We start from the raw sequence: 60,948 nt of genomic DNA, 5'->3' as shown, positions 1-60,948 counted from the left end.
ATACATGTTTTTGATGATCAGTATTGAAGAAAGCACTTGAAAACACATTATGCTTATATGCTGACCTAGTTTTACTATATGGTAATAATCAAAACAAGTTCAGCATTACTCTTCCCATTTATGCATATGTGTTTAAACAGCAAGAGCATGTAATGCATCCATTTATATATTTTCCATTACAGTACAAAGTATAACAAAAGAGTAACTGACTCAAAAGCACAAAACAAGACAGCAGCAGAGCATGGTGTGTCCAATTAGCTGCACAAAAGCAAGGCCCATCTCTGACTGCTTGTTCCCCGGAGAGTAGTGCTGTGATGCGGAAGGAGCTTGTGGGCAAAGAAATCCAATGCTGGTCAGGCACGATTCACCTTCAAACACAGACCCCATTACTGCAGGCCTGATAGAGTCCATTCAAACAAGTAGTATTTGCAAATGTGGCACCCATTAGCTCTGAATGAAGCCAGATGAAAACACACACACACACACACACACACACACACACACACACACACACACACACACACACACACACACACACACACACACACACACACACACACACACACACACACACACAAATATTGTATTTTCTATTCCACTACATTTGTCTGACAGCTTTAGATACTATAGTCATTTTACTACTCTCTCTGATGATCTTAGAGAAAATTATGCATTGCTGTAGCAACAAATGTTTAAAAATATTACACTGTTCCCATTATCATTTTATCCCAGCATGTAGCCCCACACTGCCCCCCACTGGGCCACTGTTAGGAAACACTTCACATAGCCTATCTAAAAGAACAACCCTGTAAAGAAAGAATGGGCACTAGTTGAGTTAATGGATTACAGAAGTTCTTCCTCATAAAGGGCAGTAAGTGGAGCTCCTATAGAAGTTGCATAACATAACAATACAGTGTTCTGTTCTCATTAACTGTTTGTACTTAAACCTACAGGTTGAGTATTAGGTTTTCCATATGGGATTGTGATGCATTCAAGCTTTGCATTTGCAGAGGTGCAGCAATTAGCACCCCTCCTGCTGCTCTATATACAAAAGGCTGACGCGTGTCAAGCCCTCCACACTGCGCACGAGCCTTCTTCCATCATCCCACTCAGCAGGCAATGACAGTATGGGCACGTGTTTCTTCACACCTCACACACAAATGGCAACACAGACGGAGATACTGAAAGGTGAAGGGGTTAAAGAGTTTGAAGAACACGTTTTTATCAACAAAAGCTTATCTAACCAATCTCAATTTAATCACAAACCTAATTAACATCACATCACTAGATAGACCTGCAGATAATGATACCTCTACATTACGCGCACTTATAATGGGCTACATAGTTGGTGAAGAGAACAGGTTCACCTGAATGTTAAACATCGAATCAAATTACCATTACAGAGTTCACCTTAGAATTATGTTTTAAATCGGCTAATCACTCATGATATTTTTATTCTACATACAATATTGATAAGAAAGAAAGTGGCCATATGGTTGGAGTTTGCTGAAGTGTGACTTCGCACCTTAACAGCGTGGCGCAAGGAGACACTTGGGGACTCGTCAAAGCGCATTTTGGCACTAGCTACCCAGGGCCCTGATAAATAGGAGGCTCCTAGCTGCCTTCAGTCACACATCCTCTGAGGACTTTACGCAGGACTGACCACTACAAGGAACTATGGGGACTTTCACTACCAAAGTTGGATTAACTTCTGTTTTTAATGGAGACAATGTGACTCAGCAGTCCGGTCGTTTGTGGAGACCATGGACTGGAACAGAGGACACAACTGGGACACACAAGGTGAGTTTAGACGACTTGATTTGACTTTTAATGGTTTTTAAATTCAAACGTATGTTGTTTAATGGATAAAAAGTTTAACAAAGTCGTTCTATTTTAACTTTCAGGCTCACTCTATTCACGGAGAACTTTCTGCTGCACAACTCCCCAAAGCTCCTCAGTTCATTCACCCAGTGAAGTAAGTAGAGTTTTGGTAACTAAATTATCTTTAATTCTTATGCAGGTTATTTCTTTGTATGCATGTCTTATTCATTTTTGTTCTCTTTTTAAAGGTTGTACTGGCCGAAATCGAAATTGTTCGACTATCTGTACCAGGAAGCAGAAATGCTCCTGCGCAACTATCCGGTCCAAGCGACCATCTGCCCTTACGAAGACTCCAGCAGCGATGAAGACAGCGATGATGAAGAGGAGGAGATAGAAAAGGAGCTGAACTAAATGTGGCTTTCTGAAGCCATTGAAGACGAATTCCTTCATAATGTGATAATATATTTCTTTTAACTTATTACTGTAAATATATGTAAATTGACCTTTTTCACTGTTTAAGTTATTCATTTAACATGTCTACCTCTTTTGTACCTGAGAATTGCAATAAAATGCATAAAATGAATGTCGTTGTCTGGGGCTTAATTATTGATTTGAATCAGGTTTTATTCGGTAGTCGAAATGAAATCAGTTGCTACAGAAACAGGAACAAAACAAAGTTTTCTGAGCGAAGGGAAAGACCTTCTCCACTGGGACTTTATTAAAAAAGACCTATTTGAAACTCTGTAAGACATTAGTGGTTTATGTGTATCTGGGCTCTCTGTTTTTTTTTTCATTTGCTTCTTCATTAAAGCATCTCTATCATTATATAGCCTAATATAATTTTCCTTATTAGAATCAGAATCAGAAAAGGTTTTTGTGTACACTTATGTGGAATGTGCCTTGGTAAATGGTGCATACATAAACAAACAAACATATTCAACATTATAAACAATACAGAAAAGCAAATATATACAATACCAAGTAACTATGCATAAGAAAAAAGGCTGAATGGGTTAAGTGCAACATTTGAAAATAATAGTATATGCAATGCAGATGTAAAGTCCAGGATGAAGGTTAGTGTTCCGTAGTGCTGTGGAGGAAGGTCTGGCAACGCGAAACAAGTGCAAGTGGAGTGGCTATAGGGGTTATTTCCTGGAGTTTACGGACACGTCTGGTCTTAGTTACTAAGTTGTAGCAGAGTAGGGGTTATCTGACACATCCGCGTGCTTGTGGCTGAACAGCTCTTTTCCCATGGATAAGTGCAAGGTGGTCAAAGCGCCATTTCCTGCGCACTGTCGCCTGAAGTGCGGAAACTGAGTGAGCGTGACACGAAAGGTGTCAACCGGGTCAGGAGAGCATAAAGATCTGCGGTGAGATAGTCAAAGGAAAAACGTTTGCAGATCTCCAATGAAGCTACCAGCTTAGACAAAAACTACTGGCATAGTCAGAGTTATCATTATTTCATGAATTCAATGATGGTTGGACTTTAAATATTCTCTTTATATACATCAGGACAGACTGAAATGATGAAAAGATGTATGCCATAAAAAGTATTTTCTTTCATCCACTCACATGATAGGAAATGAAGGAATGAATAGATTGAGGAATGGTTTGATAACACGTGAATTAATGACCGAATGTATATTCACATTCAGATCACTTAATGGAGCTATTAAAAAGCTTTCATCATTATAGGACTACTGTGCAGTGCCCCACCTTCGCACACAAACAAACAAACACACACATTTACTGGTATTACAGTAATGGCATCAGGCAGAACATATAGGCATGATGGACAAAGGTTTTCAGTGATTGCCCCCATGATTGTGTTGTTTTTTTTATTAATTTGTGGCATCATTTAATATCAATTGCATCATTTATCTCCACTTAGAAGTTTTGTCACTCCAACTTTGACTAACTATACAAAAAATAAAAAAATAAATCAGAGCCAGATTAACACATTACCTTACAGGGCCCTGGGGCAAAAATAAGGCGTTGGTCATTTAGTGACCCCTTGTTCCTCCTGCTCACTGGCATTGTGTATGGACACCATTACCTCCAGTGTTTACTACAGACTACACATTATATCTCATCTAGAAATCTAACAACCAGCTACTTATGTGTCAAACAGGTTTTGGTAATTACAGTAAAACACACAATTCTATTTGATAATGCACCACAATATCACCTAAATAATTCATTCATTGATTTAGAGCCCAACAAGACAGAGCTCCAAGGTGAGCTAACGATGCATGACTTCATACTATGCTGTAGTTGTGAATATTTAAAACATTGGAGAACACGTTTGCAGTAAATTAAATTACAACAAACCAAAATGTCAAAAAATCAGCCTTTGTATTAACAATACTTATTAATACGTATTAATCAGATATGAAGTCATTGGCATGCAGAAAGAAAGTAGTTTTATTGTTTTACAGTAATAAGGGAGCAGCAGGTTTAGAGTGACTTTAGCTGTAGATGTAATAATACTGTTGTACAGTTGGATTTTAAACCACAAAAGAATGTCCATGACCTGTTTAAAATGGGTGTCTTGACTCATTGCATATTGCTGCACAAAGCATATTGTTTGAATATGAGATAGTTTAGTGCACGGTTTCTAAAACTTAAATATTGCCATAAAACTGTAAGACTTGTCATCTAACATGCAGTCTGTGCTCAGTAAAAATATATCACATTTTGTATTTCTGACTCAATGACTTGAGCTCTTCAACTGACCCCGGTGCCAACCTTTCAAGTCTTTCCGTGGGAACCCTTCGAATCGTCTTTAGGTGTTTTGCAGGGTGCAAAGTTTACACACCTTATTCACGTGAGAAACTGTGGTCTCTGACTGCACCAGGGGTGCTGCACTGCCACTGAACTACTGACCTCCATTGGACAGACTGAGTTATAATTAAAACGAAGACCGTTATAATAAATTAACAAACTGGTTTTGGTACACTTTTTTTTTTCCACACCCACATTGGTACTAAAACACAAGTATGAAGACTGTAGGGGTGTAAAGCAAAAGAAGAAAGTTTGTGCTGAATGTTTCCAGAGTGTAATGGGTAAGAGAGGCTACTGAGCACCAAAATCAAATTGAATATTTATACGCAGACCTGACATTAGGAGCTGGTGATGAAGCTCTGATAACCTCTTCAACCCTGGCCTGCATGGTCGAGATTTTCCCAGGCCTGGGTGTCAGAGCTGGTGGTTTTCGGAGTGTCACTTACTTGGGTGTGAAATTTGCTCACCTCCAGAGTTAAATATAAAACCAGCCAGGGACTCATGCCATGTCTGATGAACTTATAACCTTTACTGCACACACTTTGGGTCAACTGAAGCAGACATTACTTAGTGGGTTTATCTACATGTGCATACATTACCTTGTGTTTAGTGGTTACACATGCAGTGGGGGATTGCTTAGAAGGAAAGTATAGCTGAAGAAAACTAGTTGCACAGGACTGTCTCAGGCATAGAATGTGTTTGTGCATGAGTGTGAAGTGTGAAAGTTTTTTCAATGAAATGCACATTATCATTAACATTTTTAAATTAAAATGTTTGGTTTTGCTCTTACATGATGTCCTCCTAGCCCATAAAAACTTTGTGAGTTTTGGTGAACTTTGCACACTTTTAACTTTTCAGACACATGCTGTCCTTTCCCAGGAGCTGGTGTGAAGTTGAGCGCGAGGAATACACACCTAAGGGGGGGGAAACGCTGTTCAGTCCCATGTTTGACCTCTGTGGCCGATCACGCGTCACAACTCCCCTCTCTCCTTGCCTCGAAATACACTAGTCTCTAATAATAAGTTAAAATAGTCAGATTTTAATATAGAATATAAAGTGATGGATATTAATCTTCCCCTGGTCCTGTCTGTTAACTTTAGATCTATGTAGATCACAATTATACTTTAAAAGTTATCATTTTCTAAACAATTGTTGTAAAGGACGCCTAATTTGGTGGTGCTCAAAATTGAGTATTCATGAGCATGCAACAATTTTGTCACTGAAGATGTTACTTTGTGTGATTTTTAATCTTGTTATGAAAATGCATTTGGAGAGTGTGACTGCTGGCCTGCCCCTGTGAACTTTGACAGGGCTTGTGGTGTGATCACAGACACCAAAAAGAGGTGACGAAGTGTGACTCAGCCCAGCTCAGACTGAACCTAATGCGCCGGCTTCTCACAGTCACACCTCTGCTTGTCCCTGGGCGGACAGAGGGCTTGTTGTCATAGTTGTACCAAGTCAGAATAGCTTCGATAGTGGATAATCTATTTATGGCTGGTTGTGTTTTTAAAGGTAGTTCAGCTGGAAGCCAAAAGGGGGCACTGTGTTTCTGCTTATGTACAAGTTTGTGCATGTTGACAGGAAGTGCTGCTTTGTGTAGAGTAGAAAGTTTCTTTAGTGATGTTACTGCTCTGCAGCTCTATGATTAAAAAGTGATTTTTCATGCACTGATGGATAAATATGGAACAGTAAGTACTGCTTTTCTTCAACTTTAATGATCTTTCATATGGATGTTATGCAAGATTTTATTTGGGGTTACAGGAATAATTTTTTTAAATACTGACATAACAGTGCCTGTCAGTGACATAGAACATCAGATACAATGTTAAAGTGTGCCTGGGATGGGTAGCTGTCAAAAACGTACAGCCTGTTTTGTGGTGTTTGTAGTGTGTGCGTCACCTAACCGTTACCACCTCAAAATTCAGCATTAGCACCAGTTGAAACTTTTTATTTTTTTATTGAAAAAAGTCAACAACATATAAAAATTCCTCGTAGGGGAAAGAAAATAGTCAGTGGATTCAGTACAAATGTTGTCAATGTTCAAGAAAGAAGAGAATCCCCTAAGCAAAAACATCAACAAAAAACAAAACAAAATGGGGGGAATTACTTAAAAAAACACGAGTCAAAAGCAAAAAGGCCAGAGAAAATAAAATCAACATTTAGGAGCAGCACACAAGGGGAGATTAATCAAAACAGTTATTTCCTAGATATGTCACTACACATTTTTCTTGCAATTTTACTTGATTTTTACCTTTTACATTGAAGAAAAAAACAATTCAAAATCACTCAAAAACCAAACAAAGGAAGACCTAGAACATTTCCTCTTACAGCAATGAATATGATATTTAGCTATGAGAACAATCATAATAACTAAGCACCAGTTGATACTACCAGGCAGCAGAACTTCCTCTCTTCTTCTTCTTCTTCTTCTTCTTCTTCTTCTTCTTCTTCTTCTTCTTCTTCTTCACATTAAAAAACTGGAGAATAGACGGTCTCATATCTCATTCTGTGTTTCACTTTAATTAGCTGGCAGTTATTTAGAGCTACACAGTACAGTGAGTGCATCTGACCAACAGATGGGGCAAGATAGCCAAAAGTCAGATTTCAACTGGCTTTGGGTCCAGTGATGTAACTTTGCAGTACTTCCACCTGGGGACTGTGTTGCACTTACACAGTGATCAGTCATTTTCAATTATAGGATGTAGATAATTCAAACTCCACATATATGAAAGGGAGAGAATTTTGGAAGGTTCTTCATGTGAATTTTCATGAAAAATAAATACAGACACAGAATGTTCAATATTAGATTGCATAAATGTATTTATTTTATGTTTCAAAATGCATAGTGAATGACTGTAAATTGCTGTGCTACTAAATTCTTATTTAATTACCATTGCAGTGCAGTTGAAAATGCAGTCAAGAGTTTTATAGAGAAATACATTTCAAATACTTTTCATTGTTTAAACATAAATATATCCCTTATCATCGTTTCATTCTGTCAGTGGGAAATATATTATATATCTATGTATGATCAGATTAAATTTTGTGGTTGTAGCCACAGGTTTCAATTGCCTTTTCAAAATTGTCTTAACTGTAACTTTTTAACTCGCAAAGGCTGATAACAGATTTCAATTCACAGTGGACTTTAATTATACATATGTATTGCTTCAGGGTCCAAAATTTATAATAAAAATAAACAGTACAAAGGTTATCATGGATTTTTTAAATTTCTCTTTAAAAGATACAATTATTTTTTATTTATCTAAAATCTATAACGCATTAAACAAAACACATTTTCTATTTATTTAATTATTCTATCTTTTTATTATTTTATATGTCATTAGATTATCTTTTTATATCTTAAATTTGGGATTTTCAGATTATTTATTTACATTGCAGATTTTATTTCTTACTTCAGTGTAATTTATGAATGTCGTAAAAGTATGCCGTTTACAAATCCTTTCATAACACTGTACATAATGTAGCACCTGCCTGTGCTGAGAATGTAATGCACATAAACAGCGCTGTGATTAGGCAGCAACAAGACTGAGCAGCAGTCTTGCAGTAATGAGAAAGAGGACAAGAAGCATAAATCTGTCAAAGCAGTGAACGCCTTTGTACATATTTCTCTATTGAGCCAGAGAAACCGCAGAGTAGCTCTGGTTCCTCTCAGCACATAAACATTCTGCCACACGTCGCTGTCTAAGAGATATAGCTGTTGTGCTTTTCTACACCTTGTTATCCCATCCTCCACGTAAATAGTTAGTTTGGTCTCCTCTCTCTGAGATGTGTGCAGTGGAGATAATTACAATTTCAGCAACGTTTGCCAGGTGATTACCTCATAATCCCCTATTTCATTTGATAAGTCACGCATTGATTTAACTCAGAGTTGGACCTAATGGAGTACCTTTTTCACCGCCACAGTGATTTGTATGCTGGGGCGAAAGGACAACGGTGGATTGGAGGCAGAAAAACAGCCGCTCACCATTTCTGTTCACTCTGGTGAAAGATGAGCAACGAGAAGGCAGGTTTAATCACAGCGACCTGAATGCAACAGTAAATCATTGCAATGGCTGATACAGTAACGTGTGGTGGTGGTTAGAATAGTTCCTCTCACGTAAAAGCTACCTTCTTTCTTTCTTTCTTTTATATTCTCTCTTCTTGCAGGCAGGGAGGGGGATGGAGAGATAAGAAGAGTGAAGGGGAGAGAGACCTGCTTGGTATTCACCTGTCTCACTGGATCAATAAAGGTAATTTGGGCTGATTCCTCCCTGTCGGCCTCTTAGCAGACAGACGGGGAGAGGGGTCAGCCACTGCTGAGCTGCGGGGAGCTGGAATAACTTAGAAACACACTCTGCAAATTACTGCCCCTGTTTGAGAATCTCTCATTCAGCTATTCCTCTTCCCCGACGAGAGCTGCAATGTGATGCAGAGTCCTCTCACAAATGTGACTGGAGGTAAGAAAGTGTTTACTGCCCTGTAAACCAAAAAAATACCTATAAACTACAATAGATACCCATGTCTGGAAAAAAGTGGTTGATTTAGAAATGGTGGCTGCTATTTAACTGCCTGGCCATTCTGCAATTTTGTCAGACTTTTCCCACCCAAAAAAAATAAAAAGAAGTAATTTCACCTTTATTTACCGTATCCCGCTCTTTTTTTAGGTTAGGGCTAAGCCCTAACCTAAAAAAAGAGCGGGATACCAAAAGTTGTGTCATGACTATCGGTTTTTCACATTTTAGACTTTTGATGTGCTACCAAACTGTTCAAAGAAGGGTTATGATACCCATACCCAAGACAGTTTTGGAGGTGGTGGGATTCACAGGTCAGGCCTTATAAATTACCATGGAAACAGGGGTGTCAGCTTAAATGAGAAATAACTCTTGCAATACACACACTTGCACAACAACCCTGATGGCATTAAATAATGGATTGTGGTTTTCATTTTGATCCTTTAGAGTTTGATTCAATCTCATTTATTCCCATTCTGCTGCTGTTATAACTCACTGAAAACCTTTTGATTTGTTTAATTATTTTCACATTCCTGATCACAACCTCTGCCTTTCTGTCTCTTGGGGCTGCGCGGGTCGCATCCGTTGGTTATAGGCATGGAGGATGCTGTCCGTCACGTGGGGTCACCAGCCTGAGAGGAATGCTCCATGTCAGGGGCTGAAGGGGTGTAAGGGGTGTCCCGAGGGAGACAAAACCCACAAAGAATGAACCCCACCTCTGGCCAATCACTGCTGCGTGTCCTGCTTATGCGGTGTGTTTCATCAAAGTACACAGGTGTGCACTGCACCTGAACATATTTTCTCCCTCACTTATATTCACGTGCAGGCTCTGTGTTGTGACCTCGTGTTGGAGCCCTTACATGTTACCAAGCACACTCGTACGCTCATACGTGCTCTCTTGTGCTTTTTTCTGCACTGCCTCGTATAAAAAAAGGTATAATATTGACTGCAGACAGTGCAAAAAGGTTTTTATTGTATGTTGACTTCAGAAGAACAGAGGTGAATTGTGTCCTTGGTGCAAGCTATGGCAGAGCACGTCCCTTTGAGTTTTCATGCACTTATTTATGGAGAAGAATGGGGCTCCTCATACCATTCCCATGTTTTTGGGGTAAGAAAAGTGTGGTCCTGCAGCCTGGGAACATTTGTCCACAGGGATGGACAGTGTGATCCAAAACAAAAAAGTGAATGATCCTGTTAACGTTCAGATAACTTTTCCATATGTAGTATTTGTAAGTTTTTCCCTAGCTTTGAATCAGTCTTTATGTAAACACAAAGTTCAAATTCACAATTTCAGTGTCATTGTAAATATCTCCTTAACATTATAAAGCATGCAGTAATTTATGAATTAAATACGTAAAACATATATTAGGATTTGTAAAATGGTCTACTACAACATACTGTATGAAGGGTGAAACTGATGGTGTGCTTTTACATACATGTCTTTTGACTCTGCCATAAGAATCCTAATACTTCTCGTGTCTTGCAGAAATTTCATTAATACTCTACTTTTGTTTTCCACATCCAACTATCAATCTTCAATTATCTTTCAACATCATTAATTGTTTCTCGAGGAAGCACATATTGATAGTCCAACATGTGTAGAACAGTTTGGAGCCGACTAAGCTGACAAGCATTTCCATTCTAGTACTCTGACCTAATCACCATATCTTATTATCATTCACATGAAAACACTAATTACAAAGGCAGGGTGAACCTGATTTATGCTAATGGAAACGTGAATATGCGACGGATGCATTAATCTAGAGTATAGGACCCTGCGCTGGTGTTAACTGTGATTAGCATGTGATTACCATAGCACGGGTTATATCTACTGGAAGCCCTGCTTCTGATGGGCTCCTGAAAATCTCTCTACTCACTGGCAGGGAATGAGACTGTGACTATTCACGGCATGAGGAAATAATGTTAATAATACAAAATGAACAATTTTGATTGTTTTCCTCTAAACAAAAATATCTAATTAGCAGCAAGTCAATTTTAACATTTTCTGTTTTAGATTGAGTTTAGCAGATAAAACATGAGGGCATTAGAGCTTTTCGTCGTAGGTGGTGCACAGGATTAGGATAGAAAAAACGAGCAAGAGTATTAAAGAAATATGTTAAAGAGTTAGTTAACTGAAATTATTAAAACTAAAAAAATGCGTGAAGGTCACTGGAAACAATTCACCTGCAGCATCCCTTTTCAGAGACATTGTCCCTATTACTGTGGATAATCTATAGTTTGTGTAGGGAATATTTCTTTGGTAGAAAGTAGGTCTAATGAAAACTGTTCAAAAATATGTCAGAATATAATCACATAGGAAACAACAATTTAGAAACACTAGAAAATGTTTTTTTTTGTGATTTGGGGTGAACTGGCCCTTTAGTTTAATGCTTATATGTTAGTCTGTCACAGGACACTGTATATGTTTTAGCAAACATTGTTCATAGTGCATTTGTTGTTGCATTTGGTGCTGTAATATTTATGGCATGGTTTGACTCAAAAACTACGGAGCCTGGAGGAGAAATAGGTCAGCCTTTTGCTACACAATCAATACTTGTTGATCAATTCATTGTTGGTTTTGGTCTTTTCATGGGATTTGCTGATGAAATGCTTTCAAGTGATTTTATCTGGACATATAGCTGAGATGAATAGTTGTGCTTAAACCAGAAAAATATTCCCCATGATTAAACAGGAAGCAACATTTTCAGCACATCACTTCACAGTATAGCATATACTGTATAACTATGTGTTATTATTGTATTGAAAGGAAGCCCAAATGTTCGTCATCCAGAAATTAGGCATGTGGATGTGTTGAAGGCGACACTTCATTTTGCAGCGTGCAGGTGTCTCCCAGTGGCAGTCCCCTGCGCCATCTGTTCCTCTGACCACACCACCTCCACGCAGCTTCCAGCGGATAGAAGGATGCGTTTGTTTTGGGAGACACGAGCACAATGAGAGGGGGCCCATCCTTCTATCCCTGCTTTGATCCCTCCATTGAGAGGACCCAGGCGTGGCCCTTTCTCAGCGTCGCCCCGGCTTGTGCCTGTCTGGCGGCTGAGACTGGGGGCTAGCAAGCTCGGCACTCCAGCAGAATGAGCCTATTGACGAGGCAACAGATTGGCTTTGAGTGTACCTGATGGTTATCCCCCTCTTCTCCCTGCTGGTCCCCCTTGCTCTCTCTCTCTTTCAACCAACCAAAGAGAATCCCTGCATCTCTCTGTTTCTAATCAAATTGCCACTGTGTAGTGGGTTTAAGAGAGTGGCAGAAGCCATTGTTAGGTAATCTGCACCCAAAAGGAGAGGTGATGTTAAGTGCAGTCCTTTTCTTAGTCGGGATTAGGCTTGGTTTTTCTCTGTTAGCCCTCTTTGGGTAATGCGTTTGGCTTATGTGGCAGCTTGGCAGAGATAGAACAACTCTGTGATGGGTACTAAAGCAGCCAGCAGGTTGAATAAAAGTGTGTGAGAGCACATGTGTGTGTTAGAAGTTTGTATGAGGGTGGATTCGTCATTAGCCGAGCCGAGGGTCATCTGGCTTTAATAGGTGTACTCAGGTGTTGGTTCTGATGTCTGCAGCAATGGTGTTGTTTGCTGTTGGGAATCAGATCCTGGCTCTTCCCTTCCCCCCCTGCCCTCCCTCTGCCCTGCACCAGTCCCTCTGCACCCCAGCTAATACCAGGCTCATTACACCGCTATCGATCGGCCCTCGCTTCACACCAAAGGGCAAAGAAGTCTTCTTCTCCCTTTCTCTCTTTTGTCATTCTTTTCCCCTCTTATACGCTTTTTTATAATCTGCTCTCTTTTCTCCGTGCCCTTCCTTCTCCACCGACATCCCATATACTGCTGTTACCTTTCTGGCAATTGTGTTTCTGTCCAAAGAAATGAACATTTCCAGAAACTAAGAGTGCACAGGTGAAAGCCACCTCACAGTCAGCACTGGATTTTTACGAGGACATGTCCGCATTGAAATACCTAGAAATATATTGTTTCCAGCTTCGGTCATCTTGTGTGCGGCAATGTAGAGAAGATGGTTTTAGATGGATAGCGATCCAAGAAGAATACTCAATTACCCTCACTATAACCACCAACCCTCACTCATCCCCCTCCAATGCTGTCCAACCCCCTTCTTTCCCCCAAGCCGCCATGCTTCTTACTCTCATTTTTCCTTTATCTTGCAAAAGATTGGCATCTTGTAAAAAAAAAACCACCCAATTTATTATCCAAATCTCTGTAGAAGTATGCAGCCTTGTGTGGGCTGAAGTATAAACACCGTGAGGTGGCTTGGAATGAAAGGCAGGTCTTAAATTACAACAATTTATACTGTAGTGGAACATTGAATGCATTCCATTTGCACACATGGGTAAAAGGTGAAATTAAGGGAAATCTAGTGCTTAATTAGCAATGTTTTCAATATTTTCATGGGGTTCTCAAACTAGGTCCTGAAGATGCTGGATTTTCACTTTTAAAGAAGATACGAAGACTCCTTCCAACAAGTAAAACTACTTAATCCTTATTGAGTTAATTTTTAATCCAGTGTAGCAATATCAACAAAATTATACAATAGTTTTTCTTGATTGACTACCCTGATATTGGTAATGTGAACGTATTTAAGGAATGGAGAATCGTGTTTCTGGACAGAGATATTACTTTATTTATATATATATATATATAATATTGCAGAGGCAAACATTTCATTACAGGTAGAACAGTCAGATTAGTTCAGAAAAACAATAATTATTACAGCAATACAACCTTAAGCATGAGGAAAAGATAACATTTAAAGCTATAACATTGTCCTAATAACCAAAATTCCAAATACTTTCCAGGCTCATAACAATACCTAATATATCGATATATCTGTAATGCTATTTTATTTGTTTAAAAAAATGTTAGATTAAAATCTATCATAAAAAAATTATCATATGTTTTATATTAAAAAGTCCTCAATTGTAAAGAAATTACACTTAAAACAATGTAATTTACCCTGGAACCACAAGTGAAATTATCTTGACAGAATTTCATTCATCAACTAACATAATCTTTTTTTTTGTTGCAATTACTTACTAATTTCTGCTTCAACCTGAATAAAAGAGCTCATTTCAGTTTTTTTTAGACATACCAAAATGTGTCTCCAACAAAGGCCTTCCCTTTCTGTTGAGAGAATTTATTTGCATTTCTTCTTCTTCAGCTACAGTAACTCAGCAAGGGGTTGTCTGTCCTCTGACCTCACAGCTCACAAGCTGCATCGCCTGTTTAACCATAATTGCTTGCATACCATATTACACCATACTTCTTGACTTTGCATTTGCATCCTCTGGCACCCTACATCCTATAGTGACTTCATCCGGTTTTACAGTACAGTTTTTATAACAGAGGATTGTTCAGTGCAGCATTACAGAGGTGGTGCTGGTTCTCCTGTAGTTACCCAGGTTGGCTACCTCTGACCCCCCGCTACCTCTACGTCTTTGTTTCACGGCTGACAGAAGGAGTGCCAGAACTCCTCCAGCTCGGGTGATTTATGACCAGCAGCTGCTCTTGCAGCCCATGACCCACACAGCTGGGTGTCAGATGTGGTCTCCCTGTAAGCAGAAACTTATCTGGCAACCCAACAACAGTCGAAGGCTGGGCAGAGAGGGGGTAGGGGTAAAGGAGGAGAGAAGACCAAGTGGGAGAACGATGGAGTGGCAAGACGGATGGTAGGAAAGAAAAAGAAGGAATGAGAGGAAGCAGATGAGTTAGCAAGACAGAGAAATAGAGCGGAAGAAAAAGAAAAAAACTGCACAGAATTAGATAAAGCTTGAAACGTGAAGGATAAGTCCTGGCAGAAGAAAGTGTGACATGTGGTTCAAGACAATTGATTTGAATGCACCAGCTAAGCTCTGCATTGATTTCTGCTGGTGTAGAGAAAGCAAAATGTTTGTATTATTTCATAAGCCAATTAGCTGCAAGGAGACTCCTCTCCCTGTGTGCCTATTGACCCACAGTCTGTGGCTACAGCTTTATTGTCTGGGGGGCGCTCTATAAAAGATCAATAACAGGCGAGTGATTGGATTATGGGGTAATCAATGCATTGTACTAATATATCACCAGAGTGATTACAGAGCACTGGCTAATAGGAGGCCTTAGAGAGCTGTAATGACATCACACTCCTGCTGGCGTTCAGGAAAAAACCGTGTGTCTCCAATGAAGTGTGGCGTGGATGAAATTATTCATGTGTATGTATGTGTGCAAGTGCATTTCATATGTGTACATATCACTGGCTGTTTATATGTGTGTGTGCATGAGTGCAGGGGGTAGTGTGTGTGTGGGGGTAGATGATGGGTTGATTTTCTTGATTCTTCAAACAGCTGAAGAACAGTACCAGATGGTGCGTGATCGCTTGCTTAGAAGAGGCCATCATCAGATTCCTGCTGTAACATAGTGACAGGGCTCCTTTCTGATGCTGGGTTCACTGCAGCAACATATGTGGACGCTGTAAGAATGATGGCTGTGAAAAATACGCTGCTCACATCAGCAGTCTTATTTCTTAATTGTATTTTTTGTCACATAGTCAAAATAAATCAAATTAGCAATGGGGTGATAAATGCTTCTTTTAGGGGATTGTTTTGTGTACATGTTGTAGAAACTTTTTAATCTCTCTATCTCGAGGAAAATTGCCACCAGATGTTGCACAACAACAACTCGGATGATGTAGTCATGATGTTCACGATCATCTAGTTTTCTAAGACGGGTAAAAGCATCAACAAATGTGCTTTTTGTCATAGTTTCACTCATTTTAAATTTTATTTTTTAAATACAATTTTGTCATTGTCCTGTGAAAACCTTGTATCTCCAAAACATCAGCTTTTCATAAGCTAAAGGACAATTTTCTCAACCCATAAAGTAACACTTAATCCTAAAATAATCACAGATTCTGGAGACAGTGACTATTTCATCTTTTTTTAATCCCCAAATACGTGGGCAGCACTTGAACCTTATAACAGCCAAAAACAGCCAGCTTGTAAAGTTGTCCATTGTCTGCTCGAATGAGAGGAGGAACGTGACTGGCAGGCTAATCTTGTTAGACACTTAGCACCCGAATGCCAGAAAGTAATGATATAACGATAATGATGAACCTTTTCACAAGTAATTATCTGTGTTTATCAACATGTGTCAGGCCATTTACTATAATTGAGTGAGTGATAGCCACCAATCTAGTCACTGCCTCTCATTATTTCTTTGATTTGCCAAGTGTTTAAAAGCTCAATTCTCAATAATATCACTAAGGTGATATATACATGTGCCACACACTGAACAAGTAATGCTTTTATCCCAGTTTTTTATCTACCGTTTTTGTCCTCTAAAGACATGAGAAAGTCAAATGAATGAGTGGTTTAACACCTTAAATCCTTTTTAAGGTGTCTTTGTTTAGTTTCTTCTTAGCTGCTTTGTCCCGAGTCTCCTGGTCAAATACAAGGCCGAGACATCATCTGGTCCTGGAGACTTGCACAGGGGAGCTTTGGTAAAGTTCCTGTTTGCTCAAGAGTTTAGGAGGATTTTTATGTGACTGATCGTAAAAGAGCTATAATAGGATGGAAAAGGATGGATGTAAGCTATATGTGTGTGTGCTATAATTTTGACTTATAGCTGAAACATTACACCATTGGCTTGTTTATTTAGTAATTATTTTTTATTCAGTTATTTATTTAGTTAGGTTTGTTTTCTCCAAATTTATTGACGGAAATACAATTTATTACATTTATTTCAGCAGTTTATAAGCTTTCAGTTTGATTCTATCATTTATTATCTGTTACCAATCTGTCAATGATAGATTTACCATCTATCATTTATTTGATCATAAGATAGTCATACTATGTTGTTAATATTGTAATATCAAAATAGGCCTATATAATATATTTTACATATTTGTTACCACTGTAAGGAGGCTGTACTGAAATTGCATGTTCTGTGTGACATCAGACATGTATAAGTTATCTGTATCTATATGTTAAACCCTTCTTTCACATGAAATTCACAGCCAGGATCTTTGATGCCTATTTCTTCACTGCTGTCAGTTTCCTGGCTGTTTAAGTGTCCGTTTAAAAGATGCTCCTGTCCCAGAGGGCTTGTCTTTTACCCGTCAGCCCTGTCGAAAGCACTAATCACCGCACAAAGCTGAGGCAGCGCGCCATGCGCTTGTTAGCCCTCGTCCCAATCTTCTGCCACGTCCCCCTTTGACATCCACACGGGCACTTAATTCCCCCCTATTATGTTCTTATGTTTCTATAGCCTCCTAATGAGACAAGAAAGGGGAGTATCAGGTTGTGTCCATTGATGCGACGGGATGGCGTGTGTTGAATGCGTGTGAATGCATGTGCCGATGCTCTGAGCCATCTGCCCATCACAGGAACATGGCGTGTAATAACAGAATCATGACCGTGGAGATCAGGGCCCCGGCAGGGAGCCTTGTATTCATGGAGCTTTAAAGGCAGCCATCCAACACTGATCAGACACGCCCCCCTCACCGCTTCTTTATGTGCACCCCAAACCCTCCCGTACCCCCTGATTCCATCCTCCCAGTGGCATGGGCCTCAGACTGCATGTTGCCAGGGGTGACGTGGCCGCCAGGGTCAGAGGTGCTTGTTCAGAGGTGAGGTTCAGACAGTGGGCCCATCTGATAGGACCATCTGGACGAGTGACCTGACATAATTAGTTATTAATTCTTCTCGGAGGGGAAGACAGGAGGTGGTTACACACAGTTAATGCTGCTGTTAGCACCAGGACCACAGATGTAACTTGTGTTCAAGAGAAAGCATGAAAAACCCACATCCAGCGACTCCTAAATTATATATATTTTAAAATCAGTCAACTAGCTTGCTGGGGAATCTCTTATTTCTGTGTGAGTTTAATTGTTTGCAGAAGTATTGCTCTCATTCTTGCACATAAATTGCCAAACTTAAACAATGTGACATCACACTGAGATGCTTATATGCAGCTATAATTGAGTTAAATGCAGAACATAGCTCAATCCACAGTAAACAGCAGGTTTTGGTGTCAGTTTCTCACAGTTGAAGAGAAAATGGGATGTTTCCAGTTCCAACAGTTACACTGATAAAAGAATCATAGTCTTCTCCAGCAGAATCAGTAAAGTAGACCTGAATGCAATACAGCCATAGTTTGCTACTTTTTTTAGTAAGGGTTGCTTTTTTCTCTTGCTTTTGTTTGATTGCACATTGTGGAAGTCATAGACAAAAAGCATGGGCATTGGACGGTGCCGGTTGGGGGTGTGATGAACAGTGGCAATAATAGTCATAATAAAGACTACACTACAGATACTACAGTACATGGGAAGCCAAAAGTAAAGCGTTTGTCAAGGGGCATTTTGTAAAATGAATAAATGACTATGTGAAGATTGATGATATACAATAACAATACACATAACATAATAATAACAAAAAACTATTATAGATAGAAAAGCAAAGTCATACTGAAGTAATCCTATCATTTGAATTATTGTTGTTACACAGAGATAATTATCACCATCATGTTTACAGTAACTTGGATTTGGCGTTTAATCATGCTTCAGAGATCCATCTGGTGTTCAGCTCTTTGTGAGGAGTGTGTAATGTGACCATCAAGGACTATAGTGGTACAGTGTTAGCACGGGCCCCTCCTGCTGCTCCGCTCCACTACTACTGCTGCTGCTGCTGCTGCTGGGGAATCTCCTCATTGGCATGCAGGCGGTGACTTGGAGCTGTGGAGCACCGGCACCCTCTCTCTAGGGACCCGCTCCTCGCTCTTTCCTTTCTCCTTCGTTCTCCTTGTCTGTCTCCTGCACTCTTCCTCTTGGCCCCCTAACACAGCTGTCACAATATCTGCTTGGTACGAGTGCTAGAGGGATCGTAGGAGTAGAAGAGCCCAGCTGATGTGCCACTTTAGAAGCAGAAGATTTCAAAACAGAACGGCTGAAAGGCCTCTCATGAGAGGTGGTGAATCAATCTTAAGATTTGTAGCGCACATGTAGTGTTGTCAATGCACGGGGGGATTATTCTTGCAACTCTACAGGAAATCATTTAATAAAGATATATATTTCCAGTGTCTAACATACCTCCCTAATGAAATTGTTTTAAACGACATAACAAATCATGTGAAATACAAAATGACCGCATCAGAATTCACTCTGATCTGATCTTGGCAGATTGCTGAGGTGTTTACACAGAGATGGACTGAGATGCAAACAAACAAACACAAGTCGTTGGCATGAGTTGGAAAGCATTTCACAGAGATGTTAAAGATGGAGGGAGGGAGGGAGGGAGGAGGAGAGGGAGAGGGAGAGAGAGAGAGAGAGAGAGAGAGAGAGAGAGAGAGAGAGAGAGAGAGAGAGAGAGAGATCCTGTGGATTTGGCAGGAGTGAAAGCAGTGAGAAGAGGCTGATACCAGGCAGACTCAAGCTGTGGGCAAATCAAGCGTGAAATCAGGAACAAAGGGATTCACAGGATTGGAGGGCATTAGATCCACACTGTCTGAGCCTGTGTGTTTGTGTGTGTGAGACAGGGGCTCAGGATATTGTACTTGTAGTCTTTTTTTAATAGCCTTATAGCTGGGGGATTAGTGAGTTTTAAATTAAGGTGGTTTTGTTACGGTTTTGTGAAAATTATCATGCTTTTGCTGTGATTTTTGACTTAAAAAAAGACTTAAAATTCCCATTTAAGGAAGTAACATCCCATCAAAATTACTGCAATTCACGTTTCAGGTTTGTGGGATTTGTTCTAAATGGCCAAAGGGTTTTTGTGATTTTAATTCTTCCAGATATTATTGTAATATTTTACTAACATTTAAAGTCATCATACTTAAGAGAAATTAATTACCATTTCTCTTTTGTGGAAACATCCACTAGTAGAAATGTTGACCAGCAGCTTTCGGTTGTTTTGTTGTATTTTTTAGAAAAAAGGGTTTGCGAGAAGTAAATTATAGTAATAGAAATATCAAACCTGCTAACTTTATACTATAATTGGTGACTAATAAACGCTGATATCATACCACTTGAAATTGCGTTTGTAATGTTACTTAAAAGTCTAAAATTTTGTAATATATTTCTGGATGATTTTTCTAATTGTGAACAAATCCATAAAAAATATCAAGACCGGCAATTAATTGGTCCTTCTAATAAGTTTTGCCTGTGTAGCTAAAGCCTGATATAACATATTTCTTTGTGCTTTATTGTTGTAGAAAACACATCAATTAGCAACACTGCTGCACTGGGTGACATGTTCAATCATTAAAAAGAACCTGGGCACTTAAGTTTATTTTAAGCCAATCACACTTACAACATCCTGCTGCTCACCAGTGCACCAAATATGCCAGTGAAAATAGTCCCCAACAAATGTACTATTTACGCCTGTTTGAGTAACATTTGGTAAAACTACAGTGCATTGACTTTGACCTGTTTTGAAAGATTTTCACTTCACAGACCTTCACTAGGAAGAATGGAGCTTGGAGCTTAAAGCCACGAACACGGAGGGGAAGTCAGAAAGACAGACATTGTTGGTTTTTTGTCTTTTCATGAGATTTTTTATCAAAAGAAAAATATAGAACATCTTGTATCTTTTAATTTGAAAATTTTTAATGCATTTTTTATTCAAACTCTAGAAAATCATCAAATACCAAGAGTTAAGACACTGTCTGTAAATAGTAGCATATTTTCAAAGCAGCGTTCCCAATTCAGGTGCTGTGACATAAAGAGAAACCTTATTTCCTCTCCACTTTGCAGAATGACCTCAGTCTCCCGGCTCAGCCAATCAGATCGACCAGATGACCTCAATATCCTGGTCTACCCGATCAGAACATCTAAATGTGTTCTGGTGAAACAAGGTCTGCTGTGGAGGTGTCACTAAAGGCCCTGGTTGAATGATTTTCCCAGGTCCTGTGCTGTTTTACCCTTGGTCTACTCATTTGCAGGTGACTCACCGGCAGAGGTGCACGGTTTTATTGCTGCATGGGAAATATTTTGAGTGTTTGCATGGTTTGCAGCTGTGTTTTGAGGCAAGATATATAGAAACCGCAATTTCCAAGCTGAAAGAAACAGGATTTAAGAGAAGAAGAGGAATTAAACAATTATAAGATGCCCGTTCAAACTCAAAGACCATAAAGAACACACAAACAGAAAACATGTTGAAACATTTTCCTCTGCGCTGGTCTGAAGCTACTTCATAAGGATGACTCTTCACTAAGCGCCAGGTTGAATTATGGAGGCACTAGTGGGGGAACACTTTAATTGATGTATGAATATGCAATTGTTCCTCAATGCTGGGCCTGAAATCAATCAAGTAAACATTCAGAGGCTATTCTGAGCCTTGCCACCTGCACCCTCGTATTCTTTGGTTGTTTGTCCGGTTAGGATCCATTTCTCCTTCACTGCAGTCGTGGAACCCTGGGATCTTGCTCCTGCGGTTCTATAGTTTACTTCCACATGGAGCCAATCGCATGACACAGCCAGCATTTTCATCTCCTCTAACTAATAATGCCTTATGGTGTAAACAAAGGTGATTCACTTGTGCTTTTTATTTTGCAGTAGCATGCTAGTTAAATTAACTACAAATACTTTAATTCTGTAGCACTGTGGTTCATTGAGGGGTGAGAGTAAGGAAGTAATTTACATAACACATCAGTTCTTGCAATGACATCATAAGATCCTTTGTTTTATTGCTGCTTGATTTGATTGTAGTCCCAACATCTGCTATTCTCCAGCAACTTAAATCACTCCTACATAATTTAAAGATACGTTACATCAATTTTAGACGTCTCTAATGTGTTCTCTGCAAACTCCTTGTTTTAAGTATTTGGCAGTGATCGAAAGTAACAAGTACTGTACTTGAATACAATTTTGAAGTACTTCTACTTTACTTGAACAGTTAAATATTATGATACTTCTACATTTCAAAGGGCGGTACTGTATTACTCCCCTTATTTGTCTGACAACTATAGTTGCTATGACATTTTCTACAACCCGGCAACCCAGATGGTATTCTAATTCATGACTTAACTGATGTGTATAACATTTATGAATTATTTATTTATCATTGATAAAACCATCAATTACAAAGCCTTTATAAAGGGTGACGTAAAGGAGAGTGGTACAGATTTAGCATACAAATCATAATCAATTACCAAATACGGTAATCTATTATAGATTAAATAAACTGATGGTCTATGAAGTAGTTTACATTTTGCTCCACATTGACCAGCAAAAGCATTAAAATGCTGCTTTCACAATATTTCATCAATAATTATGCAACAATATAATGCATATAATAATATGTTTATGTAAGTATCATCAGTAAAATATCCTTTAAGTGTCAAAAGTAAAAGTACTCATTATGCAGTACGGCTATACTTAGTATATTCATTTTACTTAGGTATAATCTTTAATGCAGGACTTTTACTGTAATGGTGTATTTATATATTGGTATTGGATCTGAGTGTTTTATCCTCTGCTATTCTGTAAGTTCAGGTTTTCTCAAAATCTGTGAGAAAATTGTTCATTTTCCTCTCCGAGGCTCTATAATTGCCTCTTTCTTTCTATAGGACTGAGGTAGAGAGAGGATTTTGGGTGGATGGGTGTATGCAAGTGTACAAAGTCTGGGCAAAAAGCCCAGTGTTTGGCTGCATTTGTAGCCGACTCTACATGTGAAAGCCTTGAGGGCACATCAGGCAAAAGCCCCAGTGTTTAGAAGAAAAAAACCTCTCTTGTTATTGAAGTATCTCAGCAATAAACACACACTCATTCACTCATACACACCCTTCCTAAACCTTGGTGCGGAGTGTTGTAGTTGTTCTACCTCCTGGAATGACAGCAGCAGTGATATCTGGCAGACCATCACATAGTCATGTCAGCGTTGACTGATGGGAGCTCTGCATCCAGGCCCAGACTGTGTCCAGGTTCCACTCAGCTCAGACAGCCAGGCAGGCCAGCTCTCCAGCTACATGTGAATAACTTACATATATTAAAATACATGGCAGAGAAATTGCCTTTGAGCAGAGGTCAGAGCGGCTAAACGTGCAAGTTCAACTGCTTCGAACTGCAGGAACGTGCTGCTGCAAGTGCATTTAAAATGTGACAGCTCGGTTGTCACACAAGCAGTTTGCTGTTGTAATGACGTGTATGAGGGCTTTGGACTAGATGTTTGTCATAATGCCCTCCTTTAATTGTTATTAAAAACACATCAATGAGCCACTTCATTGCACTGGGTGACATTCATTACGATGAACATGGTTGGTTTGTAATTTGAGTCAATCCCAACATCTACCGCCCTCCTGGTGTAAATACTCACTAGAGCACCAATCGTGTATAAATCCGCAACTGAAAATAGTGCTACAGTGCTACAGTGCTCAGCTGTTTTAGGAAATGATTTAGCTTTTTTTCAAAATTGAAACAATATATTTGTGACCCAGATTTACATCTTTTCACTGTTGGTTGTTTTTCATAGGATTTGTTGACAATAAAAAAATAGGGTATTGACACCACACCTATTCTTTAAGGTTTCAGACTATTGTTTTACAAAATAATTTACAATGAAACTCACAAAAAAACACATGGCCATCAACTTCAAAGATCTGCTGTATTTCATTTTTATTTTTATTTGATCTATATCTATATCATGTTATTTCTTTTGTTGATAAATAGCTAAATGGCTGGGGATGGGCCAAATACTTGTCATTATACAGAAATAAAAATTAACTCATTAACTTAATATTTATATCTATATCTATACATCTCAAAATGCATTGTACAAAGCTGTCCTGGTTGTTCACGATGGATGAACAACAGCTACATTTATCTCCAATATGTCTAAAATTGTTATGGAGTTTTTCTGAGGCGGCAGTTGTGGGCAAATTCATTCAAAGCACTTTTTTTTCCAGATAAGAGTTGTGCGACAAAAATCAACAGAGACAGAAGTTGTTGGTTTGCAACTGTATTCAGATTCAAGACTTTAAAACCAGTTAATAAATAATCTTGTCACTTCTTGTTCAAAAGTTCATTGTGAGATGATATTTACAGCATAAATTAAATAAGAAACTAAAGACATTAAACACATTCTTATTAAGTCTGTTTCAATTGTATTTGTTATATTTGTCATAACAAAAACTAAAACAAATGGTTTTCTTTGAGAACAATTACATGTGGAGCAGGATTTAGGGATTTAAAAGCATACTCTACATATGCTAATAACTTGGGTAACAGTTAAGTGAGGTAAAAAACTGGGAAAATTATACTCTGATATGTAAATAATATTGTTTCAGGCACAACTTAAGTCAATATATACAATGCCTATATTTAGAGGGCATGGGGAGATTACAAATGTGTTTTGGGTTCTCTCTTTGCGCTCTAAGTAAGGGCATTTCACATTTAAACAGTTTAAAGTTGACCTGCATATTTTACACTTTTACATATCAGAAGCATTTTTTCTTTCTGTTTTTCCACTTCATTTCATTTTTTAATCTAATGTTGGTGTAATCCAAACACCAAAACAAATCTTATGCGACCAATAAAGATTCTACTTGGACAGAAAAAAATGGCACATAGAGAAAACAGCCCACTGACAAATAAATAACAGGAAACATTGACATCTTACAATAGTGAAACTCTCGCCTTTCCCATGTTGCACTTCTTGTGTCAAACATTATTCTCTGCGCAATGGAGTTTTCAGGTGAAGGGGCAATGGAACAACACATTTTCATACTGCCTTTGGAAATAGTGTCCGGGACAGATTAACTCACATGGCCAATGGTGCGTGAGGCACACTGGCTTGATGTTTAACCAGACTCAAAACTTAGGTCGCCTTTGCAAGGAGGGGAATTTATTTCACCATTAAAATAACACTATATCCCTAACTAATGGAGCAAACCTCCACTCTGGGAAGTGGCAGACCAAATGTCAGTTCTTGGACAGTAGTTCAAATCATCCTCCGATGATATAGAAAAGATAATGGTATGATACAAAGGCTGACAAACACAAATTGTGCATGAGCCACCAAGGGTGCATCAACCCAGTGCAGGTACCTTTTTATTCTTTTTTTTCTATTGTCTGGCCATTTGTATCAAGCACCTGGTCGGTGTTTGCAGGTGCATAAAGCACCCCCTTACTGTAACATCCTCATCTAGAGAACAGGAACTATCTGCACCAGATATCGTCAGCTCCCGTTGGTTATGATAACTGAAGTGGCCTTGTGTCCCTGCATCTGCTCGGCCTGCATCCTCACATGGGACGCCACATCATACTGGACTCCTCCACAGGCCAGGCCTGAATAACTCCGCAGGTTCTCCGGGTCATACAGGTGCTCCAGGGAGTATCCAGTCAAAGCATAGGCTGCTTGCCTGTCCAGTGATTGCCTCTCCTGGGCCTGATAGAGCAGTGGGCTCCCCTGGGGCTGTGGAGGGTGGGGGGACAGATCTGTCTGCATGTAGTCTTTGGTGAGGGAGAGGCCAGACCTGGGGATCCCATCAGAACTGGGGCTGCTGAGACGAGACAGAGAGGCCGGACTGGTTGTGTTTTCGTCATTGTCGTGCGGACCGAGCACTTTGACGCTGTCCCGATGATGGAGACGTTCAGAGGGGAGGTCGATGCTGGGGGCTCCCGGGCCACGGCACACCACGCTGGGCATGGTGAGCTGGGAGTGGTGCGATAGTGAGGAGGTGAAGCACGGGCTGTGGGCTTTGGCGAGGCCTGAGACGTCCAGCGGCACCTTGTGTTGCTGCAGGCGGCTCTCTTCCTCTTTGATCATCTGCTGCGTGGCTCGGATTAGGGTCTCCATCTTGCTGGGCTCTCGAGGGGTTGCCCGGAAGTGGTCACCATGGTAACGCTCACCTGAATCACTGGTGGACCCGCCTCCATCAGGTGAACTCACTACACTGTCTTCATCCCAGTGGCCCCGTCCTGTGAGGAGAGTTCAATGACCACATTTCAAACCAGTGAAATCAATGATTGCAGTATGTTAATAAGTAATTTGATCCTTTTTGTCTGCCTTTAGTAAGTGTGAGAAAACTACTCACAACATGATCTGTATCCTATACTTCTCATATATTTTGTGCTAGTTGCAAAAACGTGTGACGTTCTGCTTCAAGTGACTATAGAACCATGGTCTGTTAGACTGAATGTCTTGGCAGAAGCACAGTGGGGGTTGTTTCCCTGTGTGAGGATGTGAAATAACTTGGCTTTCAATTGCAGGCAATTTTTGAACAGATGGTAGCAATCGGCACACTGGCAAGAGACAGCGTAAACAACTTAGCATGTCCCATAATAACATTTGGAAAACAGCTACCATAAGAAGTTAGGCCAGTGCTATTTTCAGAGACAGATGGTTGTGGTCTCAACCTTAACACCTCACCGTGAATGGCTCCATGGTAGGATGTGATTTCGTAGCCCTCGCTGTTGTCGTTGGAAGATTTTGGCAGCGAGAGCACAGAGCGCGTGGCATCCCACCACACTTCTCTTCCTGACTGGGGGGTTCCCAGGAAGTAGCGGCCGCTCTGACATCGCACGCGGTCACAGGTGGTGGTGTGAGGATGTGTTTGGTCATGGGTGATATCGTCCTCTGATAGACCCAGGCCATAGCACAGGGAGCCTGAGTCTGGATACAGTCGGTAGGCACAAGATGCCTCCGCAGCCTCGCCGGGATCCAGCAGCTGAGGAGAAGCAGAGTCTGTCAGCGGGCTGCCTCCCCACTGGCTGTCTTGGTCTGACTCTGAACGCTCTGGATTGAAAGCTGAAAACTGCTGACAGAAACAAGAAAATCACAGTTTTGAGAGTTTGTGAAACTTGAGTCTCCTTTCTGGATTTAGCTGTATCAGGCTGTGTATTACCTGTGGGTAGGGTGACACTCTGGCTTTGGCCTTCGTCTGGGTCAGACGTGACTTGGTGCTCTTCCTGTCTTCACTGTGACTGTCAGCGTAGGGGAAGGCTGGCTTGGTGGGGCTCATTTGGTCCAAAGACAGCTGCATTCCCTTATACTCAGTATCCCTTTTGACACAAACAAAATATATGTTAGAGACAAAATAAAAGTTTGAACCCATATTTATCCAGGTTGTGACTTTTTTTTTTGCCATTCTAGCGACTTGAGGAATGGCAATGTTGGTCAGTCCAACACTTTGGTTGAGACTGAAATATCTTGACTGCTGCCTGGAATATGGTACACACATTCATGTCCCCCTTAAGATAAATTCTATTAACTTTGCCGATACCCTGACTTTTCATTTAGGCCTAGCACCCCCAGCAGGTCAAAATCCAATACTTTGGTTTATAATCAAAATACCTGCAAAATGAATGACATTCCCATCAGCCTCAGCTGTACTCCAAATACTGAAAAAAACAGAGGGGAATGGATTGTCTCCACACCGATTTTTTTCATAGCCACATGCATGCGTAGCCGGACCGGATATCAAAGGGACTTCATTCTCTGCTCAGGACACCATTGCTCCACTATAACTTTACATGTTCTAAATGTTACATACAGCCTCTTTTAAAATGTATGCATTGCTTAATTTTAGTGTTGATGGTTTAGTGCCTTGATCAAGGACACTTTTATTGTTGTTGAGAGGGGACATAGTGTTTCTTGTTCACCTTCCCACCAGGTTTTCCCAATCAATTCAGAGCTTCTCAAACCTTTAGGCCAGCGTTTCCCCCCAAACAATCTTCTTTATTTCTTATACAGTTTCGGTGGTAGTGTTGCACCAAGTGACATTATCAGTAATTAGCCTGCAGCAGACGTCTTGGCCAATATTGAACGTAGATAACTACACAGACTTATTTTACAATCACACGTTTTGCACCATAAGTAATGTGAGGTCTATGAAAAGTGAAAACAACATTTAAGATAAGTTTAAAAGATTAAGTACTCCCACTTCTAAGAAAAAAACAGACACCATGAAGAAAGTTAATCATTGTTTTCCGCTGTACAAGCATTGCCAGAATCCTGCCAGAAATAAATCATGAGTAAATGTGCACACACAGACACATGCATGTGCACGTATTATCTCTGCAATGGCAGTCCTCTGCAAGCATCTGTTTTTTGTATAATGCAAGTTTCTTTTTACTTGTATATGTGCATGCACCTTGTGCACCATCTTTGACATTTTAACCCACTGTCCTGTAGCTGAACTCAAGTGTCGCTGTCGAGGGAGTGAAAAGGCTCCTGTGTCAAGTGTTCAGCAAACATGAGCCTATTCTTAACTTATCACATCAACAGTATGTAATAGCAGCTGCCTGGCATTTTAAACCCTGTGGCCCATCCCTGACCCTGCACAGCCAGCCTCTTTAATATCACTCTAAATATGACCCATTCTTTATGTACAACACCTTCGGGGAAAGGCTGTGTTTGGATAGCCAGTACACAGTGTGAGTGTTATTTGCTCTTGCAGGTATAGTTGCGGTGGCTGGTTCTGCATCCTATCTGTGCCCTGGATGACTTATGTCTGAGCCAATAATGTTGGGCCTTTGTGCAAACTCAGCTGTGTTAGCCGAATTCCACCTCAGGGTCAATGTCAGAGCACCTCATGTCTGAAATACGCCACCAGCCAACCTCCAAACATGATTTATAAATGGATTCTTGTTGGGTTAAAACGCTGTTGGGGCAAGGTTTTTGGATTGAATTGCTTTTTTTTTTTGCTTTTTTTTATGTAGCTGCTTTTTTGTGCTCTTGCTTTATGTGAGCTCTTGGATACTTTTGTGTTAGAGCTAATTATGTGATTAGAAATTCGCTGTCATTTAATGTTACTTTTTGTTTTCTCCTTTGCTGCATTGGAGAAATCAATACGTGAAGTGCAGCCATATGCATGCAATGCACCTACAGACACTCACAAAAACACCCTGTTACACACACACACACAAAAGAAAGCCACATGTGGATCAACCAAACTTAAGAAGGAAAATCCAACATGTGCTACAGCTATGAGATATTGATTCCTAGTTCACGGTTTGATTGATTTTGCTTTCCTTAGACTGCAGATCGATGGTGACAGTAGAGGTTTTTTGATGGGTTTGAACCCTGATGTTTGTCTTGCTGTCTCAAAGGGCCTTAGTGTGTTGTGTGCTCTCATAACACACAACTGCCTGAGCCCTGCAGTCGCAGTATTTGGTGGATTTTTACTCAGAGGCTACAGAGGGATAAAGAGACGGATTTGTCCAAGAGACAAAGACCCATCATATCATAGAGTGAGCTTCAAGCATGGATCATAAGAGTGTATGATATGAATTTACTTGATCTAGTTAAATAATCGATGCTCCTCCCTCTACAAATACCATTAAAAATGCAGCTGCTTTTAGCCCAGCATAGCCCTTTAAACCTTGTGTTACCATGTTTATGGAGCTGTGATTTTAGGGATTTTACTCCGAAATTCATTAATTGTAACAACTTAACATCTGAATGCATGATTCCTAATTACAAATGAAATAATCCAACCCAATGGAATGCTTGAGTGATACCTTTAACTTGACTAAACACCTCAAGAAAGTATTAAGAATATTTTGTTTTTTATTCTTAAATCAATCTGTTTCTTAAGAGTAGTTCTCTTAAGAAAAGTTTCTCTCTGATTTTAGGATGGGAATATAAGTGAGACTTACGTGAGGACATAGTTGACGCTGACTATACAGTGAGGTCTTGAGGACCGGCTGTTGTGGACGATTGTGGCGTAACTCTGGACCCAGACCCAGCCGCCGTGCTTGGCCAGGAAACGATAATACTTAGTGGTAACTTGGCCTTTTACAAGCACTGAAGGAGATAAAAGAATCAGGCAGAAGACAGAGATTAACATACTTAACTGTGTGTGTGTGTGTGTGTGTGTGTGTGTGTGTGTGTGTGTGTGTGTGTGTGTGTGTGTCTGTGTCTGCTGCGGCAGGTTGCCTGAGCAGTTACTGTGACAAAAGAAGGTCAGCCAGCCTGTTGTAAAAGCATAATAGTGCAGGTTTGTAACTCACGGAGGTGGTGTGCACAGCGGAGGTGGAAGATGTCACAGCTGTGGACGTGATGGTACAGGGTTTTCTCTATCAGGTCCTGGGGCTCATAACCTGTCAGCTCTGCCACCCTGGAGAGGAATTAACCAGTTGTATTTAAAATATGCAGAGTGATCCAGGGATACTTCAGATTTGTCTTGTTTTGCTTGTGTTTTACAGTCAAGAATTGTAGTAGTTAATTGGGGAACTATTTGAACCCTCCTAATGAAAAATGTATGTGCTTTACAGTAAGCCCGCACAAAATAAAGAACACTGGATTACAAAGAAAACACCTCAAGAGAAATAATGAATGTCATACACAGTAAACTGGCTGTGTACCTGGAGTCCAGGAAGATGAGCTTCATGTCCAAACTGGCTCTGAACATAAACATGTTGCTGTGCAGTTTGATCTCGGTCACAGCGCTGGGAGGCAGGGAGTGACCCACAGCCACCAAACCCACGTTCTGGTAGCAGCCCTCAAAAGGAGACATGTCTAAACTGTACTGACGGATCTTCAGGTAGCCACTGCAGTGGATCACCTGTGGTGGAGCAAGATAGACATCATGATAGACATTAAATGTATATAAGAAAATCCTGAAATGTCCCTTCAAACAGAAGTTTATACAGTGCGATTAATACTGAATAATGTATATACTACTGAGCAGAAATAAAGAATTATTATTACAATACAATATTATAGAAAGGCAAAAGGATATTGTAATACCTCTGTGCTGAAGTCCTTATGGCATTACATGAATACTATATTACATTTTCTTAGATAAAAATAAAGAAAATATTGTTTTTCTTTCATTAGGATAAATTATTGAATTACTCTATTGCAATTAATAGTTAATTAAATACCATAGACCAGTGACTATGCCTAGTTGCTTACCTTGTATCCACCACTGGTGAGGCCTGCGTTTCTTTTTGCCAGCACACATTTCATCCGCAAAAAGAAAGAGCGCTCTGCTTCATATTCTGAAGGAAGGGAAAAAAATGTAACTGGGCTTTTATAAAATAAGAGTCAACTCAGAAACTATCACAGAATGGGGAAAAGGGCTGACGCTACGTGTGCGTATTTAAAAACAGTTTCCGAGATCACTATGACGTTTTTGCATTTTAATAATAATATAGCCTAATAATAACAAAATAAATGCATTATTTCTGTAACATAAAAATTAAATAGGTGCATGGAAACATATAAAGCGATTTTACTGTTGCAAAATGCGGGAATACGAAGACACGCATTGGTGCAGACTATATTTGCATCTGTGTTATTGACACATCCGTTGCATTACAATCGATATCTCCTCGTTCTAGACAGCGCAGTATAGTAATTTCCAATTTAATTGCAAATAGACGAGATATATTTGGGAAGCTTCAGAGAGGAAATGTATTTTACCTTGGACGAAATGTGAGTGATATGGCTGATGTGGCGTCAGCACAGCTGTCATCTCGTCGTGGTCGGCAGGATGTACATATTCATAAATACTGTTCCCAGTCAACTCTACCTGTTGAGAATAACTCATGTAATTAACAGGTAAAGACTGTGATGGACTATGATTTAATTTGCAAAACACTGTCAGAAAATATGACAAAGTAGCAGAAATGCATAAAACATATCTTAAATAAATAAAAAATACATAAATAAACATGATTGTACAAACGGACCTGAGACAGTCCTAAATGGACCGACGCTGTTTCTGAAATGTACATTATTTTCCCATCTGGAGCCACAACAAAGATGAATCCGTCCAACGTCTGCAAATAATCGAGACGCCACAGTTAGCCCGATACCTCTCAAAATGATTTCACACGACCATATTCCTTTCTTGCAAATAATTAACAGTTAATTGTGCTGGTAATACTAATATACCTGCAGCAAATGAGATCCCAGCTCTCGTCCAATATTGTCCAGAGATCTTGTTCGACTTGTATGACCCCAAGCCTCACCCAAACCTGGAGAGTGTGAAAAAAATGCTGTTTGTCTGCTGTGTGACATTATGATGAAATGGAGAAGATGCAGAAGTGTTTATTATATATATATATATATATATATATATATATATATATATATATATATATATATATATATATATATATATATATGGATAATGAAGAAATACAACGCCATATTTTGTAATTGGTTATATAAATCTACATTATTATTATTATTATTATTATTATTATTATTATTACTAAAGTTAGACTACTGAAAAAGGCTGGACACAAAACACCCACACACACACACCCACACACACACACACACACACACACACACACACCCTCAAGCCAGAGGCGTGCCTGTTAAAAAGGTCTATTTAGTGTTAAAGCATTTGCAGTGCCTGCCACATGATGTACAGGCTGCAGACATGAACCTCGTTAATCTGTTTGTGTTTACAAGATAGTTGGCGATGTGACTCTTGTCACACCTGCAATGTAGACATTCAATCTGGAGGGATGACATCACTTATATAGCAGGATGATATTTTAATTCATCATGATACTCCAGAATGAAAATGCAGAATTTGAATGCCTCCTTACATTAATCCACCAATTTGTCCATCTTTTAGATTTCCTTTTGGTCCAGTAAATCCCTCAGTTTAGGCCACTATTTCCAGTGTAAGTGAAGCAAGTAGCCAGGGCTGCTCATTGAAATTCATTCAGTTTCATGAAGCTCTCATTGAGCTCGGGTATCATCAATAAATTAGGTGCTGCTGTAAATGGAAATAAAAAAACGGTCTCCGCTGTCGGACATAGTAGTAGCCTAGTAGTTTACTATCATGAGAGGATGTAGAAAAAACCTACAACAAGAAAAAAAAATGTGGGGGGGATGGGTACATAATATTAAAAATACGAAGAATAAAATGTTTTTTTGTTTTGTTCTATAGGCTAGATTTAAAAAGTAATTTTAGTCTCTCTTACATACTTTTATGTAACATATTATGACAGCAAAATATAATTGTGTCTGTTGAGTATATAGCAGCAGAAAAGTGGCAGATCATTAGTAGCATTTTTCTTATACAAGAGAGGCTGTGTAAGATTGTATGTGCCTCCTGCTTACATGACTTTAAGTAATTAGAAGCCTTGCAGGGCCTTTTTTAAAATAATTGGTAAGTCTTGTTCTCAGGCACGCAGTCAAAGAAGCCTGCAGAGACCCGTATAAAAGATGGTGGCAAATCGTCTCCTTTAGACACACTGAATTAAAAACGACCATAATCCATTTGGAAAGACTCCCTGCAGTTTAGGGGGAAATTACTGTAATGTTCCTATAATATTTCTTTATGGCTCAACGTGGGTCTGTGAGCGCGGGTATATTGACAGTATCCTACTTGAATTTCAGTTTTTTTTTTTTTATTGCATCTTCTATAACACTATTGTAAATAGGACTAAACTGATTCCTGATATTATTAATAATAATATTTACACGTTTCAACTAAAACAAATTATCGTGGGATTACTAAATTATAACCGAATTATATTGATTACTGGAATATTGATTTTATATTAATATAATATAATATGATATATTAGCCTATATCCTGCCTTTTATCCATCATATCGTTTGTTGACTATTTCGCTCACCCTGAGGGAAAACAATTCTCATCTTCAGGTAACTCGTTGTCAGTCTTATTATGGAGGCTTTGTCCAGTTGTGAGGTTATGGCCGAAGGTAAAGGCAACATTTTGGCCAGTTCATAAAATTCGCTGTTCTCCTTTTCCCGTCTAGTCCTTGCTGCCGTTTTGGATTTCTCCTTCATTTCGGCGCCTTTTCACTGTATCCTTCCTTGTCTGAGAGGGTGGGCATTCAAATCAGCAGTTTCGCTGATTCCTCTCCACCTTGACTCCTTTTCATTGCAGATTTTTATCAACTAAAAAAATGTGGAGTTTTAATGTAAACAGTTGAATCCAAAAAGAAATGTGAATATCCCTGGTTGCCTACTCCTGATGGCGGGCAGTGATACTTCAACTGGTTGTAGTTAAACCGTAAAGGTGCTGCCGCGGGATCTCATCCATGACCTGGAAAACACACACAGAAACAAATATTAAAGCATCATTGCATGTTGATCTGCAGAGGCTCACGTTCACTCTAAGACCGGACATGATGTAACCCTCTCGTGTGTTGTTTTAATGTAAGCCTGATGCAGGCCTGCATATCATAACAACGTTTACACATCAAGCATCTATCAAAATAAAAGTCTGATTTATTGAAGAAGACTATAACCTTGACATTCTCGGCTTTTAATTGCAGCATCACGACGAAAAGCAGCAACAATTACCACAATATGAAGAAAAAAAACAATTTAATAATAACAATTACATCAGCAAAAAAACAAAACAAAAAAAACAGTGCAATACAAGACCACTAACAGTTCCCTGAGTAATTTAATTTCATGAAGATATAAATATGTGTAGCCCAACTATTAAACAAGTTTTTACTTTCATGAAACAAGCTCACCCATTGGTCAAAAAACAATTTCAAAATGTGGTGAGGGGCACACTGCAAACATGTCCATCTCAAGTCACTTTAGCCACCAAGCAGCCTTTAATAGACTTCTGCCAATGAGGTGAAATAATTCAGCATTTTCTGTTGCTTCAGGAATGATGATACACAGCATCATGTTGTTGATCACTGCAGTAGTATCGAGGAAATGTAATTTGCTCCAGCACAGTTCCTGAAACGTGTGCAGCTGCGTTGGAAAAAAACAACAACTGGGACATAATCTCACCTCGCTGGCCAAGATTTTTTCACTCGTTTTAAGAAAATTACATTTAACATCCAGTGTAAGATGACCGAATTGTTGAGACAGATTTATTTACAGTATTCCTACCCGCGCTGAGATACACTGTATATTCCCCTACATCTGAATCGATACTGTGGCCTTACAGGCAGCCTGCTGGGAATTTCACCTGTCCTGATCCGGGTTCACCAGTCGTCCCAGTTAAGTTTGGTCTCTGCTCCTCCTGGATTTCCACCTGGAAAGTTGAACGGACCGTGCGCTGCATACACCTCTCCAAATTATAAGGACGCGCAACGAGTGGCATTCGTGCCCAACAAGCCTCTTCTCCTCAACTATCTCACTGTCCCTCTCTGGAACTGCTCGGGACCCGCCCACCGTGTGCCCACCTCGCTCTGATTGGATGGAAAAGCTGAAAGTCATTTCGTGATTGGAGTTTTACCGTGGGCGTCAACTTGGTACGGCAAGGCTCAGCACTTGTCCGTGCCCGAAGTGAGCTTAGATGTGATCTTGTTGTGTTTTTGTCATTAGCGTTAGGAACACTGATCAAGCTGAAATAAATAGATAAATCAGCAAAAATAGCACAGCAAGGGAATGTTCTGGGCTCAATAAAAACAACAAAGACCTTCTGCTGGTGATTATTTTAAGGAAAATATCCAGACTAAAATATAAATCTTCTTTATTCCAGAGAAAAAGAAACAATCATTTGTTTCCACAATTAATTAAGACAATCATCAAACAATTTTGATCGGTTTTCTCACATTTCATATGATTTTTTTTACCTAAATGGAAAGTATCATAGCCTAATGTGTAGCCTAATCAGGACTAAAGTATTTTGAATTTATTCGCTGTAATGCATTTCCTGAAATATGTGTTGAAATACGGAAAACGGATGCAAGTTTGGTGACGTTTCTAGTAATAAAAACACAACAGATGAATACATAACTCAACAGATGTTAGCATACTGCTACGGGAAGAAAAACATCTGTTGATGTTCTACTCGTGCTGCTGCTCATAGAAATGATTTTAATATACTGTATAGGGTCTTTATTTATACTGAACTGTAGATCCGACCAAAGCATGGATCTGCTTTAGTGGCTACACTAAATATTTCACTTGTTTTTTGTGGATTGCTTTTCTCTGCATTTAGAACCTTTTTGGTTCAGAATTTCTAAGCATTTAATGGATTTGTTGTTGGTTATTCCTAAACATTGAGAAGCTATTAAAGCAGAAGTAGGTCTACATGCTCTTAAGTGCGTTGCATTTATGCTTAAACTTTAAATTTGATATTTAAATCTTGAGGTTGCATGATTTTTTTTTTTTTTTTGCGCATGGAAACCACTGACTTGATGCATTTCTAATTTTCTCTCTTATCAAATTTACCTTTTATCAACTCACTCCGGTTTGTTCTGAGCTATTTCGGACCTGGGGTTTTCTTAAAAAAACAACAAATGCAAAACAGTTTTCTCCCGCCTGAGAGAGCAGTGCGCCCGTGTCCATGGCTCATGCAGTAGTTTGGTGTCCGTGAAAACACATTTATCTGAGGATTAATTTCCATGGTTTGAATCAGATGAGAGCGCCGCTGCGCATGTAGTTTTTTAATTAGGTACCGGGTGCTCAGATGGAGGAGGAGGAGGGGATGGTTAGAGCAGCGGGCGCGGTGACGGGGGCGCGGACGCATGGCGGTGAGCTCATTACGCACATAATTAGCCCTTAAATTGAAGCTGCATCCTGCCATAATTGGAGATTCTCCTGCTGCCTGGGAACAGATATCTCTCTCTCTGTCTGTGTGTGTGTGTGTGTGTGTGTGTGTGTGTGTGTGTGTGTGTGTGTGTGTGTGTGTGTGTGTGTGTGTGTGTGTGTGTGTGTGTGTGTGTGTGTGTGTGTGAGGGAGGGAGGTAGAGAGAGAGAGAGAGAGAGAGCGATAACTGCTAGACTCAAAATTAGGCCTCAAAAAGGATATACCCTTATATTATTTTCTCATTTCTGACAAATAAAAACAACAAATTGTCAATTAGGGGACAGCCCCAGATGCCGACTGATTCTCAGGTTTTCCCTTTAAAGCAAACAAAATGTTACTTCATCCTTCACATCTGATGATTATGATCTGAAGTCTTTGAAGCTAACACATGCTCGGATCTGCTTGACATCTCTCTCTGTGACGAATCCCTCATCACTGGATCTCATTTCCTTCCTATGTTTTACACGAGCCACCCATAGGTCAAAGGTCACCACGGTTTGTTCACTTGTAGATCATTTTCCATGCAAATTATTTGAATTCCATACTTCTTAAAAAACAACCAACTCTCCCGTCACATTCAGTCCTCTAAACCTCTTTCTTATGTCTGTGGACATGCACAACAAAACATTCTTACAAATAAAACTGTAATCTTTAATGGAGATTCAGCAACTACGGATCAAGTTTAAGGCAGCTTGCTATCATTTGTGCCCCCTCTGCAGTGACTGACATCCTGTCAGGGATTGGGATGTTCTCTAAGACTTAGTCCACATGTACATGTGTATTTTTAAGAACAGGGCTTTTCCTTCATTTGTTCTCACAAAAAAATCCAGTCCACACATTCTCTGTTTAGAAAAATCTACATCCACGTGAAAACCCAACAAGCCAGTGCTTCGCTGATTTTGTCCAGTGGCCACTGGCTGTATTGCAAAGAAAAACCCATCTGCGACCAAGAAAGGGGTCACAATTGAAGCACTTTGAAGAGCATGCCAAGCCAACAGGGGGTGATATGTATATGTATGTATATATATATGTATATATATATGTATATGTATGTATATATATACACATATATACATATACATATCCCCAGTCGTGCAAAGAAGAAGATGTTGGCCTTTGAGAAGACTTTTACAGGATGACTACCCACCAAGTAGAAGTCCGAAGGTCTCCAGGACCAGCAATGTTGGAGGCAGGGTCTGTGTTGTGGCAGGGTTGGATTATGTAGCAGTGACTTCCGTAGTGCATTCTGAGGCCTCCGTTTCACAAAACAGTGGAAGAGCAACTGAACATTTATGTGTAAACATGTAAAAAGTCCTAGCAAGCCTGTTACCATTACTATTTTGGCCACGTCTGCCATTGCAAGAAATGTCGCCTCACAAAGTAGATAGCGGCGCACACTCTGACAAACACTAAGCCAAAATCCCTATCCACACGACAACACACAAACAGCGTTTCTAAAAGCCCTGGCCAGAGTTCTCCAAAAGCTCTGTTTACAGTGACCTAAAACACCGTTTGTGTGTGGACGGAAGGACAAAACGCATAGAAAAAGCTATGTCAAAAAAACTATGTAGGTGTGGACTAGGCCTCAGAGTATGAGTTTTAAGCGTCTGGTAGAAGATTTACCATGCCCGGACATCCTGTTAATGCCCCACCACAGGCTGCCACAACAGGGGAGCTCGCTTTGCTGTCCTTCCAACCCCTCCCTTCCCTCGCCACCCGAGTCTCACCCTTCTTTCCATTTTTATTGTGTTTTTACAAATCACGCTTCTCTGTGGGAAGCCAGGCCTGAAATTCTACCCAGCATGAAAAAAAGGGCAGGTTAGTGAAGGTTATTTAAGGAAAGGATTCGAGGACAAGGTGGGAAGGAGGTGAGAGGATGAAGGTGTCAGTAGTGCTCAATGAGGAACATGGTGCATCATTTCCTCTAATGAGCTCTGATAATGAGTTTCTGTTTTAATGATCTGGGTCAGTGATTGAGCATGGTGCCCTTGAGCAAGGCACTTAAAGGCTTTAAAAAACAGCACATGTTCTCACAATTACTTCTAGTGGCATCCAGTCAAGCAGATAGATTGAAGAGTCAAGATTCAGTACTTGATTCTCTCTCTTTCTCTCTCTTTTCAATGTAGCTGATATGAATTTGCTTTGGTGAGCTCAAATCAAACAAAAGCAGAAACTTGAGGACATGAAACTAGTTTAAGACTAGATAGTTTTTTGTTTTTTTATTGTATTAAGGTTTTGAGATACCCGTCTCTCAAATTGACAGTTTAAAAAAAAAAAAAGTTCTTTTGTATTCCACGCATTTATGTTCCTTGTGAAAACCTGGTGCCTACATTACCCACAATGCAACTCCACAGTCAAAAGTTGGGTCACAGATTCTGGTGTGTTATGCTAGCAGTGGCTAATATAGCCTTGAGCCGCTAGCTTCAACCAGAGATGAGGAGCGGGCTACAGAAGTCTGGTAAAATCACTTCTTTCTAAGTCCACAACCCCAATTACTTTTCATTTTCAAACTTGTAGTCTGTAGACCCAACCGTCACTGACCCCAGTGACATCACTTCAGGCAATTTATCACACATTTAAAGCCTTCAAAACCTAAATGCCAATATATCTTTCCAGAAAAAGTTTTACCAGTGACTTAGGGTGATACACAGACTTCGCTAGGTACATTTTTGATCAGAAGTGCTTTCTGATAATTTGATTTGAGAGCTGACATTTGAAAATGGGCCACCAAAAAGCATTGCATTCATGCACTAAGTCAAACCTGGAAGACACACAATAAATGAATAAGTGAATTTGGTCTTTTTTTGTTTGTTTGGTTACTGCTCGATAACTGACTGCCGGGTTTTCCTGAATGTGTCAACAAGGACAGTCCCTGTTCCAAACTACAGTACCATACAACAATAACATACCTTCTCACCAAAGGTTTGAGTCTTTGAAAATTTTCCATGAAAACATTACACTCCTAGAAAACAAATCAAAACGTTATCCTTTCGAAAAGGTCTTCCATGTACATTGGTTATGTACAGTAGTTAAAATTGTTGGTGGGCCCACACAGATCGACCTCTGTATTTATAACATCTCCTCCACTTTCTCTTTCTCTCATATCTCCTCTCTTATATGCTCACAATAATTTCAACGTGAACTAATACATCGCCAATACAGATTCAAACCTGATTAGATGTGAGATCATACATAGAGAGAGAGATATATATATAGTGTCTATATGTGGAGGAGAAGAGACTGTATGGATCATTCAGCTGATATTGTGGAAATGGCTACAGTATGTTAAAAAAAAGAAAGAGAGATGGAAAAACAGTCGATTTTAAATGTGTTAGTAAAAGATTTTACAGAGCGAGTGAAAAAGCAATGAGACTGAGGCACCATGTTGGGTTACACTCTGTGCTCCGAGATTGAAACGGTTGGGCATATGTAAACAGGCTGCATGTTTGACCAAGATTTGCCAGCTGTGTTTTCTGTAAGTTATTACGGACTCTTTGCGTTGTTTTTTTTTCCCTTAAAAGACAGAAATATTATTTTGTACTCCCCGCCTTCTTTAGCTGTTGGTTTTGAACCAGCCACTTTCTTTGGAGAGTGATGGTTGGAAATGTTGTATTGTGTTATTTTTCTCCTATTAACAGTGACTCTTTTACCATCAATTCTTGCTCTCTGTGTCTCTTTCTGTCAGGGCCCTTCACTGAGCCCATCTGCTGTGTGCGAGCGTTAATTAACCACACTGCCATTTCCTCTGTGTGTGCTGCGTTTGAAGGTGCTTGGAGTACACGAGTCAGCCTCGCAAGTTCATCAAAATGCTAATTCAGCCCAAATTAAAGTTGTGATTAACATTACACAGTTTCCTGTGCAGACAAATTGATCCTTCCATGATCTCTCTCTCTCTCTCTCTCTCTCTCTCTCTCTCTCTCTCTCTCTCTCTCTCTCTCTCTCTCTCTCTCTCTCTGGGTGATGAGCGTCTGGGGAGAGAGAGACTTTCCTCTTGGGTGTCATAATTGCCAAAGTGGAAGAAAAACAGAGACTGCCTATAAATTAAGCTAATGAGTTAGAACGATTTGTGTCTAAATGCTAACAGTTTTCTTTATAACATAAATATAAGTCATAACACAACATTCCAATTTGCCCTGTAAGAAATATGGATTTCCATTATATCTTCCCCTGCTTTTCAATACGTCACATGCATATCAATCCATATTTGTTTGTGTGCATACTGTACCTGTGGGTATGCTCCTGCATTGTCTTAGAGTCTGTACATATGTGAGGAACCAATAAGCTGTAGCGCGGATGCTGTAACACAGTCCTGACTGTATTTACCCTGTTCTCCAGCTGCCTCTGCACCTCCCAGACACTGATAGGCACATGAAAACAAGGTTTAAAAATTCCTATACGAAATAATAGTATTTAGTAACTGCTTCTATTTTTTATTTTATTATCACCTGGCATTTGTCCTCAATAACCTTGCATTTACACATCTAACATCTCTGCTTTCTACAAGCTGTAAAATGTTAAGCACAAAATAAATTTGTAGTGCTGAAAGACAGATTAGTGGCCTCTCCAATAGGTTAGCTGTGTTAATTCATGGGGAAAAAATCAGCAAACCACAACATGCTCCTGATGCAACAGAGGCTGTGCCATATGCATTTTCTTTAAAACAACAGCAGCTTGACATTCCCGAAGGGTAAATGACAGTGGGACACTTATTTAGGTACATACTGTAGTTTTTTTTTTTTTTTTTTTTTTCTTTTTTTTTTTTTTTTTTTTTTTTTCTCTCTTTCTCTCTCCTCTCTCTCTCTCTCTTTCTCTCTTTTTTTTTTTTTTTTTTTTTTTTTTTTTTTTTTTTTTTTTTTTTTTTTTTTTTTCTCTCTCTTTCTCTCACACACACACGGATAAACTTCTCGTGGTAATGAAAGCCCCTGGCGTTCATCACTCTGTCTTAAGCAGTGGTTATTGAGGCATTAAATATGTCTACACAGGGCTCAGTGAAAGGCTGCCAGATCAGTGTTCTCCTCTGAGGGGGCTCTGTTTGCATACAGACAGGTTGGGGGATTGGGAACGTGCACCGAATGGAGCCTGGGAGTCGTAACTGGGTGCCCACCACTCTGGTGTTAGTGCCATTATGGGATGTCACTGTGGGAGAACTGCGGCTCTTCAGCAGGATTACTGAGATTCTTTCTGAAATTGAGCGGAATTGGAAATGTGGTCGACGGATTCTCTCCTGAGTGATTCGTGCACAATACTGACACACACACACACACACACACACACACACACACACACACACACACACACACACACACACACACACACACACACAACACACACACACACACACACAGTCTTACATTCATGTTCAAACAAATGCAAATGTGCATTTACGCGAACATTTTGCCACAACGGGAACTCTGATGATGTTGATGCTTTTGTGAAAGAAAAGAATACGGACTGCTACTGGAGGCTTTGAGCAAATGTCAATTTATTTATTCTTACAGCATGACGACAAATGCAAAATAGCACTGGTGCATACCTCAGCAGCCTCTACTGCCTTTGGTGCATGTTTGCATAGTGTGAAATGTGGTGGTTTGTTGTGTTTTTTTAAACTCCGCTTGCAAACCAAATTCCCCATAACGAGCAATACAGATTTGAATTGTATTAAAATGAAGTGAACTGAAATGAGTCTACAATGTAAAGGTAAACACAGAGTTTAATTCTGAAGCATTGTCATGCCAAAATCTGTGGGCAAATGTACTACAACAGCTTTTTTATAGGGCATTTTGAAGCAATCTGTAGGATTTGAATATAGTCCAGTAAACTAGTTTTGTTCAGCATTGTAAAACTGAGTGACTTTTGTTCATCTGAACATTCATGGGAGCGTTCCTTTTACAGCATCAGCACAGGCCAGTGTAACTACATAACTCAATGAGAAATAAGGTATAAAAAAGGGACTTTACAGCTCAGTAGCCTCCTTTCTAATGGGTTTGGGGGTCAATGTGCTGAGGCCACACTCCCTTCTGAGGTCCCTTCTCCCGTGTCATAAAATAAACATGCTGGGTGCGACCCTGGTGAGGGTGAACATTAACACCCCAGCCTCTGGCCCGGGGGTCAGCCAGGGGTCAGCAGCCTGTGGTGGAGGGAAGGACGGAGATTATTCTTCCACACTGACAGAGGCACCAACATGGCATCAGAGTTTGTGTAAGAAACTCACACCCCTGGTCTTATGTTAATTCTATCTGAAGGATTAATGGCAGCAAACAGACTCATTTAGGTCAAAATGGTGATTTGTTTACTCTGATCAGGCTGTGGGACTGAAGATCTACAGATCTTATTTATTTGATTAAGAAATATGTTTTCCTTTTAAATGTTCTGCCCCAAAGTTGAGCTACATTTTCTTTTACTTTAACAATTACAATTCTAAAGATGTGAGAGGATTCAGAATTCATATTGAATTTATGTTCAGCAATCATTGCATCAGAGCTTGTACCAAAAGTGCCAACAATGTATTTCAGACAACTTTTTTTGCCACATTGAGGCATGAAAACAAACTGTAAACACAACTCTAAAATATTATTACCCTTCAAGTTGATATGGTGAACATGATAGAAAACAGGTTTTTCACACCCAACAACTTTACCATTCGTTTGGAGTCACATTTCTGAACACCTAATCTCTAGAAACAGATATCAGCATGAATGCAGAATCTGTGGGCAATGGGTCAAGATTTGAAGATCGGAAGTGGTCTGTTTCCATTTGTTGTCCAACTAGTATAGAATCATGTTTAAATGGGCTTTGGTTGCATGCAGGAAAACAGTCCGTGTGAAGAGCAAAAGTCGCAATGGCCGAAATGCAATATCAGAACCGATTAGAACCCCCAAAACCAAAATAATGAGTGAAAAGATGGGAACTGCGGGGTTGGGTACAAGTGACTCTTTCACATACAAGAAGGCCTGTGACCCATTTTCTACACAAAAAAATGTATTGTAGCCACTGTAATTAATGCCAGTAATGGGCATATTGCGTCCCAGAGTACATTTTGAGGTGTTGTCATGAATGTTTGTCACACGTCACAGATCGAGAAACCAGAAGAGGCAGAGTAGAGAAGAGTGTGCTTCACCCTGGTGCATTATTCAGCCTGACATTCACCCTGACTGTGGGGAGCCACAGATGTCGGAAATGGCTAAACAGCTATTGTAGAGAGCAGACACGGACATCAGACCTGCCAAAGACTGGTCAGACTTTATATTGACAGTAAGAAAGAGGGGTAGAGAGGGAAATCTAAGACATGATTGACTGCCGTTCAAGCAGAGGTCAAACAGCACTTGTAACTAATTCTTTAGGTTTGCATTATCTTTTGCAAAATATGCTATTTGGCGGTGATTGTATATTCCACATACAATGTCAATCTAGGTATTCTTGGCTAACAAAGCAACTGTGATTACCATCCAGGAAAACAAAACAGAAAGTGGGAATTTATAAGCAAATTACAAGCCTTAGGATTTATTTGTGCTTTTAGCCTATCCACAATGTGCTTATAAAACCTCCCCCTGCAACAATTAGTGGAGCATAGATCACATTCTTGCCTTTGCAGAGGCCTGATAATAGCATACGGCTTTGGGACATCTCATTCGCATTGGGAACGGTCTGGAAGATGCTTTACTAGATGGATTTATATGTTGCCTGCACTGCTTTCCTGTGATTGAATGTCTGTGTGCATGTGTTGAGCTGACTCTGTGTGTCTATGTCAGGGGACTCATAAGGCAGGTTTGAATTAGGCATGAGATAGAAGGAGGACGTGTGTGTGTTTGTCCGGGCGTGCATGTGTGACTCAAAGTACTTTATGGTGAAAAAGCGTGTAAATAGTGACCGGAGACAGATGTGGTCTCATCCCTTAAAGGCTGAGGATAAAAAATCGTTGGGACAAGACCTCAGGATAAGGGCAGAGTGGGACATTTCTCAAGATACTTCCAGCGTGTTGTGGCACACCACACATACTTTTTTCTCTCTGTATAATGGCATCACTGGCTGATAATATCCAGTTGCACAAAGTGAAATCAAATCTGGGAAAAGTTCACACAATCTTTTTTATCTGTGCAGCTTACAGCTTTACCTAAGAGGTTAGCTAGAGCTCTAAACACCACAAAGCCTATAAAACATGAGCTGGAGAGTTGTGAGAGACATAAAAGTAGTTCCTTTTAATGTTATATTGATTTACAAACCGCATGTTAAAACACCTCCCGGTCATGGGTCATTACTTTCAACCCCTAACGAATTGCGCTGGGTGCTGAGCTGGAGCCAGTGCACATGACGCACTGGACGTTTTTAGATCCACATGCACAGGTTTTGGGTGTCCTAGTGTCTAGACAGTAGCAGCCAGAGAGGAAAAGCTTGAACTGAAGAAAACATTATACAGCTGTAAAGTAAAGCAACAGTATATTGATAAGAGCCTGTGAAGAAGTGCTATTAATCATGCAGTGTTTTTGAACTGCTTAAATGTACAATTATAACCATGCAGTCTTATACTTAAAGTCTTATTTACTCTGATGTTTTTTAGATATGAGGACCAGATGTGGGAAGGGTAGGATCAGCTGTCAGGATTTTGTCACCCCTGATGTGTGTACTCACCGATGTCATCCGAGCATTTTTACATGCCCATATTGATTAGTACAATTAGAACAATTAGGCAGAATTACTGTCTGCGTTTTGACCTCACAACACAGTGTTGTAACAACAGGGACAACAACAGGAGGAAATTATACCAATTAATTAGTTTCACTCGATTAATGTTTTGACGGAGTTAATGCCAGAAAGAAAAGCAACATGTTGCTCAGCACTACTGAGATATGTTAACAGTTTGGTTTGCTCACATCAGTGCAATACATTTGTAAATATACAACATATCAGACTTTGTCAATAATTGCACGATAAAGTTCTGGACTTCTGGATTTCCATCATTGTCCCTGGTGTTTACATTCCACAGTCCAAAAAACATTTATCCAGATGGAGACACACTCAAGACATTCAATGTCTGACTTTACTAGAACATGAGAACAAAGTACTACAAACTGAATCACAGGAACAAATGCATTCTTTTGAGAAACAAGACAATTTATAATATATATATATATATATATCTATCATAAATGAAAAAAGTTGTGAAATAAGTATAAGTTTGGAAGATCAGTAAGGAACAATGTAGATTATTAAACAAATAAAAGATTATTATTTTCTAAAAGAATACTGGTAATATTTTAAACTTATGGTAAAGTATTGCTGGAATACTACTGTATCCAGCAGCCCTTGTTCATAGAAAGTAATGTAACTGACAAAGCTATAACACTCCTTAAACTATTGTTTTACAACAATGGACTGTTTGGTCCTGAACCTGCTCTAATTAGTATTAGTATTAAGTATTAGTTGTGATAGTTTCCTAGAGAGATGAAACTGCTGCATTTAAATTACAGTATTTTTGCTCTGATGTGTAAACAGCAGACAGAGTTTCATGTCTGATATGGCAAATAGGTTTCACTATATTTGTATATATTTGTAATCAATATGTTCAATGCACACATTGAAAAGCATTTATTTTGAAAGATTCACGTAAAGTGATTGCATGGTATTTTTTCTGGGAATTACAGTTTTTATTTTTTTGTATTCTTGGGGAGTTTACATTCTACATAAAAAAAGCCACATGTGAAATTAATTAGATGATTCCAGTAGTTTTAAACTCAGTATATGTACATTTGACTACTTTAAGGCCAATGAAAATAAATAGATAAAGGAGTCAGCATATTTTACTACCAGAATTGTATTCTTAGCAAAATGTAGAGTGCTTTGAAACAGCATTTAGAACTTCATTATGGAAAGTAAAATGTACATAAAATATAACTAAAAAGTGAGATAAAGTAGATAATAAAAGATAAAACAAAATAAGCAAAATCCAAATAATGAATAATTTGGCCTAAGTATTCCTAAAACCATGGCTACAACCTTGTAATTAGTAAAATAGGCTACTACTAGTAGTAGTAGTAGTAGTAGTAGTAGTAGTAGTAGTAGTAGTAGTAGTAGAATATATATATGTAGTAGTCACTTAGTTGACTGTATTTGCAAAACAACATTACGAGCTTAATTCCCATCCTGAATCATCTGAAAAACAAACTGACCTTTCACTGAGTTTTACCTCTCACCTGACTGACTAAACAAGCAGCCTGTACTCACACATGTAAGATGCTACAGAAAATATGGTTCCCATTTACATTTTAATTCACCTATAAATGCTTCAACATGAGACCTTACCCCTCGAGGAAAGTTATGTTCTTTATCGTCGGCTATTATTATTATTTCTATAGAGGCTTATACAGCATTTATTTTTAGGCATTAGCCAACCAACAACAGCAGTAGCAACAACAACAGCAACAACTCTTTTTTTCTACATCACATGCAAATGTTTGGAGTAACGTCGCCTTCACCCTTTGTTTTCCCGTGGTAATATAGCATTTACATTTTATGAGCTCACTAATCTTTTTTCAGCATTGACTTGTCACTGGACTGATTTACTGGACCAATCATTTCCATGCAGGCCAGTGGCTGAAATGCTCTCCCTGCTGCAGATGAATATTTACATGGCAGTTAACAGGTGGCGAGTAGTTTAATGGTGGTAATTGCTCCATGGCACGTGTAGAGGAGGTGTAAGATTTGTGTTGCTTGGGGCTGTCCCACTTCTGTGATGATGCATCCCAGGGGATATATCAGCATGTGTTCCTGTGTGTGTGCACCATGTGTTATACATTCAAAGGTGACATCTCTGCTGCATATATACCCAGTAAAAAAAGCATGCACAGTGATATGTAAGGGATAATGTAGAGCGAGCAGGTTTTTATTGCAAATTAAACCCTGATAGGGTGATGCAGGATTTAGTTTGCAAAAATGACAAGGCTACTTACTAAAAAAAATCCATAATTTGACACAGCATATTGATTAAAAAATTATTTTATTGATTTAAAAATGGTCCTCCAGAGTCTATGATCAGCAGTCACAGCGATCTGATGCCTTAATTTTTTCATGTCTCACTTAACCTTCGTATCTAAATGTGTTTTTCTTCACCAATGATGTTGATTCATTTTACCACAATTTTACAGTTGTCTGTGTGATAACTACTATTTTCATTTCATTTTCATTTAGTGATGTTGACAAGAAAACAAATCCTTGCAAATCAGTAGATGTTTTCAACAGTGAAAGACTATACGCACTCAAGACTGTTTATGATGAAATTGTCATCATTTTCCATAATAAACCTTTAATATTATTGATCATAGATAAGGAACTACGTCTACATATTCAGGTTTATTAATGACCACATATATGCAAAAGATCACCACATATCCTCTGTTTCCTACATTTAGGAGGATAGAGATATACCTTTTCTAGACTTGTTATTTCACACCAGCTTCATTTTTTTTCTCTCCAGTGAAGGGAGATTAGCTTTTATTGTCTTTCTGACAGCCATGCAAATGTTAAAGTACTGGAATGTTCCACGAACTGGAGCAGATGGACACAACAAGCCTAGACCTTTCACTCTCAAGGAACATGACATCACCACATATGGTCACAGTGATTGATCTGTCGTTTGGGAGTGATGGCTGGCCGAGTGGAGAGAATGAGGAAGGGATATGCGCAGAGCAGTGGCAAAGTGCCGGCGTAATGTTTTCCATGGCTAAACGCATACAGTCAGAAGTGTGTGTGTGTGTGTGTGTGTGTGTGTGTGTGTGTGTGTGTGTGTGTGTTTATGTCATATGTCTTGGAGAAAGAGAGACCTTTATGGATGCCATACTTATTTAAGTTGCATTTCAGTTTAGCCTTCATGCTCATTTATATTCTACTTTCATAAAATGCTTTACATACTTTTTGTTTTTGTTTTCCAAATGTTGCTCTCCTCAGAGAAGACATTGTCTTCACCACCTTAATGCCCCTTTGGATAGTGCTTTTCAGGAGCAAAAGAAATAATAGTATAGCATAACATGCCTTTCAATGGTACATGTGTATGAACCTTTAATGTCCAAGTATATAATTTAATTTAATTACGTGCCATAAACAGCAGTTTGTTAGTGAGAAGGTCAAATACAGAGAGACCGTTGTACTTACAGATTTATTGATAATGATGACAGATGGAAATGCTATGGTTAACCAGCAGAAACGGGAGTAATTATTCACTGGCTGGTGCAAAGTCCAACATGCCGCTGAGGTGCTATGTCTGTTCAAAAAGTCCAACATTGCAACTGTGTAACCAGAAGCTTAAAAAGATGCAAATGCTTGAGAGAGAGAGAGAGAGAGAGAGAAAAAAAAAAAAAAAAAAAAAAAAAAAAGAGAGGCAATAGGATGGATATGCAGTTCCAGACACAGAACAGAAGCTGGGAGCTTGTCTTGTCCTGCTGTGTGTCTGGCAGATTGCTATGAAGCCTGTCATTGTGGCCAGCAGGGTGTCCAGCCACTACATGGCATTCAGCAGGGGAGCTGAATAAATCACTGGAACACACACAGTCCAGCTTACAATTCACCTGACAAAGCCAAGACTGCCCTCTAGTCACGCCTGTACTTTGTGCGGCTGTAGAACCAACATTATCCTGACAGCTAAAGTAGCACCATTTATTTAATTGATTTTGCACGAAAGTGTGCAAACTGAAAGTTTTACCCAGAAGCAAATATCATATAATACATGAAGCCTAACTATTAGCAGATAGTAGGAGTAGATTGTCAATGGTTGCATAGAAACAAAGGAATATTCAACACATTTGTACTGAAACCGCTTATTCATGTTTGGCCCTGCCATGTTGCTCAACATGGGTGGACTTGGGGTGTAATTTGGGGTCGTAAAGGAAAAGTCCAGTGTGGGACCCTTGAATCCCAACCCTGACACATTTCAATGCATTTTTCTATAAATAACCTTCAAGATTTAGCAGAACAAAACATGCAAAGACAAGCTCGTACACTGCCTTCAACTCTGGATTGAACTATCAACTCATGTCTGGAAGTTTTCTGAGTCATTTTGAGCATTTTAAGTAAAGGTTTCTTGTAAGACTTAAAAAAGGTACTTTGGACAGCACTCCAATTAATACTTTTTTGCCACACCTGTGGCAATTAAAAAGTCTAATTAGTCTTCTCGTCTACCCAAAGCTATTTCATTATATTTCAGATTTCTAAAACAAGATTTTGGTTTTGAAAATTATAATTTTTTATATCCACAGCACTGAACGTACTGTGACTGTAGTATCGCAGAGATAGATTTCCTGAGATATCAGGATGAAATTCCTTTCAACATTTCAAGCATTTAACGTTGTATCATAAACTATTAAACCATCTCTGTGTAATAGTAAAACAAATAGCCACATAATATTTATGTCTTTTGGTAGAGCATTTTACATCCAAATGATTGACCTGTGAAACAGCTTTGTTCCAGCTCGTAAAGAATAAACTGTCCTACAGATCGAGTTTAAAAATGTCCTTCATGGTCAATGTATAGCTGACACTAACACTACTACAATGGGTGTAACTACCAAATGTTTATAAGAAAAATAAGATGAATGTTGTGGGCCGTTTTATTGTAAATGAACATTATACCACTCATCATGGCAGTGGGCGATAAATCCAAACCTAGGCTTCAAAGCATTTCTTAAGGGTTCTGTTACTGAAGCCACAGACACAATGACCATGTTTTTCTGTTAAGCTCTGGTTGCATCTTTGCAGTGTTTTGGAACATCAATGTGATTCTTTTTCCGTTCTTGCCACTGCTATTATGCTAAACACATAAATGTGATAAGTGTGCACGCTAATAGCATTCTCTAACGACTATTGTTAAAAAGACTGTAAAGTGTGCTTTTACCCAATAAACCTGTTTAAATCAAAATATTAATAGCTTAATCAACAGTTAAATTTCAGGGTGGGTTGGTTAATTAAAGCTATTAAAGCATTTCATATATTATACATATTGCATAGTTCTGGGCGTTTTTTGAGGGTTTTGCTGGTTTAGAGCATGTATTACAGGGTTATTAACTATGAATTTAACTCAACATCCCACCTAATAAATGCTTTGTGTACAAAAACGGTGAAGGGAACTGGAATTGTGTGTTTCCACGTTCACATGCTCTATTTCATAGGCAGGCTTAGAGGGCACAGAGATGTCAGTGTCACCTCATTTTATCCTGGAATGCAACAGGGAAAAGCATGAAAACCCTGCAATTGGGCCAGAAAATAATAGACTGTGCTCCTGGCTAGAGTGGCTCATTGGTTTGGATTGAGGAATGGCATGTATTTACATGAGACACCCACACAGGACTCCATAATCAATCTTCCAATCTCTCAGGGTGCAGACTCAGCCAAGAATCAGTGTGCGGGATGGAAGTCATGGTAAACAGCATGAATCTTTGCCAGCAGTCTATTTAAAACCTTTATTTATCCACAGAACTGCAAATCTTTTCCTGCAGTGTCATACTTAACATTAAAGTTATGCACATGCTGGCATTTAGGGATTTATGTTTGCCATCTTACCCACAGACATGAGACAAGATTTCCATTTCATCCAAGTATCCACATAGATAAAACGCATGATGGTTCGAGATTCTGGAAGCAAAAAAAAACATATGAAAAAGTCTTATTTGCATGTTTTATCTTGTTTCAATAATACATCAAAGAGGGTTTAATGTCAAGTGTGCAAAATTGGCAACTTCACTCTGAGGAATACTTTAGCAGTCACTGTTGTTGGACCAGCTGTTGTTGGTCAGGAAATAGCTCCAATGTGAAAGCTAATTGATTCTAAAACCACAGCCATTTATATACATCAAATACACAAGATACATGTACATGTACTTATAAAAGTCAGGTTTGGAGTTGTTGGAAGCAAACCTACCTCATATAAATTATGTTTATATACAAATTTGCAACAGCATTGTCTATCAAAATGAAATGTTGTTAATTAACATATCTTGAAAGTTGCAAAAATGTTGATACTGAACATATCAAGGCAAGGCAAGGCAAGGCAACTTTATTTTATCAGTAAAATGTTCACTGATAACATATCCAATATTGCAATAAAATATAAGCTTGTAATTACGTTATTAAACTCTAATCTCTTTGACATTTTATGAAATATGCTTATTCTCTTTCAGGGAGTTATATGAGAGGATCAACATCACTTTATCTGTTCTTTAAATATGAAGCTACAGCTAAACTGACTCTTGTCCAAAGATTACACAATCCACCAGCCAGCACCTCTGAAGCTCATGAATTAAGAAATTATTGTCTTATTTAAGTTAAATCTGTACACAAAAAAATTTGGGGTTTTACGTGGGATTATGTTTGGGACTATTTATTGGTCAAGGGTAATGCCATGTTCGGTCATTTCATTAAACCTTTGTAATTTGTCTGTGTGAAATCTGAGGATGTGCCCCAGATTTACTGACCTCATGAAATAATCCGAAAGCATATAGAGAGATAACTGGGAGGAAAAAAGCAACCTGCCTCATTGTTCTTCTGAATTTCTCTGAAAGGCAAATGTAAACACCTCTATAAATAACACCACCACTGAAGAATAACATGGGTTCACACACCACTGTCCGACACCAGTTAACTAGAATGCAGTTTTCAATATTTTCCAGGATAGACCACATTTCACTCTGAAATACACATCTTATGAGGGAGGCTGACGTTGAGCGTGGAGAACAACACAATAACGAAGTAATCACCAAGCAAAGACCTGGGGGGGAGCAGTAGGATTAAAGGATGGAGGAAACGTATGAGAAGTAGAGACACGAGTGGTCATTTAAAATGACCAGTCATGAACACTTTAGGGTGAATGAGTTCTCTGGTGCAATTACCAAGCAGATCTTAGTGTGACTCACCAGAGCTTGGCTTTGCTGGTGCAATAATGGGCAACATGAGGAAAACATGAGTGTTCATGTGTAAAGAGTGAGTGTTTTCCATCTGCATAGCGGAGATAGATGGGTGAGAATGTGTAACGGGTTGATGTTGTCACTAATAACTGCTTATTGGTTGGTGGTCTTCACGCTTCACTTTTCATTTTGTCTTGAGCTTAATTTTATGTCTCTGTTGTCACATTTTTTTCTGTCTATCTTTGCCCCTCTATCGTCATGCCTTTTTTTCTCCTAACCTCAGCTAGTGGCATCCACAAAACTGTAAATGTGGCAGCTCAGCAGACCAGAGTGAGGGCAGATTTTTACAGAATTTCAAAGCTAAAGCCGGTTGATACGGGGAGCTGCATGCCAAACAGTTTCACTAAGATTTATGACTTGGCACAATCAGCAGAGCTGATGAAGAACTAATACCTGTTGCCTAATACATCCAGTGACCAAATCCTATTGTTCCCTTTTACAGTTGGCCAAACAGCATTGGCAAACACATATACAGTTTGTTTTGGCCTGTAGGTGACAGATAGTTGACAGTACTGTGAGCCCCAGTGAATTCAAATAACCTGTATGGAAGTAGTAAAAGTATAACTGAGAGATGTGTTGTTCTGGTATGGTAATTTACATCTATTTGGTATTCCACTCCAGTAAAATCTAAGAATCAGTGTGTGGTGGCTAAGAGACCTCTGAGATACAGTCACAGGTTCTATTGTCACACTGTGTACATCAACAGGCAAACAATGCTTGAATTTGCACTCTGGACTCAGCAAGCTGCTCTGAATAAGACTGTGACATTCTTAAAATGTTATCATTGCTATTGTGTTTACAAGGCAGACCAGATAATGCACTATAAATGTATTACATTTTTCCCAGAGAAATGCTAGAGTGGGCAAGAAGAAGCAGAAGAATTTGTCCATGTCCTTAATGAATGACACATAGAAGCGCTTTCCGATCTGACGCCTCAGTCGCATCATTTCAAGCACAACATAATTTGTCTTTGCCTTTAAAACCCATTAAATCAATAGGCTTAGGCAGTGTGTGAATGTTCGGGGGAGCTTGCACATGCCTTAAAGAGGGGACTGACTGTTACTATTGTTGCAAAGAAAAATTCATAGCTGCGAGCACGTAAGCCTACTTGCTTTTTTCGTGTTTCGGGTAAGGGAAAATCACCGATTTCTTTCTAAACACATCATACATGTTAGAAAATACTTGTTGATGTTGTTCGACGACACACTGGAGTAAACCTTAACATAACACCTCCCCTACTGTATAAAAAGAATTTTACAACAAAGTTAGAGCGCATAGCATATTGTGTGCTTTGTGCCATCTGTCACCGTGAAGCAGCACTGTTCTTCGGCTCAGGGTTTAGCGCTACTTGTTAAGTATATAGTGAACTAACACAGCTGCAACAAGAGTCTGCCAATGCGCAGAGGCCCATGGCAGTGGCTCGTTCTTCGGCTCAGGGCCTTCATCGGACATGCCCCCAGCATCTCAGAGCAGAGAATACTGCTTATTTTTTCATGATTTTTTTTAATCATTCAGATTTGACTGGGTCAATAATACATTTTCCTGTGATGTGAAAGACTCAGAACACATTTATTTATGCTTTACCAGGATATTAATGACCACATCAAACCTCCACACGGGTATCAAAACCATCACAGTATGATACAGCCAACAAAAGCAGGGCAGAGTATAGTCTGCAGAGTGAAATTCTATAGTTTATCAGCACAAATAAGACACAGATAGGTCTTCGGAGTTGATTGGCTTTGATTTTATGGTAAATCCTAAATTTGCAAGTAAGCTTCCTTGTTTTCTTAGCCTAGACTATCTGTATGCTGACTGCAAAACAGAAAAATGAATAATGAATTTTTTTCAGATTTTTGATTTAAAGTGAGTGAAGTTTTTGATATTGCACCGCCATGCTTTGGGATGGTGATGGCAAGAATAGCAGCATGCCAAAGTAGACAATTCTGTAAACCTTAAGAAGCTTAAGAAGTACTTTCTCTGTGAGCTTTGGCAGTGTTATGGCCTTTACAACTATGCCTCATTTAACATCATTTACACAGGAAGTGATTATTGCTCACTAGCTGACACAGAAAATGCCAGCTCATGAATATAAATACATTCAACCCGCTTGCTAAACTTTTCCAACCATTATAAACATATCTTCTGCTGTTTTCTGGGAGGCTTTTATGTTCATTAGTTATTTTAACATTTTGAGATGAGCATTAGCAATTTCATTATTCTTTTAAAAACATGTACACTCCATTTTTATGGAGACTTCACACCATCCACTTTCTAAATGCTCGTACATTTTAATATTGCTGTTATAATTTGCTATCCCACTGGCCACTAAAGTGAAAGCTAAATTATTGAATCTAGTTTTTTTTTTTCTCTATCCTTCAGTCAGTTTGTTTTCATATCCACAACATTTTTAAGTTTACTCAAATGAAAAATCACAACATTTTTTCAATTTGTCAAAGACTCATTTGCATATGTCTACTTCATTTTTTACCAACCCTGCTGTTCTGGTTCCAGATGGAGCGCTGCCAGCCAAGAAAGGTGTTCGCTACAAACCCAGCTGTGTAAATTGTTAATTTTGAATCAGTAAACAAAAACCTGAGTCGTCCGCTGAGGCAAATATGATAATTGTTTGTGGATTATGGAGATCTGGCTGGCAACTCGGCAGAGGCTGTGAGTAAACGAGAAGAAAGCTCAGCTCAAACAAATGCAGTTACTCAGCCAATGGAGCAGTATAAGGCTTATGGCACACACTGCCATGATCCATGGGGGAATATCCAGCATGTGGTGCCAGGAGGGTCTCTGCTGGTTCAATCATTAAGACACACATGAACATCTAAAAATAACTGGATTCTGAGTGGACCCTTAAAGCTAAAAACAAATTTAAAACGTGGAAAAACATAATCCATGTCAGGCAGTTTTTCCTTAGATACTGACAGGACTAATCAAAGGCAGACTGAGAAAATTGCTGTTGGAGTTGTGTGGAAAAAAATAGTGGACGTGTGAAGATTTCTAGGTACTTTTATTAAGGAGAAACTAGTAAACAATATGTATACATTACCTCAAGTGCTATAGTATGTACTTAGCAATGAAGTTTAGCACACACGGGAGTTAAGTATCTGACATTTGATCAGATTTTATATCTTAAAGCTTTAGTACGTAACTTTTTGATATTAATAAACGTCCGTTACATTTAAGTCATTGCCACATGAGTTGCTACAAAGCTAATTAAGACTATCAACTCCACAAAACTCGCTCTGTTTTTCTCAGTATGGCTATGTTCAGAAGATTATGTTGTCGAGCGAATGCGCAGAAGCTCGAGTGATGATAATTACCTCTTCTGAAGAGTGCGTCATGTTTTTTTAATCCTCTGTGTCCTCCTTGGCTACTAGCAACTGCGTGGAGGAGGGGTGGGGGCGCATGCTCGATCACGGAAGGCTTGTGTCATGTGGACACGCCAACAGTGTTGTTGTCATTACTTAGAATTCATCATGGGGGCGACAGAAACTATGCACTATAGCTTTAATGTCCAAGGTGAAGAAAATAAACTGATAGCTGGCATTCAAATGTGTATTTAGATATTCAAGAATCAATTAAATTAAAATGAATAATTAAACATTTTGGAAATACTTTGCTTCATTTGCTTTCTTGTCGAAAGTTAAAAGAGAATCTCGATACCACTCTCATGTACATACCAACACGTTTTCACTTTCAATTCGTCAAATACGGCAGCTTGGTCAGTGGCCCTACGCTTCAAATGATGGTGCTCTAGCTGTGAAATGTTTGCAGTTTTAACACGTGGTTAATGTTGTGGATTAAAAAAAGCCCGTCTTCGTTAGATTTAGGCAACAAAACTACTTTAGGATTAGGAAAAGATCATGGTTTGGGTTTAAATTAGGACGCTTGTCAGGTAACTTAAGTTACACACGTGAGTTACGTACATGACCTAAGTAAGTATGTTACGTCAATGTAGTTCAAATAAGTCAACGTTGACTTTTAGCGTCACATGGGACACAAGGTCTACTGGGTGAAAGTCCTGTGTTTGTTTGACACATCCATCCACCCCAACCTCTGTCGCTCTTTATACTACTTCACCTGACTTGCTCTTGCTCCCATCATAATTACTACAACCGCTAGAGGTCGCTGCTTGCACAGACAACCTACCCAGACGTTTTTGGGGGAGAGCGGTCTAATATTGAACAGTCCTGCACGAACAAAACAAAAGAAGTGCACCAAGCTGCCATTTTTGATGAGTTGGGATTTAGGACACCTTGTCTATACAGAAAATATTAAGCTACAGCTAATACCTGTACCTGTAGTTCTGGCTTAGCAAAAAGACTGGAAACAGATAGCTGTCCAAAAGTAACAAATTCCACCAACTGGGGATGGTGCACCTCTAAAGCTCCCTGATTCACATGTTATATCTCATTTGTTTAATCTGTACACATAATAAAGAGAAAAGAGTTGTGATTTTACAAGGGTTTATGTGCTTCTTGGCCGGGCACAGTTACTTCCTGGCAACCAGCAGAGTCTCCAGGCCAAGAAATAGTCCAGCACATAACTCTTATTAAAGCCACAATGTATTGTTATTGGACATCCATTTTTGAATGGATTAAACAAAAAAGACATAGCCTGTTAATGAGTGAGCTTTAGATGTGCTGGTGGGAGGGTTTTGTTAACTTTGGACACAGCCACTGATGTTTGCCATTGTTTATTATGAACAGATCATAGCTTGTTGGTTAGCACAGACTGGAGCAGGGATGGTACATTCCCTGTGACCTCAGTCAGTTCAAAAAAGTATGCCATTCCATAAAAAAAAGTTTAATCTACACTGAAAGCAAAAGTCTGTGATTGACTGCATAATGCAATCTTTGTTATTTTAAGCATGACTGACATCTTCTAATACAGCATCTACTGACCTTTAAAGTAGTTGTTGTATATAGCTGCTCTTTAAATAATAATTGTCTATTTGATCCTTTCACTTTTCAAGAATGGCGACAATTCTGTTCAGTGGTGAGACAATCTTCACCACTGGGGCCACACATCCCAGCAAACCTTTGGATCAAAGCCTACCAGGGACTCCTCAACATGGTGTCCCTTGATCGCCTTTTCTATCACAAAAACAATGCCCCCAAAGAGTGTGTGAACTGCCCACTCTGGGAAAAATGGAAAAGAGACTTTAATGTATAGAACGATGTAAGTAGAGTTGCTCAACACTCTTTTCATTGACACACAGCCGCTGTTGCTGTCTCCCCTCTCTGTGTGAGGCAATGGTCTTTAAGGATGGGTGGTCCGTCTGGGGCTGAAATCGGACGTGTGTGTAGGGGTGTGTGAGCTCCCTTTGTGTCAGGGGAGAGGGGCCTTTGTTCTCTTAACCAGGGAGGTGGGACCAACAGATTAAGCCTTTAGAAGTGCAACCGACCACCATGAGGGCACGCCACAAGGGATGTGTTTGCATGTTGGTGTGTGTGTGTGTGTTTATATGTGTCTGTGTGTATGTATTGTATGTCTCCGTATGCATGCACAGTATGTGTTGTGGAATATGAGTGCAAGTAGTAAAAAATGAAAGAGGAAATAGAGCAACACCGAGAGAGAAAGAGAGAGAAAAAGTCAGAGTGGGCATTTGTACTAATTTGCATGCGAATTAGCATGAGTTAGTGAGAATCTGATGCAGGTCAGCAGGTCAATAGTTCTTATCCATCTGTCCTTCTGATGGCATGCCTCCCAGGTCAGTTTGATTCCTCTGTGAGGGAGCTAATCTCACCCCAGTGCTCAGTGAGCCTCTACAGCTTCCTCTGATCTGCTCCTTCAAACCCCTCCGCTCCCCACACACACACACACACACACACACACACACACACACACACACACACACACACACACACACACACACACACACACACACACACACACACACACACACACACACATAACAAAATGGGCCTGAGCTGAGGGGAGGAGGGACAACACACACACACACACACACACACACAACAAAATGGGCCTGAGCTGAGGGGAGGAGGGACACACACACACACACACACACACACACACACACACACTCTAACAGATGGATAGTTAATATACTAGTTTTCATCCAAATAATTCACATGAAAAGCTTCAGAATGGAAATTTAAACTAAATTAAGACTGTAAATCACATTTGGTGCATACAATTAGTAGATGTTACTGTTGACTAATTTTGTTCAAGCATCACAAGGGTGAAGGCCCTTAAAATACTGTTATATAGTTGTCAGTGACAGTGAAGTATCCCTAACTGTATTTTAAAGGACAAATCCGGCGCAAAATGAACCTAGGGATTAATAACACATGTGTTCCGAGTTTTATTGCAAACTGCTAATTATGCTAGTCGTCAGGTCACAGGTAAAGTAAAAAGAAATCGCTATTTCTATACCACTAACAAGGCTCAAAATAGCACCTCACTTCCACGGTACCATAATGAGGATCCCTACGTGTAAAACGAAGCATTGAGAACTTTGTAAGTGTACAGACAGTTTATTAAAAAGATAGTTTAGAAAGACAGTAGTGTTCAAGTATACAGGCGGGCGGCATCTTGGGAAAACAGTCATGACCAGTCGAACGACGAGTGGCGTGCAACGTGAGCTGAACTTTCACTTGAAATCTCCCATGGTCCGTGGTTTCCCAATGGGTCGATAGGAATTATGTTTGTGAAATGTAATTACATGGAAATGCATGAATTATATCTATTTATTAAAATATATGGGTGACTAACTACAAGGCATTCATCGTTTTCCCAAGATGGCGCCCGCCTGTATACCTGAAAGATACTGTCTTTCTAAACTATCTTTTTAATAAACTGTCTGTACACTTACAAAGTTCTCAATGCTTCGGTTTACATGTAGGGATCCTCATTATGGTTACCGTGGTTCAAACTCGGAACACATTCCAGCTGTTCCAACCTAAATTCATTTCGTCTTTTAAACGTTCCTTTTTTTTAAACGTTCCTTTATAAATCCTGATTGTCCCTATTCTGTTATGGTTTGTGCATTCCGTCTTTTTAGACACCAAGCAAGTTACAACACATGCTAAGAATTATTTTTATTCATCTGTGATGAAAGTCCTCCAAAAGTTCCACATTCCTGAACCAGCCCGATCATTCCACCTCTTACTCTCTCTTTGCTATTCTTTGTTCCTCCGTCTGTCATGGCGGCTGTCTGAACAAACAAACACACGAGGGTCCGCGGCGAGCCAGACGGCGTGATGTGGGATTGTTTGCTTTGGTTGCTCCTGTGCGGGAGAAAGTTTTCTTAAGAGGCACACAGAGGTCTGGAGCTCAGCGGAGGGACCGCAAAACAAATATTTACCCTCCTGCCTCCAGCGCCTGGGACCTTTCCTCTCTTCCTTGGACGAGGAACAAGAGAATGGACCCACTTTTGGTTCTGGAGAGAAGAAGAGATGTGGTCCACAGATACAGAGAGGCTTGACTCTCAATTTATGGGCTGTGATTGCTTTTCTAGATTATCAGTTGATACAGTTAATGCTGAACTCAACACGGAATGATTGTGCAATCACACAGCCAGTCTTGCAGTTACACACATGATCCCTTGAATCTGAAAGACAAAACAACAGGGCTGTATTACTTTGTTTTTACAGTCTCTAACCCCTTTCACCCAGTGATTCCTCTGACTACCTTGCCAGTCCTGCCATGCTCTTACTCTCCTACTTATAATCTCTACTCTTTCCATGCCTTGCTGGTACGATCAAACAAAAATCAACAGATATCACTGTCCCTCCAATGCAGCCATTAAGCTCAGCCTCTATCTGAATTTAAAGTGTTTCTCCCGTCGCTCCCCTGCCTGTAAATATGCACATGTTTGACTGCAGGGTCATCAAGAAAGACAGGAACTGGGCAGAAATGCCTACTTCCTGGAGTAGACAGTCGCAGCAGGGGGCTCTACCAATCATGCGTCAGCACAGAGACATTCTCGGATGCACGCCGTCACACATCAGAGATGAACAATAAAGCGTAGAGGTGAGTGAGAGGGCGCTCACAGGAAGTGGATGATTTCACTTGTTGAGGTGTGAAGCCTGTGATGGACAGATATGCAGGTGTTCATATCCTGCAGAAAGGAAATAGTTGTACGCTTTACTGACCTCCACTGAGCAGTGGGCTGTCCTCAGCTAGGACACGGAATTCTTAATGCCTGGTTCTCCTCAGACCAGTACATAGTAAGGCTAGACAAAATGCTGGAGCAGTGTTAACAAATTTTTAGGGGAACTTTGGAAAATAATGCTTTATGTTGTACACATTTAAAGAATGTACATAGAATAAAATAGAAAAGCCATTCAAACACTCCTTTGTTTATGTTTAACAACATGGAGCACTTGAGGCTCAGAAAAATAGCAAGATCAGCTGTAGAACTAGAGCGCCATCTTGTGTGGTTCATTTTTGCTTCCAGCACCTTCACAGTGTAT

General features: G+C 39.5%; 2 protein-coding genes and 1 long non-coding RNA gene across 5 annotated transcripts; 2 read left to right on the top strand and 1 right to left on the bottom strand.

The window, feature by feature from the left end:
• Positions 1-1,677: 1,677 nt before the first annotated feature.
• Positions 1,678-2,232, top strand: ripply2 (ripply transcriptional repressor 2). Its single transcript, XM_039782887.1, has 3 exons — positions 1,678-1,800; positions 1,905-1,975; positions 2,070-2,232. The coding sequence occupies exons 1-3, from the start codon at positions 1,678-1,680 to the stop codon at positions 2,230-2,232; spliced, it is 357 nt and encodes a 118-aa protein (XP_039638821.1).
• A 3,950-nt stretch (positions 2,233-6,182) lies between these two features.
• LOC120546234 lies at positions 6,183-10,442 on the top strand. The gene is made up of 4 exons (XR_005636838.1): positions 6,183-6,293; positions 8,530-8,633; positions 8,777-8,855; positions 9,712-10,442. It is a non-coding gene; the product is annotated as an uncharacterized LOC120546234 (long non-coding RNA).
• A 13,333-nt stretch (positions 10,443-23,775) lies between these two features.
• LOC120546233 (single-minded homolog 1-like) lies at positions 23,776-35,119 on the bottom strand. Of its 3 annotated transcripts, none has more exons than XM_039781018.1 (12): positions 34,986-35,119; positions 33,661-34,094; positions 31,952-32,034; positions 31,747-31,836; positions 31,478-31,586; positions 30,968-31,053; positions 30,415-30,614; positions 30,061-30,167; positions 29,707-29,854; positions 26,952-27,108; positions 26,477-26,864; positions 23,776-26,025 (listed from the first exon to the last, which is right to left on the bottom strand). In XM_039781018.1, exons 2-12 carry the CDS (start codon positions 33,833-33,835, stop codon positions 25,283-25,285), a joined length of 2,286 nt encoding a protein of 761 aa, XP_039636952.1. In that variant the 5' UTR covers positions 33,836-34,094; positions 34,986-35,119; the 3' UTR covers positions 23,776-25,282. The 3 variants fall into 3 exon arrangements, with proteins under 3 accessions (XP_039636952.1, XP_039636953.1, XP_039636954.1); XM_039781019.1 differs by having other exon boundaries at positions 26,477-26,861; XM_039781020.1 differs by lacking the exons at positions 31,952-32,034; positions 33,661-34,094; positions 34,986-35,119 and having other exon boundaries at positions 31,478-31,582; positions 31,747-31,819.
• Between the last annotated feature and the right edge of the window lie 25,829 nt (positions 35,120-60,948).

Source organism: Perca fluviatilis, chromosome 18, assembly GCF_010015445.1.
Source record: "Perca fluviatilis chromosome 18, GENO_Pfluv_1.0, whole genome shotgun sequence".
Lineage (NCBI taxonomy): Eukaryota > Metazoa > Chordata > Actinopteri > Perciformes > Percidae > Perca > Perca fluviatilis.
Note: the sequence above shows the minus strand (reverse complement) of the source record. Positions and strands in the feature narration are given on the sequence as shown.

Bases quoted from the DNA above. Each gene is read 5' to 3' on its own strand.
- ripply2 (XM_039782887.1), top strand. From the start codon at position 1,678: ATGGGGACTTTCACTACCAAAGTTGGATTAACTTCTGTTTTTAATGGA. The intron at 1,801-1,904 runs GTGAGTTTAGAC...TTTAACTTTCAG, and splicing joins ACACAACTGGGACACACAAG to GCTCACTCTATTCACGGAGA. The intron at 1,976-2,069 runs GTAAGTAGAGTT...CTCTTTTTAAAG, and splicing joins CAGTTCATTCACCCAGTGAA to GTTGTACTGGCCGAAATCGA.
- LOC120546233 (XM_039781018.1), bottom strand. From the start codon at position 33,835: ATGAAGGAGAAATCCAAAACGGCAGCAAGGACTAGACGGGAAAAGGAG. The intron at 32,035-33,660 runs GTGAGCGAAATA...CACACTCTCCAG, and splicing joins GAGAATTGTTTTCCCTCAGG to GTTTGGGTGAGGCTTGGGGT. The intron at 29,855-30,060 runs GTGAGTTACAAA...TATCTCCTTCAG, and splicing joins CCGCTGTGCACACCACCTCC to TGCTTGTAAAAGGCCAAGTT.